Source organism: Megascapheus bottae, chromosome 28 (genome assembly GCF_031878675.1).
Source record: "Megascapheus bottae isolate mThoBot1 chromosome 28, mThoBot2.hap1, whole genome shotgun sequence".
In the NCBI taxonomy this organism is placed as follows: domain Eukaryota; kingdom Metazoa; phylum Chordata; class Mammalia; order Rodentia; family Geomyidae; genus Megascapheus; species Megascapheus bottae.
Window position 1 is genome coordinate 546,329 of NC_143536.1, and position 57,562 is coordinate 603,890.

Consider the following 57,562-nt stretch of genomic DNA (forward strand, 5'->3'; position numbering starts at 1 on the left):
AGGCCGGGGCCTGGGACTGGGGCTGGAGCTGAGGCCGGGGCCGGGGGCTGGAGCTGGAGCTGAGGCCGGGACTGGGGCTGGAGCTGGAGCTGAGGCCGGGACCTGGGGCTGGAGCTGGAGCTGAGGCCGGGGCCTGGGACTGGGGCTGGAGCTGGAGCTGAGGCCGGGGCCTGGGACTGGGGCTGGAGCTTAGGCCGGGGCCGGGGCCTGGGGTTGGAGCTGGAACTGAGGCCGGGGCCTGGGACTGGGGCTGGAGCTGAGGCCGGGGCCGGGGCCGGGTCCAGGCCAGGTCCGTCCTCCGGCGAGTGCCGGCGGGCAGATCCGGGAGTGCCGGCAGAAGCACGGAATTGCCTCTCGCCTGCCATCCTAGCTGCTCAGGAGGCTGAGATCTGAGGATCCTGGCTCAAACCCATCCCGGCAGGAAAGTCCTTGCGAACCCCGGGAGGCCGGAGCGCGCCCTGGGCGGAAAGCTGGGAGACAAGAAGCCCCGGCTCGAGCAGCGGGTCAACCAGTCATCAAGTATATTTTTGGTCGGTCTTGGGACTTGAACTCGGGGGCCTGGGCCCTGTCTCCGAGCTCTTGGGCTCAAGCCTAGCACTCTACCACTGAGCCACAGTGCCACTTCTGGTTTTCTGGGGGTTCTCTGGAGGTGAGAGTCGCACGGATTTACCTGCAGTGCAGGTTCTGAACCGCGATCCTCAGATCTCAGCCTCCTGAGCGGCCAGGATGATAGACATGAGCCGGCTAAAATAGTAATTTTTTTAATTTAAAGAGACAGAAACATGGCTCAGGAGATAAAGCACCTGAAGCACCCAAGCCAAATTCTAACGATAGTACCACCAAAAAGGTGAAAGGGAGAAGGAGCACACTATGCCCTGTAGCACCAGCATCACCCAAGGGCCCCACGGGGAGGCCCGGCACAAAAGACACTGTCTCTAGGCAGTGGATGCAAAGTGGGGGAGGTCGTTCCAGGGCTAGTGTGGGCTAGGGCTGCCAGCAGGTCCACAGGGCGAGGTGAGGAGGAGGGGAGGAAGCAACCAGGCTGCACAGGGGGGAAGGACGGCAGCAGCATCACCACCACCCCATCCTTGCGGCCTGCTCTCCACTTCCATGTCCCTCAGCCCACTGGAAAGCAGCACTGTTCATTCTCAGCAGGAAAGAAAAGGTAACACTAAACAAAACTTTTATTATTTAATAAGAATATCGTCTCCTTATAAAAATAGTGTCTTTACATGCCCAAGTATGCACACATGACACATGAGCTAAAAAATAGACCCAACGCAGGTATTCCTGGGGTGAACATTCAATACCCTGAGGTTATGAAGCCAAGCCCCACCCCACAGGCTGGCCCCGGAAGTCTGGGCTCCCATGTCCCAGGTGATGGGCACAGCATGGAGACCCTGAGGGGCTCTGCAGCTTCAGTCCGTGTCTCCATCCCCATCACTGCCTTCCAAGGAACTGGGTACCTGCAGAAAAGGGGCAGACAGGAAAGGACTATGAGCCCAGCACTTGCCCTGCATACTGGTAGGCATTCCTTCACCCTTGGGGACCAAGACAATCCATCAGTCTTTCTTCCTACTTAAGAGTCTGGTCGAACAACCACTTCATTCTAAATGACACAATGCCGATCGCTTGTGCCATGTCCACCCAAGGTAGGCCTGGTCTGGGGGCTAACCCGACCTGAAGCAAGGCTCTGGGCAGTAGCAAGGGCCCACACCCAGCAAAGCTGGCCCCCACTCAAGTGCCACCCTCACAGCTGCCAGGAGTATGAGGTCAGTGCAGCAGAGCTGACTCCAGCTCAGGACGGGGGTCAAGCCCCTAGGTCACCAGGTCTGAGAGTAGGGGGCAAACAGAGGTGCATCTTGAGAGCCCCGACCACCTGGTCCCGCGCCATAGCTGCCAGTCCTACACCACTCCCTGTGACAGGGACAGGTGTGGGCCTCGGCATGCCACCCCAGCCCTACCTGGGCACTTGTGCTGGGGGCTGCCAGGGCAGTGGCACTGAAGTCATGGACAGGCAAGGTGCTCAGCCACTGTGCCATGGACCGCTCGTGCCGCTCCGTGCTGACGATGGTGGGGTAGATGTGCTGCTCCTTGAAGGCAGCCGCCTTGCCCTCCTCCTGAGCCCAGTCCAGCGGCTCGTGCAGCCCATCCCCGCCAAAGCGCTGGTTGTACTTCTCGAAGTGCACCCTCTCCAAGACCAGGCCGAGCCCCGGCGCCTTGGGCACATCCACCTTCTCCTCCCCCCAGCTGCGCTCCAGCACGCTCTCAGGGGCGTAGCCCTTCACAATGGCCACCAGCAGGCCAACCATCTTTCGGATCTGGTGCATCATGAAGCTCTGGCCCTTGACCTTGATCATGGCAAACTCCAGGCCCTCACGCACGAAAGGCTGCTCACAGTACATCTCCAGGATGTAGCGCCGCGCGCTGGGCTCTCTGGGCCCCTTCTGTGAGGTGAAGTTGTGGAAGTTGTGGGTGCCTGTGTAGCAGGCCAGGAGCCTGTTGACTTGCTGGAGGGTCTCCGTGCTGAGGCGGTAGGTCTCGTCCTGAACGTCCCGGTCCTTGTGGGCAAAGGCAAAAGTCGGCAGCATGTAAAAGTACGTCCTGGCGTCGCACCTGTTCTTGGAGTTGAACCCGCCGGTCACCCTCTTCAGTCCTGGAGCAGCACATGAAAGATGTGCGTGAGCCAGCCACCATGGCTCGACTGTAATCCCAGTAACTCAGGAGACTGAGCCAGAGGTTTCCCTGGCAGGAAAGCTCATGAGACTCTTCTCTCCAATTAATCAAACACACAAAAAGCTGGAAGTGGTGCTGTGGCACAGGTGGTAGAGCGCTAGCCTTGAGCAAAAGGAGCTCAGGGGCCGCCCCCAGGCCAACACTCAAGACCTAGGACCGGCCCAAAAAACCAAGATGCCTGTGAGCAGAAAAGCCTCACTGGAGTGCTGTGTGAGACTGGCGATACATGTGCGAGGCCAAGTGCCCAGTTCTAACAAGAACTGCAGCACAGGCTCCCAGACACTTCCAACGCCACAGGATCCCAGCATGAAACCCAAACACAACTGTTAAGGGTCTCCTGAACATGGGATCTGTGAAGGTGTGGGGAAATCAATCCACATGCACACGGGAGTCAAGCTGCCTGCCAAGTGTGCCTTGGGCCTAGCAACTCACCCGCTAGCAGCTTTTCTGTATAAAGAGTATTGGAAGTCAGTGGCTCACACCTGTAAGCCCAAGGCTTACAGAGGCTGAGAACTGGAGAAATCGTTCAAAGCCAGTCAGACAAAAAGTCTGTGAGTCTCCATTTCCACAGACCACAGGAATGGCTCGAGTAGTCATGAACAGGAAGGCTTGCGAAGCACACGGTACAGAGTTCAAGCCCTGAAACATGCACACGGGAGAATACGCACAGACGCAGCAGTACAGGGCTGTCCTGACACCACTGCCTAGACCAGCGTAACACAGCAGCAGCCACTGGTGAGGCGCACATCGTGGCTGTGACAGGACCACCTCCACGCAAGAACGGTGAGAGGCATACACGAAGGTCTTCAGACCCACTGCTCTGAGAAGGACTTTCCAGGAGGGATTCGCCTCACAAAGCAGAAGGATAAGAAAAGTAAACTATAGTGTGCTCACCTAGCATGCACAAAGCCCTGGTTTTGATTCCCCAGAAAAAGTCTAAGTGGCACTTTGTGACTCAAGTGGCAGAGTGCTAGCCTTGAGCAAAGAAGTGTCCAAGGACAGTGCCCAGGCCCTGAGTTCAAGCCCCAGGACCAGCAAAAAAAAAGGCTTATAGTATACAAACTATTGAGTCCTTTTTATGACTTACACATGATGTTTTGGGCAGCTTTATCTGTAGTAGCCCAAACAAGGAACCCCAGATTTCTAGCAAACAGATTTGAGAACTGTGACAACTCATATACCAAGAGCAGAACCCCACGGAGGAAGTCTGTGCATCAAGAGTGATAGTCCTAAAATAGGACACAGCCAGGATACAGGTCAGTAGTAGAGAACTTGGGTAGCGTGTACAAGGCACTGCTGCCATCTCTGATAGTAGAAAAACAGCCAAGCAAACAAAAGAGAGCAAGTATTATGAGCCATTTATGTACATTTTTAATCAGGGCTGGGATGGGGCTTTAGTAGCACACTTGCCTGGCTTGCACAAGACCCTGGGTTCCATCTCCACCACCAGAAACTATACCTTAAATACATATAGAAGGCCTCTACCTTCAAAAGACAACATAGGTTTCTTTTTCCTTTTTTAAAAAAGGGGAGGGGGGGGACCGGGAGTTTGGCCTAGTGGTTAAAGTGCTTGCCTAGCATGCATGAAGACCCGGGTTTGATTCCTCAGTACCACATACATAGAAAAAAGCCGGAAGTGGTGCTGAGGCTCAAGTGGTAGAGCTCTAGCCTTGAGAAAGTCCAAGGACAGTGCTCAGGCCCTGAGCTCAAGCCCAGGACTGGCAAAAAAATAAATAAATAAAAAATAAAAAATAAAAAAGGGGAGGGGGGGCCTGGAGTTTAGCCTAGTGGTAGAGTGCTTGCCTAGCATGCACGAGGACCTGGGTTCAATTCCTTGGTACCACATACATAGAAAAAAGCCAGAAGTGGTGCTAAGGCTCAAGTGGTAGAGCCTAGCCTTGAGAAAGGCCAAGGACAGTGCTCAGGCCCTGAGTTCATGGTCCAAGACTGGCAAAAAAAATAAAAATAAAAAAAATAAAAAATAAAAAAGGGGAGGGATGGAGCCGGGAGTTTGGCCTAGTGGTAGAGTGCTTGCCTAGCATGCACAAAGACCTGGGTTCAATTCCTTGGTACCACATACATAGCAAAAAGCTAGAAGTGGTGTTGTGGTTCAAGCGGTAGAGCTCTAGTCTTGAGAAAAGTCCAAGGACAGTGCTCAGGTCCTGAGCTCAAGCCCCACCACTGGCACAAAAAAAAAAGGGGGGGAGGGAGGTTTGCAGTGGCTCACAACTACTCAGGAGGCTGAGATCTGAGTATCATGGTTCAAAGCTAACCTGGACACTAAAAAGTCCATAAGACTCTTATCTCCAATTAATCACCAGAAAACCAGTAGAAGTGGTGCTACGGCTCAAGGGACAGGGCTAAAAACCTCACTTAGCAGTCTTGCTACAAAAGGGAACAGCTGTCCCATTCTACCCGCGCCCAGGACACACAGGAGAGAAGAAAGGCTCACCCACTTTCCTGTGACTCTTCAAGGCTTACCCAGAATCCGAATGTGGGATGGAAGGTGGCTGTTGATCTTGTCCAGAATGTCATCAATTAGCCATGCTTTCAGGGATACTACCTGACCAGCTGCAGACACACCCTAAAAAGAAAGCAGAGGACTGGGAGTGTGGCTTGGCAGTAGAGTGCTTTCCTAGCATTCATGAAGCCCTAGGTTCCATTCCTCAGTACCAAATATATAGAAAAAGCCGGAAGTAGCGCTGTGGCTTCAGTGATAAGAGTGCTAGCTTTGAGCAAAGAAGCTCAAGAGGGCTGGGAGTTTGGCCTAGTGGTAGAGTGCTTGCCTAGCATGTACGAAGACCCGGGTTCAATTCCTTGGTAACACATATACATAGAAAAAGCCGGAAATGGTGCTGTGGCTCAAGTGGTAGAGCTCTAGCCTTGAGAAAGTCCAAGAACAGTGCTCAGGCCCTGACCTCAAGCCCAGGACCGGTAAAAAAAAAAAAAAAAAAAAAAGCTGAAGAATAGTCAGTGTTCAGGCCCTGAGTTCAAGCCCCAGGACTGGCAAAAAAAAAAAAAAATGGTAGTAGAGAGGGAAGAAGTAGGTGGAGGCAGTCCCACCTGAGTACAACCTTCCTTCAGCATCCGGTCCCCGGGCAGAGCTGGCCAGGAGACACCTAGCTCCTTAGCAATAGGTGTGAAAACGGTGGTGTTGGTGGACCTTGGGTGGTGCACACCTGCAACCCTGGCTACTCAGGAAGCTGAGATCTTAGGAGACTGAGCAGACAAAGCAAAAAAGTGGAAGTGGAGGTTTGATTCAACTATCAGCACCAGCCTTGAGTGAAAAAGTCAAGTGAGAATGTGAAGGGCCTAAGCCCCAGTACAGACAAGCAGGCACAGGAACAGGCTCAGGCACACGTGCATGCACGTGCATGCATGTACACACATGCAACACACATACACGCAACACACACACACACGCAAGACTACATCTCAAAAATTCCAGAGCAGCCAGGGGCTGGTGGCTCACACCTACAATACCAGTCGAGGCAGACAAGTCCAAGTGACTCATTTCCAATTGATCAGCAAGGTCAAGCCCCAGGACCAACGTACACAAGTCTGATGAATGGGACCCTAGAGCCAGAGGGCCTGGTGTGGCAGGTGGTTTTCAAGGCAGGGCAGGGACTGCACCTACCTTATCTGTGCGGGCACAGCGCTGAAAGGACATCTTCCTCATGTCTGTGCCGTGATTTTCGGGAATGCAGCCCGCCCGGACCAGAGCAGACACCAAGTCATCCTCAATTGTCTTGAACTGAGAGGACCCCGAATTCCTCTGGGAAAAAAGGACAGACTTTCCTGGTTCCTGCCCGGGGGCCTGGGTGTTGAGCACACACCTGACCAGTCCCAGTCTCAGCCACAGGGGCAGCCAGCCAAACTGCAGTGGGGGGTGGGGGGGCACGACTGCTTGAGCACTCCCACACCAGCCCTTAACAGGACCAGGTCAGGCTCAAAGGCGCGCCTCCTCCACCCCTGTCTGTGGCCGGGTGACACCAGTCTGTGCAGCTTCTGGGGATCAATGCACGCCAGGACAGGATGGTCCTGGGATGTCAGCAGAGGTGATAAACCCACCCGCACTGGGGAGCGGTCCGGTGGTGGGCGGCCGGGCTGGCCTGAGCGGCCCCTCCGCTCCCGCCTTGTCTGGCGGCGCGCGCTCACCTGCACCGCGCTCACCTGCATGCCGTGGTAGCCCTTCCCCGAGTAGGCCAGGAGCAGCACGATCTTGCGCTTGGGCGGCTTCCGCGCCGGCGGCGGCGGCTCCGGCTCCCCTTCCTCGCCGCCCCTCAGCCTCTTGGCCGGCTGCGCCTCCTCCCAGACCCAGGCCCCCCGGGCCTTCCGCTCGGGCGGCGGCTGCTGCGGGGCCAGCGCTGGGGGGTCCTCGTTCCCGGCCATGGCGGGCAGGCTGCGAAGATACGTGTGCGGGGGCTGAAGCAGCAGGGCCTCCGGGCAGCCCTTCCGGAGGACCGGGAGACCGGAGCGGGCGGGGAGCAGCGCGGGGCGGGGGTCCGGGCGGGGGGGGGGGGGGCAGCGCGGGGCGGGGGTCGGGGGGGCAGGGGCGCAGCGCGGGGCGGGGGTCCGGGCGGGGGGGGGGGGGCAGCGCGGGGCGGGGGACCGGGGCGGGCGGGGGGCAGCGTGGGGCAGGGGTCGGGGGGACAGGGGCGCAGCGTGGGGCGGGGGTCGGGGGGACGGGGGGCGCAGCGTGGGGCGGGGGTCCGGCGGGAGGGGGGGCGCAGCGCGGGGCGGGGGTCGGGGGGGCAGGGGCGCAGCGCGGGGCGGGGGTCCGGGCGGGGGGGGGGCGCAGCGCGGGGCGGGTGGGTGGGGGGGTGCAGCGCGGGTCGGGGGGGGCGGGGGCGCAGCGCGGGGCGGGTGGGTTGGGGGGGCGCAGCGCGGGGCGGGGGTCCGGGCGGGGGGGCGCAGCGCGGGGCGGGGGTCCGGGCGGGGGAGGCGGGGGCGCAGCGCGGGGCGGGGGTCCGGGCGGGGGGGGGGCGCAGCGCGGGGCGGGTGGGTGGGGGGGTGCAGCGCGGGTCGGGGGGGCGGGGGCGCAGCGCGGGGCGGGTGGGTTGGGGGGGCGCAGCGCGGGGCGGGGGTCCGGGCGGGGGGGCGCAGCGCGGGGCGGGGGTCCGGGCGGGGGAGGCGGGGGCGCAGCGCGGGGCGGGGGTCCGGGCGGGGGGGGGGGGCAGCGCGGGGCGGGGGACCGGGGCGGGCGGGGGGCAGCGTGGGGCAGGGGTCGGGGGGACAGGGGCGCAGCGTGGGGCGGGGGTCGGGGGGACGGGGGGCGCAGCGTGGGGCGGGGGTCCGGCGGGAGGGGGGGCGCAGCGCGGGGCGGGGGTCGGGGGGGCAGGGGCGCGGGGCGGGGGTCCGGGCGTGGGGGGGTGCAGCGCGGGGCGGGGGTCGGGGGGGCAGGGGCGCGGGGCGGGGGTCCGGGCGTGGGGGGGTGCAGCGCGCGTCGGGGGGGGCGGGGGCGCAGCGCGGGGCGGGTGGGTTGGGGGGGCGCAGCGCGGGGCGGGGGTCCGGGCGGGGGGGGCGCAGCGCGGGGCGGGGGTCCGGGCGGGGGAGGCGGGGGCGCAGCGCGGGGCGGGGGTCCGGGCGGGGGGCAGGGGCGCAGCGCGGGGCGGGGGTCCGGCGGGAGGGGGGGCGCAGCGCGGGGCGGGGGTCCGGGCGGGGGGGGGGGGCGCAGCGCGGGGCGGGGGTCCGTGCGGGCGGGGGCGCAGCGCGGGGCGGGGTCCGGGCGGGGGGGCGTGGGGGGCAGCGCCGGGTCTTTACCGGGGCGCCCGCAGGCCGGGGCGCGCGGCCCAGCGTCCCCAAGCCGTCAGCAGCGCTGCCCGCAGGCCCCGGAGACCCATGCGCGGCGGGCGGCGTCCCTCACCGCCCAGAACACCACCAACCTCCGACTCCTCGGACCCTACGGGAACCTCGGACCTCCACGGCCCCTCCTACCCCCACGTCCCGGGAGTCGGAAGCCCCGGCCCCGGCTCCCCGCGCGCGAGGCGGCGGACCACGTGGGCGGAGGCGGAAGCCGAGCGAGGCCGACGGCGGCCGGCGGCGCACGAACGTCCTCGCGGAAGAGGCGGGGCCGGGCGCGGAGGGGAGGCGGGGCGCGGGGCGGAGGGGAGGCGGGGCGCGGAGGAGCGGGGCGGAGGAGAGCGGGGCGGAGGGGAGGCGGGGCGCGGGGGAGCGGGGCGGAGGGGAGCGGGGCGGAGGGGAGGCGGGGCGCGGGGAAACGGGGCGGAGGGGAGGCGGGGCGGAGGGGAGGCGGGGCGCGGGGGAGCGGGGCGGAGGGGAGGCGGGGCGGAGGGGAGGCGGGGCGCGGGGGAGCGGGGCGGAGGGGAGCGGGGCGGAGGGGAGGCGGGGCGCGGGGGAGCGGGGCGGAGGGGAGGCGGGGCGCGGGGGAGCGGGGCGGAGGGGAGGCGGGGCGCGGGGGAGGCGGGGCGGGGGGCTCCCGCGGTCCTGACGGGGGCGTCCCTACGAGGGCAGCGCTGGCACAAGGGTGGTCGCTTGGGCCGCAAGGGCCTGGCCTTTGAACTGGGCCTGGGCGCCGTGGCTGCGCCCGGCGGCTCCAGGCTCCCGCCCCACCCTCCGACCACAGCGCCGCCCCAGGGGTCGACCGGAGATGCGGCTCAGGGCCTTCAGGGCCCGGCTGGCTCTGAACCTCCATGCTCAGACCTCAGCCTCCTGCGCGGCCAGGATCTCAGGCGTGAGCCGCCAGGCCCGGTAATGTTTCATTCTCAATATTGACAGCAGCCTTCTACTCATTTAGGAAGCTACATCTTGTATTTAAAAAATAGTACAACCTACTCCTTTATTTTGCCAGTCCTGGGCTTGGGCTCAGGGCCTGAGCACGGTCCTTGGACTTCCTCAAGGCCAGCGCTCTACCACTTGAGCCGCAGCACCACTCTGGGTTTTTCCTATGTAGGTGGTACCGAGGAATCGAACCCGGGTCTTTGTATATGCTAGGCCAAATTCCCAGCCCCAAAACAGTACATTTTTAAAAGTGCAAATCTTCTGGTTGCTTCTTCCTGTAAACTTTGAATTATGAAGGTACAAACCCACAACTGCATTTACTCAAGAGGCTGACATAGGAAGTGTATAGCACAAACCCAGCCTGAGCAAGAAAATCTGTTGTTTTTGCCAGTCCTGAGCTTGAACTCAGGGCTCAGGGCCTGGGTACTGTCCCTGAGCTTCTTTTGCTCAAGGCTAGTGCTGTACCACGTGAGGCACAGCACCACTTCTGGCTTTTTCTGGTTATGTTACTGGGGAATCGAACCCAGGGCTTCACACATGCTAGGCAAGCAATCTACTCTTATCTCCAGCACAGTGCCAAAATCAAAAGAGCTAGATGGTAGCCTTGTGCTGAAGAGCTCAGGGACGGTGCCCAGGCCGAGTTCAAGCCCCATGACACACCAAAAAAAGTCTTTCCGATTCAAAATCAATGCTAATTCAAAACAAAATAAAGCCTCAGCCCCCAGTGACAGCACATCAACAATTCCAGAGGTTTATTTCCTTAAATTGATATTACAGAGGGACATAAAAGGGAGGGGACTCACATAAACTCATTTTAATATAGATGGGCCTGGGCTCTACTTTATGTAGAACAAGATTCGCTCTTAGCACATACACCCAGACGCACACCCCCACACCCACACGCACACACCGGGAAGCCACAGGGCCAGGAGGTAAGGAGGCTCCTCCTATGGTTCCAGACTTCCTGGCCACAAAGCAATAAATACAACATTTTCACGCAGCAAGGTGGGCTGTGGGACGACCGTGAAGGACACTAGTCCTGGGGTATTTTCTTACTCACCCAAGCACAGTGGCAATATTTCAAGTATTGCAAAGAGGAACACACTGTGTGTGTGTGTGTGTGTGTGTGTGTGTGTGTGTGTGTGTGTGTGTGCGTGCGCACGCGCGCCTTGTGACAGAACCCTTGCTGGGAAGTGCAGACCCACACCGGCGGCGGTGGACACCCAGAGATACATTCAAGTAGGGTTAGGTGGTGCTGAGTGGCAGGTGGGCTGACCAGGCAGCCCGGCCAGCACCCAGCTCATGTCCCCATGGAGCCTCAGCAGTCTGGAGTCACGGAGAGCAGAAGCCCTGCCATCCCAGCTGCCTGCTCCCTGAGGGGAGGTCCCTCGTGATGCCCGCCCCACAGGATGGGGGTGGGAGGCCAGCCAGCCCAAGGCAGGCCCACCGCCCATCCCAGCCCAGCCATGCCAGGTCTTCTGGGTTCCCGCCTTGTCCCCCATCCTTCCAAAGCAATGTCGTAGGCATCCAAGGTTCCTTCTTCGAAATAAACAATGAGTTTCAGGAAAATAGGACATTTTATACGTAATGTGAAAAGACCATGACAGGTGCTGGCGGTGTCGTAAGCTGGTGCTTCTGACTGTCCCTAAAGTAACATTTAAATGAGAGGACTCTGCCCCCACCCTCCACACAGGCAGCGGCGCGCTCGGGCTACATATATTTGTACACAGGTATCTGCATATGTACAACACCTTGGAGGGAGGGTGGGGTCTGGGAACAGGAGCTGCTGGCCGCCAAGGGGCCAAGTCCTCCAGTCTCTGCATAAAGTGCTTGGGTGACTTACAAAGCTGGGTGGGTGACCTCAGAGGGAGAGGTTCCTAGAGAGACGGGGAGGCCAAAAGGCTCCACCCCTTTTCCTGGGTCAGCAATGGGAACAAGTGAGCCATGAGAACAAGCTCGCTTTGGCTTGGAGTCAGCAACGCAGTCTCAGGACCTGGCCTATTCTTGGGGCTGCCCAAATACTCCTGTCTGCCACCTCTTGGCACCAGGACTGCCTGCCAGGGGAGCAGACAGCCAGGAAGGATAAGTTCAAAAATTCCCGTCTGGTGGCGCAGGGCATCCCATGTCCATCCTTCAGGCCACCGCCAGCAGAGCCAGGCAGCCGGCAGGCTCAGGTGCCATCGTCCTCACAGAAGCTGGCAGGGAGCAGGCTCAGCACCATGGAATCTGCTGAGGCAGCTGGGCGGCCCCGACAGTCTGGCTGGCACACCTCCTACAGGTCTGCAGAGAAGGCCCAGTTCCAAGGACACCATCAGCCAGATAGCAGAGGGTCAGGCACAGATGCCGGTCAGGAGGGCTGAGAGTCTCCGCTCAATGCACAGCTTGCCTGCAGGGGCGGGAGCGTGAGCGCAGGAGGCGGGAGCTTGTTCGCCCTCCCCGCCCCACCCCAGCCTCCGGCCTGGGCACTCACACCTGGCGACCTTGTCGACGTCGGCCTGGTCTGTGAGCACGTGCTGCAGTCCCTCCAGCAGCAGCAGCGCCTTGTGGTAGCGTGGCACACAGCCCTCGCCATGCTGGAACAGCTCGTCCAGAGCAGCAGACTGCACCTGACGCAGGCACAGCAGCTGAGCTCGGCCCCAGCCACCCCAGGCCGTGGCCCAGCACCCAGCACGCCATCTGTGGTGGGCGCTGAGCCCAGGTGGCCAGGGGCAGCTGGGAAGTGTCAGCTGCAGGGGCCATGGGGACCCTAGGTGACCTGGCAGACTCTGTGTAGCCTCTGTGCTCTGCTTGACCTCCCTGCTCTCTGCTCTCCCCACCCCCCACAACAGGAGCAGCAGAGCTGGCTCCACATCACACATGCTCTCTAGCCATCCGTGCTCCTTGAACACTGTTGTGAAGGCCACATAACAGTGCCCGGTGGAAAAAGTCCCCAGGGCCTTTATTCTGAAGGCCATGAGCATGGACACCCTGTGTGTATCAAAGATCTCAGCACCCTGAATTATGGCCTCTCCCGCTGTTAGCCAAGGAAACTGAGCTTCGGGCTGTGGCACAAAGCCCTCCCCAATCACCCGTACCATCTGCACAGCATGGCTGAGGATGAGCCTCTCGGCAGTGACGCTGTGAACGCCGTCCAGCAGCCGCTGCTTGTCCAGCAGGAAGCGCTGCAGCCGCAGACTCAGGCCTTGGCAGGATTCCACGCTGGCCTTGTACAGCTCATTGAGTCTGCGAACCACTGTGGCAGAGGGGGCTTTGGTCAGCTCAGCCTCCGCAGAGACCAGAGCCTTGCAGGCGGAGGGCTGCCTGCACCCGGGGGCTTCTGAACGGCACAGACACAATCTCGTCCTCTTGCCAGTCCCTGGACCTCCTGACCTCGCAGAATTGTGCCCAAGATGTCCCAAGGCCACACCCTGTGTGGCACCCACAGCCGGGGACGCTCCTGTCTGGCCTGGCCCGTCCGACCGCCTCCCACTCTCCTCTCTCACCCTGCTTCACCGTGGATGACAGGCAGAGCTTGCCAGCGCGGATCTGGTCGATGGCGGTCTGCAGGCCGGAGGACAGCAGCTCGGCAGCCTTCAGGTACAGCACGAGCTGCTCTGCGAAGCTGAGGGAAGCAGGCAGGTCAGAGGCTGTGCAGAGCCCGGGCTGACACCCCCCCCCTTCCCGCTCCCCCCCCCACCGACCCCCACTCGCGGCTCAGCAGGCTGATCTGGTCTGCCACCACGCTCTCCTGAAGCTGATACTCGGGGCCTGTGGTCGCCTCACTGATGCTGCCCTTCAAGGCTGCGATCTCCAGGACTTGCTGCACAAATGCCAGGGTGAAGCGCAGGCTGTGCAGAATCTCCGTGTGCTCTTGCTGGGGAGGACTGAAGGTCATGGCCCTGGCAGGGCTGGCTGGGATGGGGAGGCTTCGGCTGCACGGGTGGGGGTGAGGGGTGGGCAGCCAGAGGCCCCTGGCCTCACCTCCATGAGGGTCTCCTCAGGAAGATCGGGAGCCTCGAAGGTCACACCCCCCTCCAGGTTGTCAGCAAGGCTGTAGCAGTGGCCTGGCGCAGGGAACTCAGACACAACCTCGCCCCCACAGGGCCCAGGCACCAGGTGGCGGGCAGAGGAGGAGCCTGCGGAAGAGCCGGAGGAGCCCACTGTGGGGAGAGTGGTGGGGAAAGCAGCGGCCGTCACTCCTCCTCTCCCACTGTCTGTGGAGAGCCATCGGGGAGCAAAGCAGGGGCCCGGAGGAACTGACACCCACTGCGAGGCACAGGAGACGACGAGAAGCGCTGCCCAGAAGGGAAGCGGGAGCCCCGTGGACACAGGCCAAGAGGACCACCCAGAGGCCAGGCAAGACTGGACGCGGGGGGACAAGCCAGGCAGCCTGTGCCCTCACAACAGGGGTGCCTACTGTGACCCCAGTTGGGACTGGCCAGCACAGGGTGTGGTCTCTGCTCTGCGGGCGGCGCTCTGGCAGTGCCACTGACCTATGTGGGCTGCCTGGAGGCGGCTCCTTGGGAGGAGAGTACTGGGCAGACTGGTGCTGCCCGCCCAGCCCACAGCCCTTACCTGAGAACATCCTGGTGCGAGGGCCTTGGGGTGGCGTGGTCCCGCTGGGGGGAGAGCCTACAGTAAACACAACTGGGGACGGGCTGCTGGTCCCCCCAGCTCGAGCTCCTGGATGAAGGTTCCCTCCAAAGCCAGCAGAGGGCGCTAGGGGACAAGATGGGCTCAGGGCCTGTGCGGTGACTGCCCCCCTCCAGCCCTCCAGGCCCTGCCTACCAATCTCCATGGGCCGCTCCTGTAGGCTGTCGGTGCTGCCCGAATCCGAGGCCTGGGTCCCAAAGGCAGCCTTGAGAAGCAGGTCGGTGAGGCGGCTGCTGCTAAAAGACCTGGGGGCGGGGGGGGGGGGTGGTGGCAGGTAAGCCAGCAGGGAGGGATTGCCAGGGAAGTCCCCAGCCAGGGTCCCCTCAGGTGCCTGGACTTCACAAGCAACACTCCAAGAGGCCAGTGCCACAGCCACCCTGCCACCACAGGGAAACTGAGGCTCAAGTGCGCAACCCCTAACCAAGGTCCCAACGTCCATGACTCTGGGAAAGCCACAGCATCACAGCTACTGAACCAAAAGCCAAAGATCCCAACCATTCAGGAGGCTGAGATCTGAGGATCACGATTCGAAACAGGTCTGTGAGACTCTTTATCTAAAAGTGGTAGAGCTCTATCTAGCCTTGAGAAAGTCCAAGGACAGCGCTCAGGCTCTGAGCTCAAGCCCAGGACTGGCAAAAATAAAAAATAGAAAAGTAGAGGGGTGGCTCAAGCGGTAGAACGCCAGCCTTGAGCAAAAAAGCTCAGGAACAGCGCCCTGGTGGAGTTCAAACCCCAGGACACACACGCACGCACGCACACATACAAGCGTAGGCTAAAGGCAAGCACTGCCAGAACACCACGCTCGCCCCACTCACCGAGCAAAGGGGCCACGCGTTTCCTCTGTGGGCCTCCAGCCAGGGCCCAGAGCCTGTCCCTGGAAGGGCCCTGCCTCGGAGAGGTCGGGCAGGGTGCGATTCCGAGGAGGCGCCATCACTACACCCTGCCGTGCCAGCAGGGTCAGCAGGTTCTGGGAGCTGGGGGCCTTAGGAAAGTCAAAGGAGGGCCCGGCCTGGAGGGAAGTGACGGCCTAAGCAGGCAGGCACTCACGGTGTGCCCTGAGCTTACAGCCCTTCCCCTGGGTGTCTGGACTGCTGGGGTGCACACAGGATGGCCTGTCCCCGGCCAGCAGGACTGTGCCACTCACTGGCCTCACGGCACCATGGCACGTTCACCGTGCAAGTGAGCTGACCACTCAGCCATGTTAAGAGGCCCCAGCCCTGGACCTGTGTGACACAGTACTCGAACAGGGCAGGGTATAGCGGCCTCCCACAGTGGCAGCATGAGCAGGAAGAGGAGCAGGTGGGCGGGCTTCCCCTCTCCCCCAGAGCAGAGCTGCAGGACGCCTGCCGCGGGGTTACCTTGGTCGGGGAGCCCAGGATGGGAGGGAGGGGGCTCCTCTGCAGAAAGTCAGGCAGCTTGGGAGAGCCTCGCAGGGGCCGGCAGGACGGCAGCGCAGGACAAGGCTGGGGGCTGCTGCTCTGCGGGGGGCTCAAGGTGGCTCCCAGGGGATCGGTTGGGGGCTTGGGCAGCTTGGGGCGCACGACGTGCAGGTCAGACAGGTTCGGGGCACTGTGCAGGCGGCAGCCCAGGCCAGCAGTGCGAGAGGAGTGCTCGGGCACAGAGGAACCTGGGCACAGGACACAGACCTCGTCCCTCCCCTCCAGTGCCTCAACCAGGCATGCTGGACGACGCACACGAGCGGGGACCTGCTCCACACCAAAGCACAGCACCCACCTGGGACCCCGACCCCTGCCCCAGGGCAGCGCTTCAACCTGAGGAAATAGGCAGGGAAACACTGGGAAATCTGCCTCACTCACTTGGGCTACACAGCCACCTGGCTACCTTGCTTCCAGGGCCCCAGGACTCCACAAGGACCCCACTGGAGAGGCCAGCAGCGTCACCTGCCTGCCAGTCCTCAGACCCAGGGCACACTGCACTCACCCGCACGAGGGGCCCTGACAGCCCGCACCTCGGCCGCCTGTGGCGAAGGCACCCTGCTCCAGCCCGGCCGCTCAGGGATGGTCCCCACTAGGGGAGAAGAGGACAGACCACAGGAGCTCCACGTGGGCCCGTGGCAGGCAGGACTGGGGAGACCACAAGAGCTCCTGGAGGGCCCACGGTGCTCAGCTCAGGGGCAGGAGGGCACTGTGGATAACATGCAGCTTACCTTGGGGAGATGGTGTGTATGGCCGGCCCCCGCCCAGTGACAGCTTCCGGGTCAGGAAGGCTCCGTCAGCATGAGATGGGGGTGATGGGCTGGTCCGGGCAAAGCCCAGGGGGCTGGTGCTGCCAGACCTGCGGATGGCAGAGGACCTGCAGACAGGTACACAGTGTGAGCCTGGCCACCCTCTCCTGCAAGACCCTGCTGGGGCTGTGCACCGTGTCATCACCATGCCATCTTCACGACGGACAGACAGAGGCTCTGGGATGGCTCTAAATGCCAGCCCAGCTGCCTGCCACAGTTTCCTTCTGCCGTCCATCACGGAGCACTAGAAGGCCAGCACTGCAGCTCATGCCTGCCGTCAGAGTTACCCGGGAGGCTGCAGGTCAAAGCCAGGCCGGGCACGAAAGAAAGTCCATGAGGCCATCCCCAGTTAACCACCAGAAAATGGGGAAGGGGGCTGTGGCCCAAAATGGTAGAGCACTAGTCCTGAGCAGAAAAGCTCAGGGACAGTGTCCAGGCAGGCCCCAAGGTCAAGCACCAGGACAAACCAAAAGAAAAAGAACTTTAGGGCCGGGAGTTTGGCCTAGTGGTTAAAGTGCTTGCCTAGCATGCATGAAGACCCGGGTTCGATTCCTCGGTACCACATACATAGAAAAAAGCCGAAAGTGGTGCTGAGGCTCAAGTGGTAGAGCTCTAGCCTTGAGAAAGTCCAAGGACAATGCTCAGGCCCTGAGCTCAAGCCCAGGACTGGCAAAAAAAAAAAAAAAAAAAGAACTTTAGAATCTGCAGTGGGCATTCCCGACCCCCTGGCCTCTTCAGGGCCCCCATTGGGCCTCTGCAGCTGGGGAGACACCCACCGTGGCGCCTGGAGCTGGGTGGGAGATTGCAGGTTCTGCTCGATGCGCTGGTAGTTGTGCACCTGAGTGGGGACTGGGATGGGGACTGAAGCGCCACCCCTGCTGCTGGAGAAGGGCCCAGCCCGGCTGTGGGAAGAGAAATTGGCCCACTAGTGGTGGGGCAGGAGGGAGCCAAGGTGCAGATACACTAGGGCAGAGCTCAAAGGACCTGGTTTCATGCTCTGTGCTCAGCCCCACAGACTCTAGGCTCCATTCTGATCCTATGCAGAGGCAAGCAAGCAGGCAGGGTCATCCAGTGTCCCCCAGACTCCACCCCAGCAGCCCTTCTGTAGGACAGGGCAGCTGTCTAGCCAGTTCTGATCAGGAGAGGGCCTTTGGACATGGCAGTATCTGCAGTGCCTCAGAGAAGCCCAGCCAACACCCAGACCAGTTTACCCTGAGGGGCTGGGGGAGCTGCTGCAGGTCGGGGAGGGAGACGGAGTTCGGCCATGGCTCTCCAGGCCAGCAGAGACCACCAGCGAACTCCTGGTAGGCAGAAGGGACAGGTAGGCACCCTCAGATGGACGTGGCACAGACCCCCCCCTGACCCTCCCTTGCCCGAGCTTTGCTCTGTATTTATTTTTCTGGGGTGCCATGCAGCAAGCTGGATCCTTCCCACATGGCCTTGCCCAAGGGGAGGGCGGTGCAGGGGCGGCTGACAAAGGCCCTCTGAAGGCTAGGGCTGAGACTTACCCGCTGCACTGCAGGCTGTCTGGCGGGGGCTTGGCACCGGCCACCTCCGCCACCAAGTCACCTGCAGGTAGGAAAAGGCGTCTGGCTGGGCGCCCCTGCCTTCCTGGGCCCATCCAGCCCTCACTGACCCTTTTCTCTGTGAACAGGGAAGGGTGTGTAGGCAGGATAGGTGCTAGCTCAAAAGATGGCTTTGTGGAGCTGAGAACCTAGGCGGCTATTGATGGAGGCTCCTCTGCCAAAGCAAGGCGGCAGAGGGAAGGAGGCTGTGGTTCCGGGTAGACACACACCAGGGCCAGCCAAGGGCGAGGCACCCTGAGGAGCAGGCGGCAGCCCCCACGCCAGCCCCCCAGGCTTCTTCAGTGGTACAAACTAATGGCCGTCCAGCTGGGCAAAGTGGGTATCAAAGAAGATAGGACCCAGGAAGGAGGTAGAACCCCAAGACCGGGCCGTGAGCACAGCCAAGGCAGCCCTCTCAGCCACGGGGCTGATATCGGGGCGGGGATGCCTGCAACTGTTGCATTACAGACAAGCTAAACCCTGAGCTCCTGCACCCACACTGAGTCTTCTCCTCAGTCACCCCTCCCGTGCAGCAGGGGACGTCTTCCTTCGAGGGGGACAGACCTGGAAACGGGGCTGGGACCATGACAAAATCATCTGTGTCACATGAGTCCTTGCTGCTGCCGCCCGAGTCTCGTGAGCCCTGCAGGAAGCCAGCGGCGTCGGCTGGGGATGTCAGGGTCTTCTGTAGCTGCGCCATTTCCCCCAGGGACTGAAGGACAGAGGAAGGGTGGGTAAGCCAGCAGGGAATCGAGACGACCCTATGTCACCTCCCCACCAGCTCTCCCCAGCGGCTCAGAACACCGTGGTATCGAGGGCCCCAGCTGCCTCTGCTGGGCGGCCGGAGGAGGTGACTCACCGGTGGGGAAGCCAGGTGGGATGTGGAGCTGCTACTGGAGCTGCTGCCAGACCCCGAGCTGGGGTAGGAGGGCACAGGCACAGGCGGGGCTGGGGAGAGCGGTGGTCAGTGGGCAGAGCGGGCCCTCCCCGGGCTGGGGAGCAGCCCACCAGCCCAGGCACAGAGGAAGAGCAAACAGAACGGAGCCCAGAACAGCCCCTCACCCCTGCCTGGGAGGAGGAGGAGGAGGAGGAGGAGGAGGGGCAGTGACCTCCCTCCCTAGGCTCACCCTGTGGCTGCGATGGCAGCCAGCACCCATACCTCTACCCTGTCCACCTCCAGGCCTCTGGGTCACAGAGGCCCCATCGCCAAGGCTTGGCCCAGTGCATCCTGGGGCAGGATGTCACAGGCCCACTCAGGACCCCAGACGCTCAGAAGACTCACACTTCTTGATGGAGGTGCTGGCGTCCAAGAAGGGGTGGTGGAAGAACTCATCTGTGGAAAGAAAGCGCAGTTCCTCAGGATGCAGAGGTGGGGCTCAACCAACTCAGCTTTACTGTAGAGCGGGAGTCTGAATGCCTGGGGGGCACCTGGGGGACCCCCCAACACACACACAGTTTGAAGGCTAGCTAGCAGCCCACAGTAGCAGGCGCAGGCTGCATCTGTGTGTGGACACGGTGCTGTTTTGTGGGTGGGGGCACCCAGGAAGCCGTGCAGACACTCACCAAAGTCCATGCGGTCTTTGTGGCTGCGCTGCAGCAGAGCCAGGAGCAGCTGCCGCAGCGGGGCCGAGGTCTCCCGGGGGATGCTGAGCAGGGCAAGAGAAGACGGGGCTGCACGGGGCTGGTGTGGCACTGGGGCGGACCCCCCAGGGACTGGGGCAGGGACACTTACACAGGGGTCAGTGTCTTGTTCTTTTCGTAGAACAGGCGCAGGTCCTGAGGGCTGCTGGCCTACGAGGGCAGCGGCAAGGTGAGACACACCTCTTGCTGCAGCCTGACCAAGCCAGACCGGCCTCCCAAGTGGCCCTCTGCCAGGACTCCTGTGCCCTTGAAGGGCTGTGTGGGGCCTCACCTGGAAGGGGGCCTTCCCCGTCAGACACTGGTAAATAATGGTGCCAATGCTCCACAGATCAGCCTTCCCATCGTAGTGCTGGGACATGATGACTTCGGGGGCCTGGGGGGCAGAAGGGGTCAGCGCAGAACGGACAGCAGGAGTCCCTGGCAGACACTCCTGCGCAGCGGTGAGGCGGGCCTGACAGGATGAGCACGACCACAAGGCTGCCTCCCTCCACCAGGCCGCAGGAAGGGCCCGCACTGGGTGCAGGGTATGGTGGGCCACGAGGAGAGAGGACCACCCACCATGTACATTGGAGAGCCGCAAAGCGTGGCTGCCATCATGTTGCTCTGGAGGTACCGGGCAAATCCAAAGTCCGCTGCGGGAGACACAGGACATGGGGCGGCCTCAGCTAGGACAGGCTGCAGGGTCCACCCCGGGGACCAGGCAGCACGGGCAGCCCCCGGCCTCACCAATCTTCACGCGGATGTTGTTGGGGTTGGCGCGCCGCCCGCCAGGATTGGACAGCAAGATGTTCTGAGGTTTCAGGTCCCGGTGGATGATGCCTTTGCTGTGCAGCAGACGCATGGCGCCAGCAATCTGCTGCAGGAAGAGTCTGATGGTGTCTTCACTCAAGGTGCGCATGGCTGTAAGGTGGTGAAGGCTCAGGGGTGCAGCCACCGCTCCCCACGCCCGCCCAGGTACACAGGGCTGACCTTTCCAGCAGGCTTCAGGCAAGCGCTCCTGCAAACACTGAGCCAACTCCACCTCCCGTGTGGAAGGCAAGGCCTCCGTCCTCCCGCCGTGCTGGCTCTCCAGGGCCATCGCCCACCGCCCCTGGTCCCCTCTACCTCGGCCCAAACAGTGAACCCGGCTAAACCCAGCCTCTCTCTCAGACCACAGAGACACATAGCTGCTGTGTGCGCTGAGCCGGGCAGGCCTGTGCTGGGCTCCTGTTGTGCCCGTGTGCCCGCTGAGCTGCAGCACCCATCACAGCCCATCTCCGCGCACCGCCCCACTCTCTGGAGGACGGGTCTAGGCCCAACCTAACACCTAGGAAGCCTGAGAAAAGAAAAGACCCAAGGGCCCAAGAGGCTTTGCAGCCACCATGGGGTCAAGAAGAAACACGGGGTGGACAGCCTGGCTAGGAAGGCTGCCCACGGCGCCCAGGAACGGTAGTCCACGGGCTGAGCCGTCCAGCAGGCTGGGGCTATCTAGACTCCAGTCTTCCCTGTCAGCTCAGCCACAAGCCGTTGTCGCTCTGCACCCCTCACACAAAACTGCCAAGTTCTGAGGGTAGCTGGGCCCTCTGCAGCCCCTGGGACCCTGAGTGATAAACTGTCAAGAGCCCTAAGATGGAGAAGCCACCACTCCAGAGTCTCTACTTCCCTCCACCAGCTTCCCCGACCTGGGACCAAGATGGCAGCTCCTGAGAGGGCTGTGGACACACACCTGCCCCATGCCCTGTACTACCCACCACTGCCTCCAGCCTCGCCCTGGCTCTGCTATGCACACCCTCCTCCATCCACCCCGGGTCCTGCCTGGGCAAACTCTCTTCCCCCACATCACCACTCAGCCAACCCCTTGAGACCCAAAGCAAGATGCTTCCAGGAGCTGGGACCGTGGCTTAGTGGTAGAGAGCTCGCCTAGCATGCATGAAGCCCTAGGTTCCATCCCTCAGTACCACATACTCAGAAAATGCCAAAAGTGGTGCTGTGGCTCAAGTGGAAGAGCGCTAGCCTTGAACAAAAGCAGCAAAAACAGTGTCCAGGCCGAGCTCAAGCCTCAGGACTGACAAAAAAAAAAAAAAAAAAAAAAAAAAAAAAAGAGCCTCCCCGGCAACACTATGAATGGGGCAGGGAGGTGGAAAGCAGTGGCTCACCCCTGAGCTACCACTCAGGAGGCTGAGGTCTGAGGGACCTCGGCCCACGGCCAGCCCATGCAGATGGCATCTTCAAAATAACCAGCAAAAAGCAGGACTGGAGATATAGTGCAAGTGGCAGAATGCCAACCTATTATGAAGCTTAAGACCTCAAGTTCAAACCTCATTTTTCCAAAACAAGCCAACAAACTCCAAGGTCATCCCCTGGGCCTCTTCACTGCTCCCACAGAACAGCCACACTGCAAAAGCAGGCTCTGACCACTCTGGTCACAGTGCTCCCGTAGCAGAAGACCCTCAAGCCGTAGCTGTGGAGAGGGCAAGTAGCAGGGACCGCAGGCTGGGATAAGACCCAGGGGCCCACGACAGGGTCAGCCCAAGCTGGGCCACGCTGGGCTGCTGGCCACGCACGTCCACTCACTGTGCAGGTAGTCAGCCAGGTCTCCGCCGTTACAGTACTGGAAAAGACCAGCAACGGTGTGAAAGAGTGACCAATCCTGTCTACCTACCCCTCCCTCCACGTCCTCCCTCCCGCCTCCATGCCCCCCTCCCCCATGTCCTTCCTCATGCGGAATTCCTCCTTGCCCTCCTTCACATGCCTCGCACCCCACTGTCCCTCCCATACCACTTCCTGTCGTCCCTGACAGTGTTGCTGGTGACGTCCCTCCATGCCCCTGTCAATACTGAGCAGGAGAGGAAGGTATGCGGGCTGTGCTCTGGCCTGGCCGAGGTGACTGGGGATGCCTTCATCCCCTGCTGTCCCAGGCCCACAGGAACTCACCTCCATGACTAGGTAGACTGAATTGGCCATTTCCTGCAGGACAGAGCAAAACCCGTGAGTGACCGGAGAAGAACTGCCTGCTTCTACGGGGGCCCTACTCCTGGAGCCCTGGGTGCCCAGGACCGCAGGGCCCCCCACAAGCCATCAGGAATCCTGATGGCAGCTGGGCTGTTTATCTGCCATCGGAAATGTAGGCCTGAAGCTGGGCACGGTGGCTCATGCCTGTAATCCTAGCTACTCAGGAGGCTGAAATCTGAGAATGGCGGCTCAGAGCCAGCCTGGGCACTAAGGTCCATGAACCACTAGAAAACTGGAAGTGGCGCTGTGCTCAAGGGGTAGGGTGTTAGCCTTGAGCTGAAGAGCTGCTCAGGGACAGTGCCCAGACCCAGAGTTCGAGCCCCATGACAGACACACGGACGGACAGACAGACAGACAGACACACACACACACACACACACACACACAGAAATATAGGCCTGAGCGACAGGAATAGCAGCCAAAGAGGACCACCAGGGTGGGGCAAGGAGTCCAGGCCAGGGGTCCTCCCAGGTAGGGGAAGAAGTGCCCTGGCCCTGAGGCTGATGGGCACGGCACGGCACGGCACGACGTGCCGCCTGAGAATGGGAGGTCTGTCCCAGAACACCACACTAGAGCTCACAACAGGGAGTGGGTGGAACCTGACCTGCAGGCCCAGGAGCTACCCTACTCCGCTTCCAGCTCCAAAATCAATGACGCCAACAGATTGCTGGTCGGTGCTGCCAGGCTGGGTCAACAGCTGCCTTCAAATGCCCAGCCCCGCGGGTGGGCCTACTCTACTATGCCCAGACCTTAATTCTAACAGAATTCTCCTGGCCACTTCCATCCACTGTCCAGCCAGCAAGGCCAGCCAACTTCCTTCTGGTCCATCCACTCAAGGCAGATACACGTTCCCTCCTATCTCAGCAAGAGCTCCACAACGGCAAAGAGCACCACTGAGAGCCGGCAGGATCAATCTGTGCCCATGCTAGGCCCTGACCAGGGGCCTCCCTGAACGGCCTCTCCTGGAAGCAACTGGGAGAGCTATCCTCAGTGCCATTCCAGAGGAGAAACTGAGGCCCAGGGGCTCCTCAGAGCAGACAGGATGGTCTGGGGCCTGTAGGCAGACTTCCCTACGGGGGCAGCACCACCCGTCACCCAGTGCCAAGCCTTGGGAGAGAGCCCTCCCCACACATTAACCTCCCCCTGCAGCCTAGACCAGAGGTACAAAGCTGCCCACTCTCAGGGACTCTGGGAGAGGACCCACACCCAGGCACGGGACTCCAGGGCAGCACTGAGGCTACAAAGCAGGAGGCCCGGAGCTCTAAAGGGGATCTTCAGAGACACGGGAGCCTCAGGGACAGAGCCAGGCCGCTGCTGCGACCACCTGCTCCACGTGTCAGCCACGGTTCTTGAGCATGCCCTAGATATGTGGGCCTGGCAGCCCACAGAACTCTACTCCTGCTCAGTTCCCCACCCCCACAGGGGAACAAACTCCTAGGAAGACAGGACTGCCTACCAGGGACACCTGGAGCGTCAGGGCCCATTCCTCTACCCCCAAGCTACAAAACGCAGGGATGGGGAGGGCAAGGGCCTAGGGCCAGACCCAGCTTGTCCACCTGTGTGCCCAGGATCCAGACAGGTATGGACTGGCAGGGAGGCTTTCCAGCCAACAGCAAGGTAGGCCTGAGTGCCGCAGTCCCCAAGTTCCTGCCTGAACTTGTCTGCCCCACCCCAGGGGAGAACAACCCGGAACCCTGGTCTTCACTCCACCTACCACCTCTGCCCACCAGGCCAGCTGTGGTGAGAGATAAGAGTCTCACTTCCACAGGCACAAGACTGAGACAAGAAGGGAGACAGCCAGAGATTCCAACAACTGGACAGGAGTCAGAGCCAGAGGTGGGCTCAGAGCAGGCAGGAGGTAACAGATAACCTACAAACAGTCTGACCGCAGCCCTCTGCTGCTCAGAGAGGGCCTCCAAGGAGCCTCCGCACTTGCCAGGGCCTCTAGGCCTCCTGTCCCCAGACCTGTCTTCAGTCATGACATGGTCTAACCCCACCCAGCTAGCTAGCCAAGAACAAAGAAGTGGTGGCAATGACTGCGGTGGGGTGGGGGAGCGCAGATGAGCTCCAGAAGTGGAGCTGTAGTAGTAAACTGCCAGCTTTGAGTAAAACAGCCAAGCAAGCTGGTGCAGTGGCTCACACCTGTCATCCTAGCTACTCAGGAGGCTGAGATCTGAGGACCAAGGTTCAAAGCCAGCCTGGGCACAAAAGCACCTGAGACTCTTATCTCCAATTAACCTCTAGAAAATGAGAAGTGGGGCTTGGCTCACTTGAGGGTGGTAGCCTTGAGCTGAAGAAATCAGAAACAGTGCCCAGGCCGAGATCAAGCCTCATGACCCACCAAAAAATAGCCAAGCAAGAATATGAGGCCCTAAGTTCAAGCCCTAGTACCTGCACACGATTGGACACATACATACACTCACACAAAGTAACAGAGAGAACTGTTCTGACTTGAGTATAAAACATCATAGTGAAACCTGCTATTATGTAAAAAAAAAAAAAAAAAAAAAGACTAACTGTAGCGTGTAGTACAACAGTCTGGGCAGTGAGTGGACAGGGAAGGAGGAAAGAGACAGAACAAACTAAGAACAGCATGAGGTCAAAGCACTTTGACTCAACCAAGAAAGCAGAGCAAGGAATCCTGTTAAAGCTAATGTATAGAAACGTACCAATGACACCACTTTTAAATTACAGTTTACTTGCCACATGTGCACTGGCTGTCCTCTGCATTCTGCATGTCTAGAGCACTTATGATTTGTGCTTCCTTTTTTCCCAAGTTTTCTAAGAGATGATAAGTTAACTGAAATTGGTTGATTGAGTGAAATTAAATGCATATTGTATCTGTTTAAAAAAAGAAGAAATGGACCAATGAAAGCCCCTTTACTATCATACATAGTCATTTTAAACAAGATAGCCAGGTGTCAGTGGTTCACGCCAATAATCCTAGCTACTCGAGAGGCTGAGATCTGAGGACCAAAGTTTGAAGCCAGCCTGGACAGAAAAGTCTGTGAGACACTTGTATGCAGTAAATGCTGTAGCTCGGGTGGTAGACACAGTGAAACCCAGGGTCAGTGCCGGTCCTAAGGACAAGCCCAAGGACAAAAATTTTTTTTAAATAAGTGAAAAAGCATACAACAATTTTATCAATGTGTTCCTGTTATTGATAGATTGCCGGCACTCCGGCCTGTATGTTCATTTGATTTCCCTGCTCTGGATGGTTCTACCGTGCCTCCACTTCCTGGTTCTTGCAAATGTTTTTGTTTTGAGTCTTGCAGATTCGTCTGCCCCAGCTAGCTCTGGCTGGCTTCCAACTGCGATCCTCACCTCTCAGCCTCCAGAGTAGCTAGAAATACAGGCATGAGCATTTTAAAGCACTGGGCTGTGCAGGAAATGTGCAGACTGCCTGGACCCTTAGCACCTGCTCCCAAACCTGATGAGGCCCCGGTACCACGAGTTCCTACAGAGCCCATCACCCGCACTGGAAGACTAACTTCCACGCTGAGAGGTCACAGACACAGTGGTCGCTGCCCAGGCCTCAGCCAGTAAGGAACTTGAGGAGCTGGTCTGTCTACATAGAAGACTGGGAGCAGAGTCGCCACAGAAAGGCACCTGGCTTCAGAGAATCAGCCAGCTGCTGAGCTGGCTTCCTCTGCTCACCACCAGGAAGGCCAGCCCTGGGGCCATTCAGCCAGTGCCTGCTTCTCCAGCAACAACGTCCATCACTGCAAGCCACACTGAGAAAAAAAAACAGGCCCAGCTAGGCACCAGTGGCTCAGTCTGTTATCCCAGCTACTCAGGAGGCTGAGATCTGAGGATCGTGGTTCAAAGCCAGGCCAGGCATAACATTCTTGTCTCCAATTAAACACCAAAAAAGCCAGAGATGGAGCTGTGGCTCAAGTGGTAGAGCACTAGCCTTGAGCAAAAAGCTCAGGGACAGCATGCAGGTCCGGAGTTCTAACCCCAGGACTGAAGCATGGGCATGGCATGTGCATTTGCGCACACGCACGCGCACACAGCCTGCTTCCTGCGTTAGCACCGAGGGAATGCACCAAGGTCAGATACTCAAACGACAGAGCGTCCGTCTTGACATGCAAACTCTCAGGTTAACTTTAATTTTGTTCTTAAATTTACGTGCCTGCCAGTGATCCCATAGAGATCCCATTCTTGAATACTTATTTGTTAAACCTGACATTTGATGTGGAAATATCAATGTTAATAAAATCTTAAAAAAAAAAAAAAAACAGGCTGGGCCCGGTGGCTCACGCCTGTCATCCTAGCTACTCAGGAGGCTGACATCTGAGGACTGAGATTCAAAGCCAGTCCAGGCACTACAGTGCCTGAGATTCTTATCTCCACTTAACTACCAAAACCTGGAAGTGGTGCTATGACTCAATGGGTAGGGCAGTAGCCTTAAGCCGAAGAGCTTAGTGACAGCGCCCAGGCCCAGAGTTCAAGCCCCATGACAGACAAAAGAAAAAAAAAAGACAATGAAGGGGGGCTGGAGTGTGGCTTACTGACAGAGAGCTTACTGGCACGTATGAAGCCCTCGGTTCCTTTCCTCAGCACCATATAAATAGAAGAAAAAAAGAGAGAGACAGAATTTGTGCTATGGCTTAAGTGGTAGAATCCTAGCATTGAGAAAGCCCAAGCACAGTGCCCAAGCCCTTTGTTCAAGCCCAGAACTGGGTAAATAAATAAAAATAGACAGCTGGGTGCTAGTGGCTCACCCCTTAATCCTGGTCACTCAAGAGGCTGAGATCTGAGGACTGTGGTTTGTAGCCAGCCTGGGCACGAAAGTCCATGACATTCTTTTTTTTTTTGCCGGTCCTGGGCTTGAGCTCAGGGCCTGAGCACTGTCCTTGCACTTTCTCAAGGCTAGAGCTCTACCACTTGAGCCTCAGCACCACTTCTGGCTTTTTTCTATGTATGTGGTACCGAGGAATCGAACCCTGGTCTTCATGCATGCTAGGCAAGCACTTTAACCACTAGGCCAAACTCCCGGCCCCGTCCATGACATTCTTATCTCCATTAACCACCCAAACACCAGAAGTAGAGCAAGCTGTGGCACAAGTGGTAGGGTTCTATGCTTGAGCACCAAAACTCAGCAACAGCACCCAGGCCCACAGATCAAGCCCTAGTTAAAAAAAAAAAAAAAAAGGTACAGCATGATGGATGCAGTACTAGAACCTGCTGTCCAGTCCCTGGCTCTAAACCACTAAGCCCACAAGTACTCCAATCAGAAACCAAAATAGGGCTGGGAGCATGGCCTAGTGGTAGAGTGCTTGCCTAGCATGCACGAAGACCAGCGTTCGATTCCTCCGTACCACACACATAGAAAAAAGCCAGACATGGTACAGTGGCTCAAGTGGTTGAGCTCTGGATTCAAGTGGTAGAATCCTAGCATTGAGAAAGTCCAAGGACAGTGCTCAGGCCCTGAGTTCAAAACCCTGGACTGGCCAAAAAAAAGAAAAAGAAATCAAAGTATGAGGCAAGGGGGTGTGAACTAGTGCTTGCCTAGCATGCACAAAGTCCATGCTTCAATTCCTGCGTACCACATACACAGGAAAAGCTGGAAGTGGTGCTATGGCTCAAGTGGTAGAACACTAGGCCTTGAGAAGGCCCAAGGACAATGCCCAGGCCCTGAGTTCAAGCCCCAGGACTGGCCAAAAAAAAAAATAGAAAAAAGAAAAATCAAACAAAAATTAAACATAAAGCCAGAGCCCTGGTTGTTGCAACCTGCCGTCATAGCTACTCAGGAGGCGGAGACTTGAGGATCACAGCTCAAAGCCAGCAGGAACAGGAATGTCCATAAGACTTTTACCTCCAATTAACCTCAAGAGACTGAAATGGGGTTATGGCTCAACTAGAAGAGAGCTAGCCTTGAGCACAAAAGCCTAGAGACAGTATCTGGGCCCTGAGTTCAAGCCCCAGGACCAGAAAACACACACACACACACACACACACACACACACGCGTGCGCGCGCGCGCGCGTGCGCGCGCACTCCCAGAACTTCCCCATGGTCCAGCACTATCACTCTCTGGCATCTTGGCCGGCACACTTAGGTCAGGATGGTAATGACACTTGCATGTCATGTTACTACTGCACTATCCACCACACCCAAGTTATGGAAACAGATGCCTTATAATGGATGAGTGGATCAAGAAAATGTGGTACACATACACAATGGAATTTCACTCATCTATTAAAAAGAAAATGTGTCATCTGCAAGGAAATGAATGGACCTACAGAAAACTATGTTAAGGGAAGTCAGGCTCAGAGAGACAAACAGCACATATTTTCTCCTGTGTGTGCAAGTTAGATGTAAAACACAAATACCAGGAGTTGGGCCTAGCGGTAGAGTACTTGCCTAGCATGCACAAAATCCTCAGTACCACATACATAGAAAAAGCTGTGGCTCATGTGATAGAGCTCTAGCCTTGAGAAAGCCCAAGGACAGTGCTCAGACCCTGAGTTCAAAGCCCAGGACTGGCCAAATAAATAAGAACAAACACACACAATGACATACACAAGATTACGTACATACACACAAATTGAGTAAACGACTGTATACTTAGGGGAGCAGTCCAGTTGTGTAACACCTATTGTTACTACTGTTACTATTGTTACTCTATTTTAGGTGTGTGTGAGTTATAGGGCTTGAACTCTGGGCCTGGGGGTTGTCCCTGAGCTCTTCAGCTCACACCCTACCCCTTGAGCCACAGCCCCACTTCCCTTTTCTAGTGATTAATTGGAGGTAAGAGTTTCACATGTTCTTTAATGCTCAAGCTGGCTTTGAACTGCCATCCTCAGATCTTAGCCTCCTGAGTAGCTAGTATTTCAGGTGTGAGCCACTGCCCCCTGGCTCTGACTTCTACAAAGTGGCTCATGATTGTAATCCTAGCTTAGCTACTCCGGAGGCTGAGCTCTGAAGATCACCATTTGAAAGTCCATAGGCCCATCTCCAGTTAACCACCAGAAAACCAGAAGTGGTACTGTGGCTCAAAGTGGGAGAAAACTAACCTTGAGTGTAAAAGTTCAGGGATAGCATCTAGACCTGAATTTTAAGCCCTAAGGCCAAAAATAACAAAAATCCAGGAAAAAGCTGGCATTCAAGTGATAGATCAAGCAAACTGAGTAAGTACAAGCCACTGAGTTCAAACCACAGTACCATTAAAAAAAAAAAAAGTAAGAATTCAGGGCAACACACACACACACACACATGTAAGAGTGGCCACAGCCCCAGCTGAGAAGCCCTCGGGAGCCCCTGAAATGCACGGAGAACCCTGGAGTTGGTCATTCTCAGCATTTCCCCTAAGCAAAGGAAGTGTGTGCGGCCAAGACTGGAGGAAGTGGCCGAGGCCCACAATCAGGTGTGTGGCCCAAACAAACACAGCAGGGCCCACAGGAAGCCCGATGGAGGCCGAGATGGCCACCATCTGTCCAGCTCTACCCTTGCAAGTCCAAGCAGGACATCATCTCGAGTGCTGGGAAGGGTGGCACAATGCACCAAGTCCACGTCAAGACTGGCAGACCACAGGGGCCTGAGGCCGGGGAGACGTGGAAAAAGGGTGGGTGAGGGGGGGGGGAAGGTGTGGGGGAAAGGGGCGGGGCTGGGACTGGAGGGCGGGCGGGCGGGCAGAAGGGGCAGCACCTCCTGCCCACGGAACACCATGTCTCCACAGTTTCCAGGTACTCCCGGCCTCACTGGACCTAGGCCCTGCCCACATGTCACCTCATCAAGTGTCACAGCCCCCAAGGCCACAGCAACACTAACAGTGGAGGAGGGAGAGGGGAGGGCACGACGGAGGAGGAGCGAGAGGGAGGCCACCGAAGCTGCCACCGCTGCCAGCTTCCTCCGCCACGGCTGCTCCGCGCCCCAGTAAACAGGCTTCAAAAGCATTACTCAGCACTCGGCCCCACGTCCCGCCCGGGCGCCTGGCCGGGAAGGTCTGGGGCCCCCACCCCGACGCGGGGACGCCGGGCGCCGGCGGCGGAGGGCTGTGCGCAGGCCGGGGAGCCAGGCCGGGGCGGCCCGCCGGGGCTCGCCGCAGCCCCCCCCGCGGCGCCTGGCGCGGAGCCACTCGGCAGCGTCCACACACGGGCCAGCCGGGGCAGGTGGCCCGCCGGGGCACGGGCCGGGGCACGGGCCGGGTCTGGGCCACCAGGGCGGACGCGGGGGCGCCCGCCCGGCCGGCCCCAGGCGGGCGCGCCCTCCCCGCCACGGCCTTACCTGGAAGTCGTACAGGGCCACGATGTTCTCGTGCTTCAGCTCCTAGGAGAGAAGGCCGGGCTGGCGTGAGCGGGGCCCGCGCGGCGGCCGCGCCCCAGCCCGGCGGGCTCACCTTGAGGATCTTGATCTCCTTCCCCAGCAGCGTCTGGGACTTGGCGAGGTTCTTCTTGTTGATGCACTTGACGGCGACCTCCAGGTCGTGCTTCTGAAACACAGGCGCGGACGCTCAGCCGGGGCCCGGCCGGGCCGGGCGCCCGGGGTGCCCGCGGTGCCCACCCACCTCGCGGTGGCGGCCCTTGAAGACCACCGCGAAGGCGCCGTGTCCGATCAGGTCCTTGCGGGAGAACTCGAACCGGCCCACCGTCTCGGTGCCGCCGCGGCCGGGCTCCATGGCGCGCGCGGGCCGGGGCCGCGGGCCGCGGGGCGGCGAGCCGGGGCGAGCGGGGCTCAGGCGGAGGCGCGGGCCGCGGGCCGGCCGGGCGCGCGGGGCCGGGGGCGCGGGCGCCTCGCCGGGGCCGCGCGCCCCATCGGGCAGGCCGGGGCCGGGTCCCAGCCCCGCGGGCCCGCAGGCCTGGCGCCACGCTCCCTCGGCGTCCGGCGCGGCGCCCTGGCGACGCTGACCCTCGGAACCCACTCCGACGGCGACTGCGGCCGCGACCCGGCGCGGGCTCGGGCTCGGACGCGGCCGCGACAGTGGCGTCGCGGACCTGGCTCGGCCGGGGGAAAACAAAAGAGCCGCGGCGCCCGGGCCTCGGAGCCCCAGACACCCGCGCAGCCGCAGTGCGAGGGGGCGGGGCCAGGCGGGGGCGGGGCTTGCCGGGACCGGACCTCGTGGGCTGCGGGGCGGGGCCTGAGGAGGCCGGGGGACTCCGAGTGGAGGAGCCCTGGCGGGGGCGGGGCCGGCGGGGGCGGGGCCCGGCGGCGCCGCGGGTGGAGGTGGAGCGGCCCGCAGACGCGTCCCCCGGCGTCCCCTGCCCTCCGGCCGTGGCGCCCCGTCCCCGGCTGCCCCCGGGACCTCCTCCGCGGGCAGTGGCCGGGGAGGGGACTGGAAGGGTGACCCCGCCGACGGGAGCACCCCGGGAGCGTTCGAAGGGGAGCTAAGAACGCAGACCGGGGAGATGTCCGGGGCGGAAACCGGGAGCGGCGCCCAGGCAGCCCCCAGCCCCCCAGCCCTCAGCCCCTCAGCGGCCCCCAGCCCTCAGACCCCGAGCCCAGCCCTCAGCCCCTCAGCCGCCCCCAGCCCTCAGACCCCGAGCCCAGCCCCCCAGCCCTCAGCCCCTCAGCCGCCCCCAGCCCTCAGACCCCGAGCCCAGCCCTCAGCCCCTCAGCCGCCCCCAGCCCTCAGACCCCGAGCCCAGCTCTCAGCCCCTCAGCCCCCCCCAGCCCTCAGACCCCGAGCCCCAGCTCTCAGCCCCCAGCCCGCAGCCCCCAGCCCGTGCGGCCAGGACTGACAAGCTTCACTTCTTGTCTGCACCTTTTTTGTTTGTTTGTTTTGTTTCTCCAGTCCTGGCTCGAGCTCAGGCCTGAGCTCCTCCACGTGAGCCTCAGCACCACTTCCGGCCTTTTGCTATGTATGTGGGGTACGGAGGAATCGAACCCGGGTCCTCGTGCGTGCTAGGCGAGCGCTCCACCACCAGGCCACACTCCCGCCGCCTGAACCTTTTTGAGAGACCCCGGCTGGTGGGATCTCCGCCGGGGACCCGCGCTGGCTGGGCTCATCCCCCACGGCCCGGCCCAGGGACCTTTCTGCTCACACAGGCTCTGTCTCGGCGGCCTCAGAGTCCGCGCTCCCGAAGCCTTGTGTGCCTGTGCCTCTGCGGCTTTCAAAGCCCTTCCCACAGGAGCCGGGCCCCCAACCCTGCCTCTTGCTGGCTGCCCTGGCTGGCCCAGGATGCAGTGCTCAGGATGGCAGCCTCCTGAGCTGCCGTGATTACACCTAGCGGCACTTCTCCCCTTGGTAGGGCTGAATAATAGTCCATTGTGTGGTGGAACACACCCTGCGCTTGGCAGGTGGAGGGTCTGGAGTTGCTTCTGCTCACTACTGTGCATGGTTGTGCTATGAATAGGGGTGTGAGATAATCTAAGTGCTAAGTCTGTTTTCAGTTCTAAAGAGCTGGAGCACACGAGTGGACTCGCTAGGTCATATGATGATGCTTCTTTAACTTAAGGGTGGAACCCAGGACCTCCCATGCCTGGGAGCTACTCGACCACAGGCCCTCTGTGTCCTACATAGGATTCTGGGTGCCAAGTGGTAAGTCTGTAAGCTTTTGTTGTTGTTGTTGTTGTTGATTTATTATCAGTCCTGAGGCTTGGACTCTGGGCCTGGGTGTTGTCCCAGAGCTCCTCAGCCCTAGGCTAGCACCCTACCCCTGGAGCCACAGCCCCACTTCCTGTTTTCTAGTGATTAATTGGAGATAAGAGTCTCACACTCTGGACTGGGAATTTGGCCTAGTGGTGGAGTGCTTGTCTAGAATGCACGAAGACCTGGGTTCGATCCTTGCTACCCCATACACAGACAAAGAGAGAAGTGGTGCTGTGATTCAAGTGGTAGAGCTCTAGCCTTGAGAAAGCCTAAGACTGGCCCAGGACTGGCAAAAAAAAAAAAAGGGGGGGGGGAGTCTTACACTCTTCAGTGCCCAGGCTGGCTTTAAACCAAGATCCTCAGATCTCAGCCTCCTAAATAGACAGGATTACAGATGTGAGCCACCACGCCCCACTTTTTTTTTGCCAGTCCTGTGACTTGAACTCAGGGCCTGGGCACTGTCCTTGGACATTCTCAAGGCCTAGTGCTCTACCACTTGAGCCACAGCACCACTTGTGGCTTTTTCTGTGTATGTGGTAGCAGCAGTGCAGCCCGGATCTTGGTGTATGCTAAGCAAGCACTCTACCACTAAGCCAAACTCCCGGCCCAAGCCCCCTGGTTTTCATAGAAAAAATTGCCACCTCTGTCCTAGGCTATGGAGAAACCTCAGAAGGCAGCTTAGGACCAGTGCTGGTTGCTCAGCTCCCACTCCACACAACCCAGGAGGGCCAGGACACCCTGTGTGCAAACCGCTTCTCCACTCCGGGTGCGGGGGGGAGGGAGCAGGTCAACCAAGGCCCGAATCTTCAGGGCTGTGGAATCCCCTCATGGGATAGGGCTGGGCAGGGCCTCAGACCCTGTCTAAGAAAGGGTAGCCCTGCTATAGCCCCAGAGGTGGGGCATATCCTCCTAACCTCACCTCACCCCCCAAGCCCATCCTAGTGAATTCCAGCCGAAGGCCTGTAATCCTAGTTCCTCAGGAGGCTGAAATCTGAGGATCACAGTTCAAAACCAGCCCCAGCACTAAAGTGGGGATGTGGCTCCAAGGGTAGGGTAGTAGCTTTGAGCTGAATAGCTCAGGGACAATGCCTATGCCTAGAGTTCAAGGCGTCATGACCTACAGAGAGAGGGAGGGAGGGAGGGAAACAGAGAGAGAGAGAGAGAATTCCAGCAGAGCTCTGGGAAAACTATGCACAGCTTTCCTTTTGCTGTAAGTGTCTTTAGATGTCGAAGTCCACTGTTCCACATAGTGGAAGGCAGCTTAATTTCCCGAAGAGTCCAAATCTAATCTTACCCGCAGGGGCCTGGGCTGACCCCGCACTGTGACTCCGTTGGGCAAGTTGTCCCTGAGCTCTTCAGCTCAAGGCTACCACCCTACCCCTTGAGCCACAGCCCCACTTCTGGTTTTCTAGAAGTTAACTGGAGATAAGAGTCTCGGGTCCTTTGGTGCCCGAGCTGGCTTTGAAGCTTGATCCTCCGATCTCAGCCTCCTGAGCAGCTAGGACCACAGGCCTGAGCCACTGCCCCTGGCCAAAAAAAAAAAAAAACAAAAAAAACCAACTTATTTTTTTGAGTAAGTCCTGTCAGAAGTTTGATGAGTAGGGTTTGGCAGGAAAAGGGTCAGAAGACCCCTTGGCGTGGTGAAGACGTTCTGCGGTGGGAGGTGTATACATGGGCGTACATTTCAGTTGGCAAAACTCAGTGAACTAGGGCTGGCTGGAGTGCATCTCAGTGTTGGTGTAGCAGCTACCTAACATGCATAAGACCCTTGGTGCGACCCTAAGCCCCTAAAAAATAACAAAAGAAGACATTTCAAGATGTGCCATCATATGAATACAGGAAGCCAGGCACAATGCCAGGCGCTGATGGGTCTTGCTTGTAACCTAACTACTCGAGATACTGAGCTCTGGAGTTTGTGGTTCAAAGCCATCTTGGGCAGAAAAGACTCATCTCCAATTAACCAAGTCGTAAGAACCAACCTTGAGTAAAAACCTGGGGAACAGTACCCAGGCCCTGAGTTCAAGCCCCAGGACAGACAGACAGACACACACACACACACACACACACAGCCAACACAAAGGGACAGGGACAGGCATTTTAGAGAGATTTGGGAGGCAGTGAGAGCCCTGCCCTAGTGGTGGTGGGTGCACAGCTCTGGTCCCATTCTGTCTCCTCCCCACTACCAAGAAGTTATTTCTGTTGGTATGCAATGGCCGTGGGAGGCTGCTGGCCTAGGGGGTTCCTGGAAGTCAGGGCCCCAAAAGAGTTGTGTGTACCCAGGGCCATAGCAGTCGCCTGGTGTGCCTGGCTCAGTCCCCACTGGGTGGGCCACCCCAGATGGAGGTCTCTACAGCCACCGCCGTGCTCCCCAGGGGACCCTCAGCTCCACTGTAATCTTGTCTGGAGGCTGAACGACACCCCGGTTCTTTGGCACTTGTCAACTGTCACAAAAACCTGCAAAAATAATTGTACTGGATGCTTATCCTGCTTTATTTATTTATTTATTTATTTATTTATTTATTTATTTATTTATTTCTTGTCAGTCCTGGAGCTTGAACTCAGGACCTGGGTGCTGTCTATGAGCTCTTTTGTTCAAGGCTAGCCATCTACCACTTTGAACCACAGTTGCACTTCTGGCTTTCTGGTAGTTAATCGGAGGTTAGAGTCTCACAGACTTTCTTCGGTGCTCACATCTCCTTGTAGCCTCCTGAGTAGCTAGGATTCCAGGTGTGAGCCAGCAGCAGGACAACTCAAGCTACTTCTTGCTTGGAATCCCGAACTATTCCCAGGGGCTGGTGTTTAAGTTAATTGGAAGTCTCCACTTAGAAACCTAGTCCTCCAATCTGAGCAGTACCCTCAGACAATTGCCTTACTTTCACCTCTGATTCCAGGAAGGGCTGATAAACATTTCCAAACAAAAGGAAAACTTCCCCACAGACAAACAACAGCTTCTTATCTCCTTTCTTGGCCTCCTTTTCTCCAGTCTGACCACTTGGAGTTTACTTGGCTGTAGGGCTAATGGTGGGACCTGTTATGTTAAATTCCTAAGAGTTTGGGCAGAGTCTAAAATTCCACTTTTAACTTCATAAAAGGAAAAACAAAGAAAAAAGAGGCAGTGGCCAATTGCTGGGAAAATCTCTGCCATCCTAAAGTAAATGTGAACTCCTCCCCTTTACTAGCCTTCTTACCCTTTCTCTACCCCAGATCTAGAATCTCTTACCCTCTCCCAGAAGGTGAGATTGATTTGAGAGCTTCTCACTCAGCTCTTCTTTTTTCTCTTTTCTCTTTCTTTCTTTTTTTGTGGGCCATGGGCCTGGGCTCTGCCCCTGAGCTCCTCAGCTCAAGGCAACCACTGTATCCCTTGAGCCAACCCCCACTTCCCGTTTTCTAGAGGTTAAATGGAGATGAGAGTCTCAGGTCCTTTTGTGCCGGGCTGGCTTTGAACCTGGATGCTCAGCTCTCAGCCTCCTGAGTAGCTGGGATGACAGGCGTGGGCACCGCGCGTGGCCAGTGAAAGACCTCCTCACTCACTGCCCAGCCGGTGTGGGGTCTCATTCCTTACCTCCAATTCCCAAGAGGGAAGCTTGAGCTCAAGAGCTCAGGGACAGTGCCCCGGGCCAGAGTTCAAGTCACATGACCGGCGGAAACACTCCAAGAGAGAAAAGAAAAAGTTTTGGGTAAAATCTGGCCACAGAGTGTTTGTGTTTGTCCTCTTGGGGTGAGGAGCGTTTGGACAGAGAAGTGGTGGCTACAAGCCTTGGTGCATTGCCACAGACCCGTTCATTCTGCAACAGTCATGGGAGGAGGAGGAGGAGGAGGAAGGGGAGGAGGAGTCAGGCTCTGGTAGCTGGTGGCTCACCCCCATACTCCGAGCTTCTTAGGAGGCTGACATCTGAGCATTGCCGTTCAAAGCCAGCCCAGGAAAGTCTGTGAAACTCTTAGCTCCAATTAACTTCTGGGTGGCAGGGGGAAAGGAAGTGAAACTGAAGCTTGAGTGGTTTTCTATCCTCCTTGAGCAGAAAATTCAGGGACAATGCCCAGGCCCTGAGTTCAAGCCCCAGGACTGACCAAAAGAGTCTCAGACTGTCCTGCTGACTCTGTGCTACAATCCTCAGATCTCAGCCTCCTGTGTGCTAGGATGACAGGCTGTGGCCCCCCGCGCCCAGCTCGGCTTTGATCTTCAGCCCAGTTCACTCAGGGGTCTGGTGGAGCCATACCACCTGTCACCTTTATGTCTGCATGGTCTAGGACGGTGGCAGTGTCTCATGGCTCAGAAATGTTGCATAAAAATGGTCGATTCTATGTCTTCTTCATTGTAGCACAGCGTAGGGGGAGGAGGGGAGGACGAGGAGAGCCAAGCACAGTTGTTCAGGCTTAAAGCTCAGCTATTCAAGAAGCAGCAATCCAGAGGCTCAGGACCACTCCAGACGCTGCGCTCCCCGAGGTCCTATCAGAAACAGAGGCTCAGGATCCGTCCAGGACCCCCTCCCCCCACACTCTATCAGGAAAAGGGCCCAGGTGAGGCACAAGTGGCAGAGCTCATGGTCCTTAAAAAAGCTCCCTGCTTTAGTTCTTCCATTGTTGCTTGGCAAAGCTGGATGGCGCCTCGAAGCCTGCTTCTATAAGCATGAGGGTCCTGGCCAGCTTGCTTGCTCCAAACATAGCAAACCATACATGTGACTTGGGGGGGGGGGCGCTTGGGCTTGAACTCGGGGCCTACACACTACCCCTCAGCTTTTTCTTTCCTTCCTTCCTTCCTTTTTTTTTTTTTTGCCAGTCCTGGGCCTTAAATTCAGTGCCTGAGCACTGTCCTTGGGTTTTCTCAAGACTAGAGCTCCACCACTTGAGCCACAGCACCACTTCCACTTTTTCTATGTATGTGGTACCAAGGAATCGAACCTGGGTTTTTGTGCATGCTAGGCAAGCACTCCACCACTAGGCCAAACTCCCGGGCTGTCCCTCAGCTTTTTCACTCAAGGCTAGTGCTCTGCCATCTAAGTCACAACTCCATCTCTAGCTTTTTGGTGGATAATTGTTCAGGCTGACTTCAAACTGCAATCCTCAGATCTCAACCTTCTGAGTACTAGGACTACAGGTGTGACTCATTGACCACCCCAGCTTGGATCATGCAAGTGAAGGACTGTATCTGCACCAATCACAGGGGACCATGCAAGTGAAGGACTGTATCTGCACCAATCACAGGGGACCATGCAAATGAAGGACTGTATCTGCACCAATCGCAGGAGATCATGCAAATGAAGGGCTGTGTCTGCACGAATCACAGGCCTTCTGCTGGGGTACCAGGGGAAGGTCTCCCCCTCTGGCTGGGTGGAGGTGGCTGCAGAACCACCTAGAGCTCACTGAGGCTTGTGATGGGGGCATCTGGGCTGTCTGTCTGTCTGTCTGTCTGTCTGTCTGTCATGGTCGAGGCTGGACCAGCAGCAAGCAGCTGTGGAGGTACCCGTGGAGAGTTCAGAGCAGCTGGGATGCCGGCAGTGGTCTGTTTGGTTATAGTCCTGCTCAGAGCAGCCATGACGCCAAGCAAGGCCTAATAACTGTCAATTAGAGTCAAATCACCCCAAAAACTAACCACTTCGCTTATGTAAATAAAAAAATAAGCACTAAAAGGGTGCTCACCGTGGTTGAGCAGTGTTAACAGTGTTCAGACAGGGCTCAGCCCCTACCCCAATGTCCAGGGAAGGCAGGTCCTTTGAACTGTCCTGTTCTTTTTCATTATTGGTTGAAATGGGAATCTCAGAACTTTTTTGCCTACTGACGTCAGTTTTTTTCTTTGCCAGTCCTGGGGCTTAACTCAGGGCCTAGGCACTGTTCTTGAACTTTTTTTTGCTCAGGACTAGCACTTGAACCACAGTGCCACTTCTGACTTTTTCTCTATGTGTCATACTGAAGAATTGAACCCAGGGCTTTGTGCATGCTAGACAGGCACTCTGTTGCTAGGCCACATGCCTGCTCCCACCTGTCCCCGGGCTGGTCTTGAACTGAGATCCTCCAGTTTTAGCTTCTTAAAGAATTAGAACTACATGGATAAGCCACTGCATTGGACTTAAAGTGTATCAATTTTACATTATGTGTGTATCAGTTCAAAAAAATATTGTAAGGTGGTGTGTTCCTGTAATCTCATACTCTGGAGGCTGCGAAAGAAAGTTCAAGGGGCCAGAGTGGGCTGCACAGTGAATGCTTTAAAAAACAAACAAGCAAACAAATAGGGGTCGGGAGTTTGGCCTAGTGGTTAAAGTGCTTGCCTAGCATGCACAAAGACCCAGGTTCGATTCCTCAGTACCACATACATAGAAAAAAGCCAGAAGTGGTGCTGAGGCTCAAGTGGTAGAGCTCTGGCCTTGAGAAAGTCCATGGACAGGGCTCAGGCCCTGAGCTCAAGCCCCGGACTGGCCCCCTCCCCCCCCCAAAAAAAAGACTCTCTTCCAAAACCAAAACACAAAAAGATTCCTCAGGTGTGGAGCACAGATAAAGTTTTCGGAGGACACCCAGCTCCGGCCTACGGGAATGAATTTATCCTGGGCTGGGAGCACAGAGAATAGAAAGGTATCTTTGTTTCCTAGCGAAGAAATCAGGCTGTTGGAGGTGGCATTTTCCTGGCCCTGGTCAGTCGTGAGCCTCACGTCACGGGTCCCGGCTGCACCGGGCCACCCCTGACTGTGACAATACCCAGCTCTGCCAGGATTACCTGGCGCTCCCAGCCAGAGTCAGAATTCAGGTGGCAGATTCCAGTCTTCTGAGGCAGAGGAAGCAAGATCCTCAGCCATGCATCATGGCACCTGCACCCCCGTCCTCCTCCCTCTGTAGCTCTTCCCCTCAAAGGACGTCACTGGGCAGCCCGTCTTCCCCGGTGACAACTGTGCACGTGTGGGCACGCAGGACGTCCCGAGGACGCCGTGACTGCTGGCAGCCCCGCCCTCCGTGCGGCACACACCCAGACGTGACTCAGGACTCACGGGGTCATCGTCTCAGCCAGAAGGTCCACCCAGCAAGCGCGTGTCTGTCCACTCCTCAGCTCCTTCGTGACCAGCTCCTCTGGAGCTCTGGCTTAATTCCTCAGCAGCCCCACCCGTGCTGCTCTCCGGCTCCTCCACACAGCACACAGGGTCCTCCTGGACACAGGGTCCCCTTTGACCGTGGCAAGTCTGCCATGTCGTGCCCATCAAGAGTCAGCCCCGATGGGCCCTGCGAACCTTTCCTGAGCTCCCTGTCCAGCTGTTGCCTTTTCTTTTTTTTTTTTTTCCAGTTGTGGTATTTGAACTCTGAATCTGGGCGTTGTCCCTGAGCTCTTCAGCTCAAGGCTACCACCCTACCCCGAGAGCCTCAGCGCCACCTCCGGTTTTCTAGAGGTTCATTGGAGATGAGTCTCATGGAGGGGCCGGGAGTTTGGCCTAGTGGTTAAAGTGCTTGCCTAGCATGCATGAAGACCCGGGTTCAATTCCTCAGTACTACATACATAGAAAAAAGCCGGAAGTGGTGCTGAGGCTCAAGCTAGAGCCCTAGCCTTGAGAAAACCCAAGAACAGTGCTCAGGCCCTGAGCCCAAGCCCAGGACTGGAAAAAAAAAAAGAGAGTCTCATGGACTTTAGTGCAGGGCTGGCCTTGAACCTCAATCCTCCGATCTCAGCCTCCTGAGTAGCCAGGACGGCAGGCGTGAGCTGCCTCCTCCGCAGGCTGGTATCTTTTTGTGTGTGTCTGTGTGTGTGAGAGATTGGACCTTGCCTCTGTTTCTGATGCTCTCCCTCCTGGGCTGGTACATTCCCACGGGAGCCACATCTGCAACCCCACGGGAGCCACATCTCCAACCCCACGGGAGCCACATCTCCAACCCCAGAGCTATTTCTTCCTCTTTTTCTTTCCTTTTTCTCTTTCTCCAGTCCTGGGCTTGAACTTGGGGAGGGCTCGGGCACCGTCCCTGAACTTTTTTTGCTCAAAGCTAGCGCTCTACCACTTGAGCCACAGTGCCATTTCCGGCCTTTTCTGTGTTTGTGGTAGTGAGGAATGGAACCAGGGCCTCATGCATGCGAGGCAAGCGCCCTCCCACTGAGCCACCTTCCCAGCCCTCGATTCTTTGTCTTTTTTTTTTTCCAGCTCTTGTCTATTTTTTCACCCATCACAGGATAATTATCCCTTCATTAACTTAAAGGGGCAGCAAAATGTGTTTGGGTGGTTCTTCCCAAATGCTCTGTCTAGATCAGGTCCGTGTGTGTGTGTGTGTGTGTGTGCGCGCGCGCGCGCGTGTGTGTGTGCATGCGTGCGTGTGTGTGCGTGTGTGCGTGCGTGTGTGTGTGTGTGCTGATACTGGGGCTTGAACTCAGGGCCTTCCTTTCTTGCTTAGTGAAACAGTTTGGGATGCCTGGCCTCCATCTTGCTCTTTGTTAATTTATCGACCCAAGTAAGCAAGACCCAAGTAAGGGATTTTTGACCAAAGAAAACGTAAACAAAACAGTCTTGAAGTACCTCTAATGATATTGTTCTATAGGAAAATACCTTATTCTTCAAGAGAGATGCCAAGGGAGTCACACACTGTGATGTTTATTTTGCTTTAAAATTGGTGCCACAAAAATGAAAATAAATGAATCGACATGGCTGAATACACACGTCGATGGCGTCTGGGCATGTGTATGACTGCACACCCTGAAGCCAGAGTTGAGGGCGCCAGGCCAGAGTCCTGGGCTTCTGTCCAGTCAGGTCCAGGTCCTCGCAGCTGTGTGACCAGGAGATGGCAAAGGTGAAGGCCTGAGTTCAAGCCCCAGGACTGGCTTAAAAAAAATTCATGGACTCTCCTGCCTAGGCTTCAAGCCTCGGTCCTCAGATCTCCGCCTCTTGAGTAGCGAGGGTGACACCCTGAGTCACAGCCAGCAGCTCCCCGGCTTTTTTGCTGTTGCTCTTCTACTTAAGCCACTTCCCACGTCCAGCTTTTTGCTGATAGAAGAATCTCAGATTTGTCTGCCTTGGTTGGCTCCCTTTGAAATACAGCCTCAGATCTGAGTCCCCTGATTAGCTAGGATCACAGGTGTGGGATATGGGTGCTTAGCCACCCTTTTCAAAATGCCTATTCCAGCGGGGCGTGGTGGCTCCCGCCTGTCGTCCCAGCTGCTCGGGAGGCTGAGATCCGAGGATCAAGGTTCAAAGCCAGCTCGGGCACAAAAGGACCTGAGACTCTTATCTACAATTAACTCTAGAAAAAAACGGGAAGTGAGGGTAGGGTGGTGGCCTTGAGCTGAAGAGCTCAGGGACAGCGTCCAGGCCAAGTTCAAGCCCCATGACCCACAGGAAAAAAAAATTATATTCCATAGATGCCAAGAATACATGAAGCCCCTATGGCCAGAATAATTAACAACACCAAACCACCACCGGTCGAAACCATGGAACATTCCTGATAATTTCGTCAGGACCCCTCCGACCCCATCCTCAGGACCCCAGTTAGAGTTTTCTGGTAGAGTTTTGTGCCTGCTGCCCCTTTTCCCTTTTTCTTTGTCTGGTGGCAGTCTCCCAAGGTTCCCCAGGTTGACCTTGAACTCCTAAACCTGCCTCAGCCTTCCGAGTATGACTCTGACAGAGGGGAAGTCAGGGGAAGTCGCCTGGGGCCACGTTCCAGGCAGGGCCTGATTCCTTCTCAGAACTGGGCCTGGGTGGGTCCTACTTCCCAGCAGCCCCACAGACAGATCCCATTGTTCAGAACTTACTTTCGTGTCTGGGAGAGCCACTAATAATACGCTTCATCTCCATCTTCTACAAAGTCACCACTGTACCCAGACATTAGAGTTTTCAGTGTTTTATTTTTTTTCTCACGTTTTCTTTGTGCCAGTACTGGGCTTGAACTCATGGCCTTGTGCTCTCACACAGCTTTCATACCAATGGTTGCTATTCTACCACTCGAGCCGAACCTTCAATCCAGCATTCTGCTGGTAAATTAGAAATAATGGCCTGCCTACTGACCCTCCTGGATAATCAGGGTTATAGACATGAGCTGCTAGGGTTTTTGTTTTTGTCTAGCTCCTAGAGTTTGAACTCAGGGCCTGGGCATTGTCTTGAGTTTGTTTTGCGTTTTCCTCAAGGCACGCTACCATTTGAGCCACAGCTTTGATTACTGTGTGTGTGTGTGTGTGTGTGTGTGTGTGTGTGTGTGTGCGCGCGCGCGCGCGTGTGTTCAGGTATTTCAGCTAGAACTCAGGGCCTTAAGTCTCATGAACTTTTCCTGCCTGAGCTGACTTTGAACCGCGATCCTCAGGTCTCAGCCTTCTGAATAGCTAGGCTGACAGGAGTGAGCCACTGTGCCTGAATTGCTTTTGGAGATGGATTCTTATGCTGCCCAGGCTAGTTTCCTGAGCAGCTGGGGCTACAGGGAGCACACCAAGCCTGGCTCTAGGTTGTTGTGGAGGCGGTGGTGGTGGTGGGTTCTTCTGCCTCCTCCTCCTCCTCCATTTTTTTTTTTTTGCCAGTCCTGGGCTTGAACTCAGGGCTTGAGCACTGTCTTGGATTGTAGAGCTCTACCACTTGAGCCACAGCACCACTTCTGGCGTTTTCTGTGTTTGTGGTACCGGAGGAATGGAACTCAGGGCTTCACGCATGCTAGGCAAGCACTCTACCACTAGGCCCCACTCCCAGCCCCTCTTTTTCCTCCTTAGCTCCATAACAATGCATCCAGCATAAAAACAAGCGCTTAAGGGAAATTTGTGCATGGCTAACTTGCAGTTGGACTTCAAGATTATCAGATTGTAGCCTTTGCGGGTGATAGATCCATCTCACGACTCCAAGCAGGCAGTCTTCACTAAGAGCTGACCACGTTTCCTCTCTCTCCCCCTGACTGTCTCTCTCCTCCCCCCCTCCTCCCCCCCTCCCTCCCTTTTCCTAACATTGGTTACTGAGGGGGGACATTTTGTTGCTAATATTTGCATACATTAACCATCAATCTCACCACCTCCCCACCTTCCTTCCCAGAACCATTTCCACAAGGTTTCATTGTGTGCATAGTCAGTCTTCCTGGTAGCTCAGCCCCGCCCCTCAGCACACCCAGAGTGCTTCCCCGGCCGCCCAGCACCAAGGACTCGAAGGTCTTTATTTTTATTTTCTGTGTGTGTGCCCTTCAGCTCAGGGTGATGGGCTCTCATTATTTTATTTTCTTTTTGCTGGTCCTGGGGCCTGAACTCAGGGTCTGGGTGCTGTTCCTGAGCTCTTTTTGCTCAAGGCCAGCACTCTACCAGTGGAGTCCCAGACCACTTCCAGCTCTTTCTAAGTAGTTCCTCGGTGATTAGAATCTCATGGACTTTTTGGCCAGTCTGGCTGGATTTCAACCTCCAAAGTAGCTAGGATTATCAGCATGAGCCACCAGCTCCTGGCATCAAACTCTGGGAACTTTTCTTTCTTTTCTTTTTGCCAGTCTTGGGGCTTGAACTCAGGGCCTGGGCACTGTCTTGCGCTTTCTCAAGGCTCGTGCTGTACCACTTGCACCACCACTTCCGGCTTTTTCTGTATGTGTGGTACCAAGGAATGGACCCAGGGCGTCGTGCACGTTAGGCGAGTATTCCACATCTAGGCCAAACTCCCTGCCCCCAAATCTGGGAACTTTTCTTGAATGGTTGAGACCCTCCAAATAAGAAGCCTCTGGAAAGGGAACCTGACCTCCCCTTCTGTTTTTGTGTCTTATGTGGGTATAGAACTGTCTGCATACTGGGATGGCAGTTTGGCCTAGTGGTAGAGTGCCTGCCTAGCATGCACGAAGACCTTGGTTCAATTCCTCAGTGCCACATACATAGAAAAAGGCTGGAAGTGGTGCTGTGGCTCAAATGGCAGAGTGCTAACTTTGAGAAAGCTCAAGGACAGTGCTCAGGCCCTGAGCTCAAGCCCAGGACTGGCAAAAAAAAAAAAAAAAAGAAATATCTGCATACTATAGAATAATATGTAACTTCTATCCATGGTCTACTGGCTGGGAAGGTTGGGGTTGCTGGGCACAGGAACCTATTTCTCCAGATTAGAAAGTGGAAAAGCTACGGCAGGGAATCCAGGTTTTGAATCTTTAACTCTCATTTCCACCAAAACAAACACAAAGAAAAAAAAAACCCAAACAATGGTTGGTCCTCATCCCGGACAGACATGTGGAAGCCGACCATTTTGCAATGGCATAAACCTCTCTCCACCCCCGGGCCTGACACTGCACCACGCTGGCATTGAGCAACCAAGACCCACACCGCATCACCTTGCCCGGTGCAGCAGCTCTGAGGGCAGAGTCTGTGGCTTCCTGTCTGCTCCACTCCCATCTCCTGAGGGTTTGCAACCTCGGGCTTTCGGAGCCGCTCTCCCCTCCTGGGCCCTCAGATGGCTCTCCAGACCTGGCCCTAAACCCAGATGCCTTCCAGGGCGGGCAGAGCCAGGGGATTGCTCAGAACTGGCAAGACAGTTCCTGGCACTTAGGTTTTTCAGCAACACACCTGTGCAGCAGGCTGGGGTGAAGTGGCCATGTGGCTGCTCAGAGCGCAGAGGGGCCAGGTGGGGCCTGTAGGACCAGGTGAATGGGCTCACTCCCTCCCCCCCCCCAGTAATTAAGATAGGACTGACAAGTGACTGTGGTTTATCCGTGACCATGGAATTTACTACAGTTCACCAGAATGCCCCGAGGGAATGACCCACAGACACAGGGCCAGGCGGAGGGGTGCCCCTTCTCATTCGGGTACTGAGGAGTTGGAGAGCTGAGGGCCTCTGTTCAAAGTCAGATGGAACAGAAGTTCTTGAGTTTCTTACCTCCGACGGAGTACCTAAATGCTAAAGTGGAGGCATGGCTCAAGTGGTAGAGCACCAGCTGTGAGCCCGAGTTCAAGCCCTGGTACTGGCACAGAACTAAAAAGAAATCTCGACACTCGCCCCACACCACGCACAACTGTGGTCCCAGCACTCAGGACGATCAACAGAGAAAGAGCTTGCCAAATAAAGTATCAGGAAAAACCATCAACTCAAGCAGTTCAGGTCCCACAGGGCAGGCTGGGCTGGGGCCCTGCTCTCAGCGAGGACACCATCTGTCCTCCCAAGATGTCTTCCTGCTCTCAGTGAAGACACCATCTGTCTTCTCATGATCTGGCTGACCAATGGAGAGGGGGCCCGAAGGTGAGCTGGCTCAGGGGGGACCCCCAGGCCAGTTCAGGGCAGCCAGGAGTTGGGGCTGTCGCTGGAACGGCTGGGGGCAGGTCCGTCTGAGTGTGGCCTGCCCTGCTGCAAGGTGGGAGCAGATTGCATCAGGACCAAGCTGGGCGCCAGGGGCAGGAATTCCCGTGATGCAATGTCCACCTAACATTCCCAGCAGGACAGTTCTGGCCAAGGCCCCTGGGGCCTCTAGTCATGCCCTGAGGACCCCCCCCGGGGGCTGGGTGCTAGCGGGAGGCTGCGGAGCTCGTGGCTGGACCCAGCGCAGTTAGGTGGGTGGGAGCTGTTCACTTGCTGCCAGCCCAGCTCCGGAAGCTCTGTGCTGCCCCTGGCCCAGTTACCGAATGATCTGCCTTAGTGCACGTGGGGGACAGCTAGTTCAGCCCCTCCTCTGCTCTCCCTTGCCAGCCCCAGGCTGCCACCTCTAGGGCGGACTCAGTGCTTCATTCTTGTGGGAGGAAAGGGAGTTCGTGGAGCCCCCCTGGGGAGTGTGGCCACCGCCTGTCCTGGGTGCTGTCCCTGACTGTTTTTGGCTCTACTGCCTCAGCCACATCTCTAGCCCCAGGTTCTCCTGGAGGTCACTGCCAGACAGAATGGGAAGGAGACAGAAAGCTTCAGGCAGGCCATGCACAGGGCACCTGCCCACCCCTTCCCCGTGCCAAGGTCACAGGAATCAGGAGACCAAGGGACCATGCAAAGGGTGTGGTATGGAGCCATGGATGGGCTTGCGGATGGGGACAGGAGTCCAGTGGCCTGGCCTTCCCGAGTCATCTCAGCCGCCACCTCAGGGGGCAGGGGGGACTCAGGGAAGCTCAAAGCACACTCAGCTCTCTTGGCTCAGGAGCCCCCTGCTTACCTCATCAGGGAGGCTAGGCCAGAGCTCTACCACCCAGATGCCCTCAGCTGGCGCAGAAAACTTTATTAGTCTGGACTTTAAAATGACAGTGAGACTTCAGCAAGACGGTGTGGTTTTCAGGTCTGGCTCGAGGACCCCCTCTGGGCCTCCGCAGGCTGCCTGACTTGGGACATGGGATCTGCCAGGAGTGGGCAAAGCAGCACGGCCCTGCGGATGGGGGCACCCAGGCCCCACCATCTCAGTGGAGTGGGTGGCACGGATGTGGCAACCTGGCAGAGGGGAGCACAGCGAGAGCGGCTTTCTCCCCCTGGCCCAGGCTCCAGGCCCAAGCATCAGAACAGGCTCCCAGGAGCCGGTCTCTGCACCAGGTGCCAGGAGGTGTGGATGGGGTACGGACAATGGGGAGAGTGGATGGTGTGGCTGACGGAGTCTGGAGGTGTGGAGGGTGGGGAACGTGGATGATGGAGTCTGGAGGTGTGGACGGTGGGGAGTGTGGACGATGGAGGGTGTGGATGATGCAGTCTGGGGGTTGTATTTTTTTCTGCTATGAAGCGGGATGTGAACGCGGTCTCCTGCCAGGCATGAGGCTGCCTGGTACCCAGCATTTCTCCCAGCACACACCGTGCCCCGCTGTGCTGCCTTCTCCTGAGATTGCAGACCCAGGGGCTCAGTCTCCTCTCCCTCCTCAGAGCTGCCTCCCGCTAGCAAGTCCAATGCAGGGCTGAGTGGCACTGCCACAGCTCCAGGTGACAACGTTGCTGCTGGCTTGGCCACCCCAGAAGCCCTCCACAGCCTACCGCTCTTCTCATCTTTCTAGCCAGACCCTGAGCCTTCCCAGTCCCTGCTGCAGGGAGGGGTCTTGGTGAGACTCACAGCGCAGCCTGCAGGTCTCGTCACAGCCACGGGGGCTCCGAGGCTGGTGCCTCCAGCCAGGAGATGGCTGGCACAGGAACACACCCCACCAGGTCCCACCTGTGGCTGGGCGCAGGACGACAACTGGTGAGAGCAGGGCCTGGCTGGCGGCCGGGGGCAGGGAAGGCCTTGCACAGGCGCCGGGGCGCTGGGGCCCGGGTGTGGGGGGAACCCGTGCTGCACACGCGCCTCTGCCCCTGGCAGGGTCTGGGTCAGGGTGCGCGTGTCTGCACTTAGTTCCCCCCTGGGCCTCGGCTCCCCCTTGGTGACCGAGCACGAGGTTCGCCGCAGGCGGAGGGCCGGGGAGCCACGGGCGCTGCCGCCGGGGGCCCACGTGCAGGACATCGGAGCCTCGGTGGCCCAGAGCAAGGGGTGGCGGGGCGTGGTGTGGGCCGGCAGGTGGGCATGCTGGCTGCCCACAGCACGCGTGACCTCGTCCTCTGCGGTTCCCAGCTAGCTGAGGTGGGTGGGCATGCTGCTTCCTTTCTCTTGGGGCCCGCGTCTCCCTCAGGGGGCCAGGGCCACCGGCTCCAGTGCCCAGGGTGGCAGCAGCAGCAGCAGCAGCAGCAACGGCAGCTTTGGGGGCGCCAGGGGTGTGAGCCTGTGTGCAGCCGAGGTGCAGGAGCACGTGGCCAGGCTGTCCTGGGCACCGCTGCGGCCCTGTGCGGGCCCCACCTCCCCGGTGCCATCTTCGGCCGCAGGCTCTCCACACACCAGCCAGTCCCGGGCCGTGGACTGTGGGTACCCGGGTGCAGCCTCCAGCTCACCGTCCAGAACCTTCCAGTACTCCTGGCCGCGGAAGAAGTAGGATGCACCTGCAAAGAGGCGACAGGCAGTGGGGAGACAGCCATGCCTCCCAGGGGTCCCTCAGGCCGGGTGGCCGGGCCTGGCCCACGGGAGGCGCAGCTGGAGTGGGGGGGGCTGCCACCTCTACTTTCTTCCCCTTACACGGTCCGATCTAGGACCTGCACTGTGCAAGCTGCTCTAGGCAGAGCCCCACACGGCCACAGCTCCAGAGGGCGAAGCCCTGCAGAGGCTGCTGGGAGGCTGGGCAGGCACCGGGCCAGTGCTGATGAGGGAAGGCTCTGCGTGTGTGGCCATGGAAACGAACACACATGTGCGCGCAAGTATTTGATTTGTATCCGCACACACGTCTGTGCGTGTGTGAATGTGTGCCCACGTGTCTGGGATTGCCTTGGCAGGTGCAAAGGCCCGAGGCAGCGTGTTGAGGAGAAACACAAGAGGCAGGGAAGGGTGGATGGGGTGGCCTGGGGTGGCTGTGGCTAAGGAAGGGCGTGTTTATGGATTCAGGAATGCCCAGGCCTCTCGGGACCCCACGTGGGCGTGGCTGCCACACCTCTGTCCATCCAGCAACACCACTGTGACTCATGTTCTATACAGAGATGAGGAAACTGAGGCGGGGCAGCTGGGCCCACACCCAGCGCTCACCATCAGACCAGCGCATGGCATCGTCCAGGGTGCTGGGGACGCCCCTCCACGGGGGGCCCTGGGCGGGGTAGCCGGGGTCCATGCGCCGTGTGTGGTCGTCATAGCGCCAGTACAGCTGGTCCTTAAAGAAATAAGTCCTGTCATTGTGCGCCCAGGAGAAGGCGGCATCCACACCGCCCGGCGGGAGGCTGAAGTCGGAGATGGGCCGCGGGTATCCTTCCTCTACGTTATTGTCCTTAAACACCCAGTATCTGTCTCCTGGGGGTGAGAGAAAGAGCCAGGGGGCAGGGGCTCAGCTCGGCCCAGCCCACGGCCGGAGAGCTCCAGCTCTGCCCTCTCCTGTCTGTCGCCCTCACCGGGGTATGGGGTTCAGTGGCCACCCTGGGGTCATCCCCGCCGCAGGGCCCGAGCCCTCATGAACATGTACTGAGCCCCTACTGTGTACCTGGCAGTGGTCACCAGGCTACCGGCTACCCGTGCGTGGGGGCAACCACTTGGAGTGGGGAATGGAGACCTGACAAGCCACCGGCCCCAAGAGACTTTCTGGATCCTCCTGCTCAGTGCTCCACACGCAGAGTGGGGAGCTTCACAGAGGCCCAGCTCTCACACACTGGGGACTTCACACAGAAACGAGCCCCTGGAGCCTCTCCAGACACAGGGTCTGCAGAAACGTCCCATCCGATTCCCGAGCAGGGCTGGGAAGGTGGCTCAGCGGTGGAGAGCTCGCCTGGCATGCATGAAGGCCTGGGTTCCATTCCCCAGTACCACATACACAGAAAAAGCCAAAGCGGTGCTATGACCACTTCTTGTAGAAGTGATAGAGTGCTAGCCTCGAGCAAAAGAGGCCAGGGACACTGCCCCGGCCCCAAGTTCAAGCCCCAGGGACTGGCAAAAACAAACAGAAAAAGCACTATTTAGCCTTAAAAAGGAAGAAGACTAGCAAGGTATGGTGGAGCCCTGGGGTGGCAGGCAGCGGGCCGGGTGGTGGCCTTTGCTGCCCCTCCTCATTCGGGTCAAAGTCCTCGCCACTGGCTCTCGGATGCCTGGAGGACAGAGGTTCTGTCTGTGCCCACTGTGAACGGGAGGGGCCCGCGGCAACGCGGCAGGCACACAGTAGGCGCTCAACATACACCTGTCAAGAGCACAGGTCGGCACTGCGCTGCTCAGGGCACTGAGGCAGAGGGCGGGGAGGCAGGTCTGTGCGAGCCTGGTGGGCACGGAGGCAGGGGACGACCCCGGAACCCACCTTTGAAGAAGACGATCTTGTGGTCGCTGGCGCGCTCATACACGGCGTCCACACCGTCCAGGTGCAGCGGCAGGCCTCGCCAGAAACGGTGCATCTGGGCCGGCTGCAGAGACACCAGGTGCCGGTCCCTGGTCAGGCGCCAGAAGTACTTGCCTGGGGGCAGACGGAAGCTGTGGGCACCGCACTGGGCCTGTCCCTCCCGAGTCTGCCCCCGGGCCTTGTATTACCTTTGAAGAAGAAGGCTTCCCCACGGATCTGGGCCACAGCGTCGAAGTGCGTGGTACACCTGTGAGGCACGTCCTTCCTGCGGGCACAGAGCCAGAGCTGGGCCAGGGGCCTCAAACCCAGGGACCTGGGGAGCAGGGCCTGGGACCTCAGGGCGGAGCCATGGACACAGCAGTCAACGGGAAAGAGGGGAGCAGAATGAGCACCTCCTGCCGCTTCCCAAGCTACACAGGTGTAACCCCACACACAGCACTGCACTAGAGTTGGGGGGACCCCAGGTGTGAGCTGGTCCCTGTATGCCACAGCACTGTTGAGTGCAAGCCTGGAACCCCATTCCAGTTTCCCAACTCATCCCCACAGAAAGGGATCTGAGCAACGCTGCCAGCACGGCCCGCGGTCAGGACGTGTGAGTGTGCAGAGGGCAGCGGCAGAGGTGTGCTGAGCACAACGAGGCCTGTGCCATCAGGGCAGGGCTGTGGGGCTCTGGCTTACGGGGTGCTAGACCGATTGCTGGGGGGCTCTGGCAGCAAGGGGGGCTCCTCAGGCTCTGAGGTGTCCAGCTGGGCTGTGGGGGACACGGACTCCCGCACACCTGTGGAGATGAGGAGACAGAGGTGGAGCTCAGGCCCACCCTCCTTCTCCTCCTCCTTCTCCTCCAGCCGGGTCTGCTGGGTGGGTTGGAGGGCAGGCCTGGTGCCTGCCCGCTGCTCCACAGGGAGGCCAGCCAGCATGCCAGGACACGCAGCGGCGGCAGGGGCGCCCTCCAGGTGGTCCCATGCTCCTGGGGCACAGCTGGAGCCGACAGCAGGCCTCTGGCCCACAGTGAGCGCTGCCTCCAGAGGGACGAAGGCCACAGGGCCACGAAGAAGCCAGAGCTGCCCACTCCTGGTGTGGAGCGCCAGGGGCGCCTCCTGCCCTCCAGGCCCCAGGCCCCGCGGGCTCCACGCTCACCATAGAGCTGCCAGATGCGCACGCGGTCTTCGTACGGCAGCCCGTAGCGCAGGGGGTCGCCCACGGGGCCCCGGTAGTACGGCTGCATGATGGAGCTCGAGGTGGCGACGTGACTCAGCCCGATGGCATGGCCAAACTCGTGGACAGCCACAGCAAACAGGTCTATCCCGTGGGCATCTGGGGACAGCGGCTGTGAGGCAGCGGCCAGGGCCTCCTTGGCACATGGGGCCCTGCGTGGTCCTGGCTGCGCTCGGGGGCCCCCTCGTGGCCCCCCCTTGGGGGCTTGTCCCCTCGTGTAGGGGAGGTGCTGCTGGCAGAGTCCCAAGGTCCTGGGGTCAAGGGTGACCGAGGCTGCCAGGGTGTGCATTGACCTTCTGGACCCCAATGAAATGAGTGGGCTCCCAGCTCTGCCAAGTGGGGAGGGCCTGGGAGGGGCCCCGCTGGGCGAGGCAGTGCCGCCCATCCACAGGGGATAGGGCCCGGCAGGCCTCAGGACATGGCTGCTGGCTGGGGAGCCCCCCAGACAGGGGTCTTAAGCCAGAGTCTGGGGGCTCTGCTCTGTGGGTCACGGCCACATCTCCTCCCACAGGGCTGTGTGCGAGCTCGCGTGGTCAAGTCCAGCTGTGGGGACCTGGGGGGGGGGAAGAGGAGGGGGAAGTGGGGAGAGAGGGGGAGGAGAGGGGGAGGGGGATGCGGAGGAGGAGGGGTGCACCACACCCACCTGAGGAGCGGAAGGTCCAGGCCTCCTCCTCATCAAAGTGTGTGTCCCCCGCGGTGTGGTGGTCCCCTGGGGAGAAGGCGTGGGCCACCGTGCCTCCGGGGCCATCGAAAGGGTAGGCGTCGTCGTGGTCGGCCCTGGAGAAGTCGATCTGGATGTCTGCGGCGCTGCCAGCCACCTCGTGGAAGTTCAGGGGTGTGATGTCGCTCCAGACTTTGAGGGCGTAGTACATGAGCGCCCGCACCGTGTCCCTGCCCAGCGGGGAGTCGCGGGGGAAAGTCCGGACTCTGGGGGGGTCAGAGAAGAGCGCGAGCCGTGGAGGGCAGCCGGCTGGGGAAGAAGAGGGCTCCGTCCGGCTGCCCTGAGCCGCGCGGCACCCGAGCCTCCTCTGAGTGGCTGTGCTGTCGGGCGCTGTGGAGATTGCCCGCCCTTCCCTCTGCAGGCGCAACCTGGTGCCCTGTAGGGACCCGAAAGCGCCCTGGAGCAGCAGCCATTATACCTGGGTCTGTAGGCCTGGGCCGCTCAGGGGTTCACCTGTGCCCCTCGGGGCTGGCGGTGGCCCTGGGGACAGCGGAGAGTCCAGCCAGCTATGCCACAGCCATCTGTGTCCTGCCAAACTTCTGTGCTCTGAGCAGGACTTGGCCTGCATGGAGGGGAGGGGAGGCGGGCGGCCCTGAACTCCAGGATGGGACGGGGACGGTGGCAGGAGCCGGGGAAGTGCCCGCAAGGCCTGGTCCCGCCCACACTCTGGCATGGAGTGAATCCAGCCACCGTGGGCACAGGCCTGCCCACACCCACCTCCACGACAGGTTTCTCTTGTTCCACTTGGTGGGCGACACCGCCTGGCGCCTGGTTGGCTCCGGGGCCACGGCAGGCAGGTCTGGGAGGGAGCAGCGTGGGGTCTTCATCAGGGCCCGCGTGGGCTCATCTGTGGGGTGGGCAGGGCTCAGTGGGCAGGCCTCAGCCCCCGCCCAGCTGGAGACGCCAGCCAAGCGGGCCCGTGGGGATCTGAGGGTTCGCATCCCTCCCTCTCCGCCCTGGGCCGGGGGCAGTGAGGTCAGCAGCAGGGCCAGAGCAGCTGGCAGGGGGTGTGGGGGGGGAACCAGAGCCTCTCCTGCTACCCCTGCAGAACTGACCCAGGGTGCCAGTGGCCTGCAGGCCCCCGAACTGCTGCATGGCGGCAATGGCTCCAGACAGCTCCTCCCGTGTCTGCAGCTGCCCCGTGGCAGGGTCGGCAGGGGGCAGGTAGCCAAACCTGCTCAGCCACTCCTGGGGGTGGAAAGCAGGGTGAGGGGCCTAGGCAGCTCCTGCAGCCACAGTGCCGCTCCTCGTTTTCTGGGGATGAACTGGAGAGAAGAGTCTTAAGGACTTTCGGGCGCCTGGGCTGACTTTGAACCCGGATCCTCAGATCTCAGTCTCCTGAGTAGCTAGGATTACAGGTGTGAGCCACAGAATTACAATAAGACACACAACAGTAAATCACCTTTATAACAACGAAGAATAAAGCTAAACACCAGTGGCTCACACTTGCAATCCTAGCTACTCAGGAGGCTGAGCTCTGAGAATCATGGTTCAAAACCAGCTCAGGTGGGAAAATCAGTGAGACTCATCCCCAATTAGCCACCAGGGAGGCAAAGGTAAGGTATCATCCTTTTAGGCCAGCCTGAGTTTAAAAACAGTGAGACTTTGCCTCAAAAACATACTAAGAGAGCAAAAGGGGCAGAGGCCTGGCTCAGGTGACAGAGCCCCTGCCTAGAAAGCACAAGGTAAAATTGTAATATTGTCAGAAAAAAGAAGGAACCAGAATCGAAAGGATTTTAAACGCAGCCAGGCTCTGCCGTGGGGTCCAGACGAAGGCCCGATGCCTTTGGGGGGCCAGGGAGAGCTGGCGGAGGCAGGCGGCTGTGCGGTGGGACTGCGCTCCTGCGCTTCGGCCAGCAGGTGGCGCCCTGCCCACGCCCGCTGTGGCACAACAGGAAAACCACCTGGCACGGACCTGCTGTGTGGACCCCAGGGCTGTGGGGATTCAGGGTTTCTGAGTCCACTCGCACCTGTTCCTGCGTTGAGAAAGGCCAGCCCAGCGTTGGCTTGCCAGAGGCCCAGGCAGAAGAAGATCTACTGACATTGTAACGTTCTCCTTCCTAACTGGCCCACACGGCCTGAGAGGGAGGCGACATGGACACCACCTGGGCTGTCAACACGGGCAGTGTGGGGGGCATGGGTTCCACCTCCCAGAATGCCCCTGGGCCTCAACTGGGGACAGGCCACCCCGGGGTGTGTGGTTTGCACCCTCCTGGACTGGCAGGTACTTTGCACGTGAGGGCAGTGAGCAGGTAGCCTGCTCAGGTGAGGGTCCAGGCTGGCTAAGGGGCAGAGCCGTGGGCCTGAGACACCCAAGGACAAAGAGCATGGCCTCCCCAGGGCCTGGGGTGACAGGCTGGCCTCCCAGGGGTGGCACCGTGACGCCCGTGCCCCAGCTGGTGGTGGTCTGCCCTGAGCTTCTCTTTAAAAAGCCGTCACATTTTCAAGTTTGCTCCTGCACAACTGTAGAAAACACGTGTGCATGCTCGCACATGCGCTCAAATCCAGGGGCGGCTGGCACAGAGCCCTGAGCTACCCAGGTCAACTCAGATACCCTGAGCGGAGCCCCCCCCCAGCCTCCCCGACTACGGGTGGGTCTGACGGCGTTTGGCTGTGCCTCACACGAGCAGTTACACATCTTGCCTCATGAAGCAGACCCCTCCTGTGCCACCGGAACCACGGAGCCTGTGCTCCCTCCCACACCCCCCAAGCTGCTCCAGAGCAAGGGCCAGCAGCCCAGCAGAGGCTGACCTGCGGTGGGCTTGGGCCGAGAGCACACAGGCGAAGGGAGCCCCCAGGCCTCTGCACTCCAACCCAGGTGGAGGAGCTGGAGGCAGGGCCCAGCCCCTGGAGAGGGCCCTGCAGCCCAGGATGGGTTCCCATCTCCCAAAAGCTGGCTGGGTGTATTATTACTACTGTGGCCTGGTAGCTAATCCATCTGAAATGTCAAACAAGGCTAATGGACTGATGAGGTGGCAGTGAGCCAGGGGCCCTGGCTGCCAGGCTGAGGGCTGCACAGAAGTTGGGGTCCCGCCGAAGCCTGCATCTCAAAGGCGGCAGTCGTGGCAGTCTCTGTCCCCCCACCCTGTCCCCAGGCTGCAGACCTCCAAGGCCCCTGAAGGGTCCACCCTGGCCCTGCCCCAGGGCTGCCTGATTCCTGCCCGGCCCTTCCTCTCTGTCGCAACAGAGCCAGACCACTGTCTCCAGGGCAACGGAGGCGGCAGCAGGCAGGCGCCGAGCACCGCATGCCAGGCATGGGGTGAACCTTCCGGAAGGCCGCTGGGGAGGGGCCAGGCAGGAGGGAGCCCTGGCCTGGGTCAGGACTGTCACGGGTACGGGGGCCACCCATCAGCGGGGTCCAGGATGTCCCAGAGGTGTGTGCCATTGCCTGCCCCGTGTGGTTCACACTTTATGGCTCCAAGTTTCATGGAAACATTTGTCACCATTTGACACAATGTGTGTCTTTTTACAGCTCTAATGAGGCACAATGCACATGGCATAAAACCTCCGACGATTTCAGTAACTTTATAGGGGAGTAGACACCACCTCCAGGTCCCCCCATCCTCCCTCCCGCACTGGTTTACTCAGCTGCTTCCCTGAGCTGGGCCGCTGGGCATCCAGGCTCCCCACTCGTGCTGGTGCCTCCTTCAGCCACTGGGTGGTCTGGCAGCCTGTCCCACACCCCCTCAGCAAACCCACCAGCCTGGTCACCAGCCCGATATTGCAGGTGAGGAAACTGAGGCGCAGAGGTCTTGAAGGTGGCCGACTCCCCTCCCCACAGCATCGCACGGTGGCATTGCACAATAGGCATGGAGGTGGGCGGGAGGGGGGGGCAGAGCAACGTGTCCAGGGTCACAGAGCGAGCCCCGGTGAGTGAGGAAGTGTCCAGGGTCACAGAGCGAGCCCTGGTGAGTGAGGAAGTGTCCAGGGTCACAGAGCGAGCCCTGGTGAGTGGGGAAGTGTCCAGGGTCACAGAGTGAGCCCTGGTGAATGGGGAAGCCGGGGTCTGCTCCAGGCCCACGCCTGACACACCTGGCGGGCCCACAGAAGGGCTGTGGGCGAGGCCGCCTGCTGGGCCGGGTGCTGGCTGGGGCGGCCCCAGGCAGGGGCGTCTGCCTGCCTGTCCTGCTCCCTTACCGTGCCCGGCACCGGGAAGCCCAGGCCCGCTGCACGGGCGTGGGGAGGTGGGTGGAGGGAGCACTGCCACCCCCGTCCCAGCCTGGGGAGGAGAGGGAGCGGGGCGGACCGGGCTTCAGGATGGGGCGCTGCGCTGCCCCCGCCCCTCACCACCCAGCGGGGAGCGGGGCTACGGGAGGGAGGTGCACGGGGCACAGGGGCCGGGGGCCGGTGTGAAACTGCAAGGAAGGGCCCGGCCTGGGCATCTCCAGGGGCAGAAAGGAGCAGGGGGTGGGAGCTCGGGAGGGTGGGCGGGCGGGTCGGGGGCTCAGGAGGGAGGGAGGGTGGATTGGGAGCTCGGGAGGGAGCTCGGGAGGGAGCTCGGGAGGGAGCTCCGGAGGGAGCTCCGGAGGGAGGGCGGGCGGGTCGGGGGCTCAGGACGGAGGGCGGGCGGGTCGGGAGCGGGGCACGGGAGCTCAGGAGGGGCACAGGACTCCATTCCTGCACCACCCCAGGCTGCGCCCAGGGCTGCCGGGTGAAGGTCCCGGGCGAGGGCGTTGAAGACAGCCTGGCTGCCTCGGTGTGGCGCAGGGCGCAGGGCTGTGCGCCCAGGGCACTGGGGAGGTGGCACGAACGGTCCGCGCGGGCGCCGGGGCGATGGTGGGGGGACCGAGGCGCTGCCCCGGGCCGGAGGGGCGAGGGCGGGTGGCCGGCGGGGGGTCTGCGCTCCCGTCCAGCGCGCAGCCCGGGCTTCCCCGGCTCCCGCCCGG

At 59.1% G+C, this 57,562-nt stretch overlaps 3 protein-coding genes across 7 annotated transcripts in view; all 3 read right to left on the reverse strand.

Moving 5' to 3' along the window:
- Window positions 1-1,177: 1,177 nt before the first annotated feature.
- Pus1 (pseudouridine synthase 1) lies at window positions 1,178-8,746 on the reverse strand. 2 transcript variants are annotated; one of them, XM_090319984.1, is made up of 6 exons: window positions 8,622-8,746; window positions 6,910-7,138; window positions 6,374-6,511; window positions 5,218-5,320; window positions 1,965-2,656; window positions 1,178-1,466 (listed from the first exon to the last, which is right to left on the reverse strand). In XM_090319984.1, the coding sequence occupies exons 2-6, from the start codon at window positions 7,126-7,128 to the stop codon at window positions 1,419-1,421; spliced, it is 1,200 nt and encodes a 399-aa protein (XP_090176110.1). In that variant the 5' UTR covers window positions 7,129-7,138; window positions 8,622-8,746; the 3' UTR covers window positions 1,178-1,418. The 2 variants fall into 2 exon arrangements, with proteins under 2 accessions (XP_090176110.1, XP_090176109.1); XM_090319983.1 differs by having other exon boundaries at window positions 8,500-8,746.
- Window positions 8,747-11,035: 2,289 nt separating this feature from the next.
- Window positions 11,036-31,207, reverse strand: Ulk1 (unc-51 like autophagy activating kinase 1). Of its 4 annotated transcripts, none has more exons than XM_090320398.1 (28): window positions 31,063-31,207; window positions 30,895-30,987; window positions 30,783-30,824; window positions 22,474-22,506; window positions 22,114-22,150; window positions 20,287-20,460; window positions 20,119-20,192; window positions 19,832-19,933; window positions 19,652-19,710; window positions 19,483-19,565; window positions 19,202-19,252; window positions 18,779-18,867; window positions 18,484-18,631; window positions 17,863-17,923; window positions 17,566-17,655; window positions 17,131-17,256; window positions 16,277-16,422; window positions 16,051-16,137; window positions 15,468-15,736; window positions 14,925-15,091; window positions 14,245-14,354; window positions 14,032-14,175; window positions 13,438-13,616; window positions 13,158-13,330; window positions 12,960-13,078; window positions 12,552-12,709; window positions 11,948-12,083; window positions 11,036-11,863 (listed from the first exon to the last, which is right to left on the reverse strand). In XM_090320398.1, exons 1-28 carry the CDS (start codon window positions 31,171-31,173, stop codon window positions 11,808-11,810), a joined length of 3,117 nt encoding a protein of 1,038 aa, XP_090176524.1. In that variant the 5' UTR covers window positions 31,174-31,207; the 3' UTR covers window positions 11,036-11,807. The 4 variants fall into 4 exon arrangements, with proteins under 4 accessions (XP_090176524.1, XP_090176523.1, XP_090176522.1 ...); XM_090320397.1 differs by having other exon boundaries at window positions 13,438-13,592; window positions 14,925-15,118; XM_090320396.1 differs by having other exon boundaries at window positions 14,925-15,118.
- Window positions 31,208-47,587: 16,380 nt separating this feature from the next.
- Mmp17 (matrix metallopeptidase 17) overlaps window positions 47,588-57,562 on the reverse strand; it is a 10,923-nt gene continuing 948 nt past the window's right edge. Inside the window, exons 2-10 of the mRNA XM_090319864.1 lie at window positions 53,732-53,864; window positions 53,394-53,523; window positions 52,599-52,882; window positions 51,878-52,054; window positions 51,419-51,518; window positions 50,929-51,005; window positions 50,702-50,854; window positions 49,456-49,713; window positions 47,588-48,821 (exon numbers count right to left, since the gene is read on the reverse strand). Of these exons, the coding sequence (XP_090175990.1) occupies window positions 48,514-48,821; window positions 49,456-49,713; window positions 50,702-50,854; window positions 50,929-51,005; window positions 51,419-51,518; window positions 51,878-52,054; window positions 52,599-52,882; window positions 53,394-53,523; window positions 53,732-53,864 (1,620 nt within the window). The 3' untranslated portion in view covers window positions 47,588-48,513. The remainder of the gene's footprint in view (window positions 48,822-49,455; window positions 49,714-50,701; window positions 50,855-50,928; window positions 51,006-51,418; window positions 51,519-51,877; window positions 52,055-52,598; window positions 52,883-53,393; window positions 53,524-53,731; window positions 53,865-57,562) is intronic.

Excerpts from the sequence above, each read along its gene's own strand:
- Pus1 (XM_090319983.1), bottom strand. The coding sequence starts at position 8,579 with ATGGGTCTCCGGGGCCTGCGGGCAGCGCTGCTGACGGCTTGGGGACGC. Across the intron at positions 6,512-6,909 it reads AGGGCTACCACGGCATGCAG|AGGAATTCGGGGTCCTCTCA; the intron begins GTGAGCGCGGTG and ends CTTTTTTCCCAG. Across the intron at positions 1,467-1,964 it reads CCCCCAGCACAAGTGCCCAG|GTACCCAGTTCCTTGGAAGG; the intron begins GTAGGGCTGGGG and ends CCTTTTCTGCAG.
- Ulk1 (XM_090320396.1), bottom strand. The coding sequence starts at position 31,173 with ATGGAGCCCGGCCGCGGCGGCACCGAGACGGTGGGCCGGTTCGAGTTC. Across the intron at positions 18,868-19,201 it reads CAGCACCTCCATCAAGAAGT|CCCCGCCTGTGCCTGTGCCC; the intron begins GTGAGTCTTCTG and ends CGCTCTCCCCAG. Across the intron at positions 17,924-18,483 it reads GGTCCCAGCCCCGTTTCCAG|GTGACTTGGTGGCGGAGGTG; the intron begins GTCTGTCCCCCT and ends TCCTACCTGCAG.